Source organism: Lutjanus erythropterus, chromosome 1 (genome assembly GCF_056507025.1).
Source record: "Lutjanus erythropterus isolate fLutEry1 chromosome 1, fLutEry1.hap2, whole genome shotgun sequence".
Classification (NCBI taxonomy): domain Eukaryota; kingdom Metazoa; phylum Chordata; class Actinopteri; order Lutjaniformes; family Lutjanidae; genus Lutjanus; species Lutjanus erythropterus.
Genome location: NC_139317.1, coordinates 21,740,498 through 21,812,586, shown reverse-complemented (window position 1 = coordinate 21,812,586; position 72,089 = coordinate 21,740,498). Strand labels below are relative to the sequence as shown.

Sequence of the window (72,089 nt, the reverse complement as noted above, 5' to 3'; positions counted from 1 at the left end):
ATCCCATTGATGTGCTGGTAGTAGCTAATACTAATAAAATATTGAAGATGCAAAATCACTCCACAGTCAAAGCTGCTGTATAAGCGTTCCTGGAAATATGTGAAGTGGTCACAGATTCCTAAATATTTAAACTGTAACAGGTCTAAGCAGGGCCTTGCAGTAGACTGTTTCATGTGGGTAATTGGAATAAGTGTTCAAAGAGGAAATACAGTTTTGGTTCATGTGAAGTGAATTCATTGTTAAATACAAGGATGTGGAATTAACAGGCCACCTTTCTTCCTTTCATCCTCAACATAGTGCTGTTTGACTGAGACAGATGGGGAAGGTAAATCAAGGCAGCTGAGTGGAGAGCACTGCTGACAGCACATTAGAGCCTCTCTCAATGAACTGTCACAAGTGCACAGTGAAAGTAAAGTTTGATCATACGTGGCTGCTGTCCTGTCAGACATCCTTAAAAGCAAATGGGGCCTAAGTGCTGCGGAGCTCTGAATGAGCCTGAGATGACAGTTGTAGTCGGTGCAAAGAGAGGGCAGCGGCACTCCATCCTCCCTCCTGCAAAAGGACAATGAGGTGAGGAGGACTCTGGCAGCATTTCTCGCCCTGCACCCTCACCCTCGCGGTAAAAGCATCTGACAAAGTGTCAGTCTCCCACATCATCATTCGTATCATTAAGGGCCGGAACTAAACTTTTATGCTGCTTGTGCAAAAAGGTCATGAATCTGTGCAAAACTCCACATCTGCACTCAGAACAGTTTTATTGAAAAGCAATTTAGACATCATTACTGGGAATGCCAAACTTGAATGTTACCTGCTTTTAGAAGCTTGTTTTTAGTTTTGGCTGAGACTTTTTTCTGCTTATATTCTTTTTTTTTTTAAACTATTCCTAATCAGACTGAGACATGGCCACCATGTATGCATCCACAGCTAGCATGCACCATAGCTTTCCAGGCTATAGGCTTTCTAAAATATTACATAGAGGCATTTTCCCCTTTACAAGATACCTGACATTAGACAGTGATAAGCACAATTCGAAAACAGGGTGACATGCAATAAAGGTACAGTACACTCATGAATAACAGACTTATTATTATAATAAAAATCAATCATGTTGTTATCTTATTTTCAGGTTGCACAGGTGTAATTATTCAGGTAATTATTCAGGTAATTGTAGGTTATGACAGTTTAATGGTTATACACAATGCTGTATTTGGATTAAAGTACACAAATCTGGCTGGCTGTATGTTTAAATGCTATGATGTGAGCTGCAGATTTAATTTGTCACTTAACACATCTTCCGATTTTCCCCATAGTCAATCTAGGTATAAGCGATTAGTATAGTTCCAAAGTTTAATGGATTATCAACAAATTAATGGGGAAATCCACAAAGTTCTCAGGGTCTTACCCATTCTTTGAATCATGCAGGACTGAATTTAAGAAATATTATGATACAAGAATCTTTTAAAGAAACTTGATTTCCTGTCTACCTTGTCTTTTGTTATAAGTTATTTTATATTCTATCTATTGTTTTTATTTTTTTACATGTTGATTACATCATCATACTGAGAAGAAAGTCATGCCTGTGATGCTGTTTTTATTTTGATACTTTAAAGTTTCCATATTTTTTTTGTTGCACCATCATACATGTGTGTTCAATAAAGACATCTTTAATCACAATGTTGTGCTGCAACAATACAAACTTTCTGCTCCTTGTAATTTTTCTACGACTCCTGTTGCCCTCCAGCTGTATTTTCTTTTATTAAATGTATCCCTTACCGTTTCTTCCATTTTGTCCTCCATCATGTGTCTAAGTGTTTCAGTCTTTTGTTGTCCTCTGGTCTATATCGGGAACAGTCGCTGTTGTGAGCTTTTAAAGCTCATTGAGACATTGTATTGATATTAACATCATACTGCTATTGAGTTTTACAAATGCACATGACGTGACACGACATAGAGTAATGCACTATGTAATGATTTTCAGTAATTACCTTACAGGTACTGGCCTGATGAAAATTACAATACACATAATGAAATTATATAATAATGCATTGAATTAGACTCCAGTTATAAGAATCAGACAAATTGTAATCAAGGTAGCGATGACAGGTAAGGATTGCTGTGACTTTTAGAAAGTAATGAAAAAGTAAAAGAGTAATGAATAATGTGACTGATTTCATTACAGAGTAATGCATAAAGTTAAATATTGACACATTACATTTTTTAAGTAAATTCATCAACACTAGTATTTGTATTAGTTCCTAATGGAAAATGGTTCTGACCAGATTTAAAAGTAACAACAATACAAGAACCAGAAACTTGCCTTGTTTGAGTAAATGTGGTCTTTTAAAGTGAATTTCATTTCTTTCCTACATTGCCTGAAATGGGTCAGTGTGTTCATTCAACATCTCATACCGCACCAGTGTTTATTATAACTACATTTCAAATCCATTTTGAAGTGAGATGTTGAGGGGTATTTTTAGGCAAGTATGTTTGCCCAGCACAACATGACTCATGGGCCTGAAAGAGAGAGGATGACTGAAAAAACACTTTCAAACATCACACTGATGTTTAAGTTGTTTTTAATAAATGTGTAACCATTTTCACTCAAAATTTTCTTTCATTTTTCTTGCATTCCTTTGTAAACTTTGTGCATTTTCCTTGACTGACAGTTGAAAACAACCAATTAATCATTAATGATTCAGAAGATACAAACTGCCTTTTTGTCATTTTCATTATTTTCTTCTTTTTTTTCATTTAAAGTTTAAGGTTTAAATTTCCTTGTTCAACAAATGGCTCCACCAGACAAAAAATGTCAAATGAGGCACAATTACTGCCATTTCTAGGCTATCAATTAATTGTCAATTAATACATTTTGTAATTATTTTGTTAATCGATTTATCAGTTATATTCCTATTATAGACCCTGTAATGCAGAAAATGGGTACATTACAACATTATAGCATGAATCATGTCACCTCTGTCTAACAATGAGGAGTTGTTATGCCATCACACACAGAGTAGACCACCTAAACTAACTGAATCTGATGACAGAAAAATGAATCACTGCAGCATATTTGTTTTTTATTTTTATTTTTCCAATCAGATAGAAATACGAGACTTAATTAAGGACTGACAATACCTCTCATTATAGACAAAGCACTACTTTTGCCAAAACGCACACAAGCATTCAACTTTTTCAAAAAAATATTTTTTGTTAATGTTGTTTTCATTTTTTCTACAAAGCATTTTCAAAGTGCAGATAATTGCAGATCAAGCTGATTAGATAAGGCTTGATTGCAGCTTTTAAAAAACTTTATCTGTAATAACCAAGGCTTAATTTGCCTGATTGGAAAGCAGACTGCCTTAAATTACGGAAAACACAATGGGATGGTTTCTGTGGGAGTAGGTAAAGAGGCCTGAACTGACATATCTTTAATGAATAACTTACAGGCCCTTGGACCTGCAGTGGGTAGAGCCTTGTTTACCTCAGCCCAAACCTGCACTTCCAACACTGTATGCTACTTCACTCTTCCATTAGGACGTGTGTTGGGGCCTGTGCCCACTGTTTAGCCCGGCGCAGAGGTACTTCTAGCTGTAGGAATTTGGTCTCCCACATATTCTAAAACCCACTTTCACTCACTTCCCGGTGGGCCATCATACCTTATCTCTGATGCAAAAGAGCACTTTCATAAGTGCCCTGCTGGAGAGGGAAAACACACAAACAAAGAAATATTCAGACATAGATTGAACTTTGTTGTTCTCAACCAATTTGTTTGGTAGGTGGTAGTGGGCAAATGGGCTGTTTTTCGAAATGGATGTTTTACACACTTAAAAAATTTACAAGGTGGGTGAGCAAAACATGTACATCGAATGTGGGATCATCATTATGGCATTAAAAATGTAAACATTTCTAGAGGCCTTTTAGAGTCCCTGTGTGAGCGCATTGCTTCTACACTGATGCTTTCAATGTTGACCATTTAATGCTGAAGTCATAGCCGTCCTCTGGGGAGTTTTTCTTTAACAAAGAGGATAACCTAGTTCAAAAACATCGAACAAATGACAATGGCGGAGCAGAAATGGTCCGTAAGTCCATCTCATTCTAGCTCAATGCTTTTAACGCCACTGTTCCTTAGACAGACATCACCCCACGTCTAAAAGTGGGCCTGAACCAGGAGAAACAGCCATTAAGAGCAATTCAACTGCATGAAAGTAGAGTCTGACAGGTCCTCTCGCAGTGACAGATGCCATTATAACCTGTAAAATGTGATACTGTCACTTTAAGGTTATATCATTTTCCCCTTCAACTCTGGCAGCCCATCTGCTCAATAATAAGGCCACGCTCCTTTGTTTTAGGTCATATTGCCAATGTGTTCATTCAACATCTGATACCGCACCAGTGTTTATTGTAACTACATTTCAAATCCATTTTGAAGTGAGATGTTAAGGGGTATTTTTAAGCGAGAATGTTGGCCGGCACAAAATGACTCTGTGTTATTTTTTATATAAAATATAATGTTATTATCCTCCAACAACAAAACACAATCTATTTGTCCCTGTTTCTGAACGCAGTATATTTTCTGAAGCTTTGAATCAAGACTCCATTTCTGGAGCTCCGACTCCTCCAAACAAGAAGCAATGGAAAAAAAAAATACTCAAATTTTCTTCGTCACCACAGTTCAGATGACAATTATGACAGCCCAGGTTTAATCATAGAATCGGGTAGTTCATTTTCTCAATGTCAACATGAAACCTTGTCAAAAAATGAATTCTGTCTTTCTCTCGGGAGATAAGCAGGCTCCAGTGCACCGGGCTCATTCAGAGGAAAAAAACTTGCAGGTCACAAGGCAGCGACTTGCATGTTTTCTTATTTTTTTTTCTCCCTCTCGCTCTATCCTCCCCCTCTCCTTTTTTCTGAAAACCACCCAAGAAGAGATTAATCATGAAGGGAAAACTCAACTTCACCCTCTAGCTGCAGGTCACAGTTCTTATTTCGTGTGGAATTGGCTTTCGGAAAGCAGAAGGCCTGCCCGGGGGGCAGGGACCTGATATGAGAGGAATTTGAGAATGAAGCAGAGGGGATTGATTAGCCCACTTCATATCCCACACTCCGTAAGCACAGTCCAGCTGCAATCTAACACACCGCTGAGCTGAATAGACAAGAGAAATTGGATTCCTTCCTAATATTTAACCTTCAAGTCAGCTCTAACAGCTGTTGATGGGTTGCTCTACCAGGTAGTTACAAGAGGACTTTTTACATGTTACACAGAGAGGGAATAGCAAAGTGGGAATGTGATGACTTTTCTGTAGGTTATTCAATTACAATGGTGCAAAGAGCAGCTAGGCCATTGAAGCACATCATCTGCATGCAACTGCACTGGGGGATTTAATTTTACACCTCTACTTGTCTGAACAGGCTATGTGAGTGTGTGTGAGCACACACATATACACCGCTCGCATATACACGTTAGCAGATGTGCGCGCACACACACACACACACACACACACAAGCATGCACGTGTATACACACACATACAGAGCAATTAATGCCACAAAAGTGGAGTGTGTAGCTAATGGATGGATCATATACAGCCATAATGACTTACTTTGATGTTGGTTGTCAAAGTAGACCTATTTTAGACTCGGTGCAAAAGGCGCTTGAAAATATCCTGTAATGCTTCCATTTTTTTTTTCCTCTTTTCACGAGCAGATGTTAGAACAAAGAGCGATGGCATCACTTCCTCACCCTCACATCTCAAGAGTGACTACCATTTAGATTTCTGGTTGTCTTGGTCTCCCCTCGAATCCAGATCAATGTATAAGAATCTTAAATGTTGACTGAGAAATGGTGCATCTCAGTGACTCTGTGACCATATTAGACGCCAATGAATATTTAGTGGTTTCATTTATAGGCCAGTTTGATCATATCCACCCCCCATCTCTTGTGCCAGCCTTTGGGAAGTGTTGATAAGAGAGCAGGATGTCATCAAGCTCTTTTCTCAAGTCATTAAGCCATGCAGTTTATTCCAAGCAAAGTGTTTCCCATTTGAATGAGCACATTAGCAAATGTCTTATGATAATTAAGAGCTTGAGTTGCAGAATTGCAGAATCAGATTCATTAGTAGAGTCACACATTTTTTATTAGCACCTTATTCTGTTCCAGGGCTGCAGCAATGCCTGACGACATGAAGCGCTCCACAATGAGGAGTAAGAGATTTAAGTACTGAACTTCCATGATTAGAGAGGGCGTATTGTAAAACTTCACATGGTGGATTTGAAAGAAGTATATTTAAAGTAAATTTAGCTGATTTTTATGTTCCCCACGAGAATTTAGGTCAATTTGCTGAAGCATATTTCAGGCACGGGAAAGCAATCCAATAAAGTAGTCTGGTACAAATCTATAGATAAATGATGCTTCACATTCAATTACAGTGAGGATTTTATCTTTACTTTTCAATGATTTTGTCAATTAGTCAACACAGTGTTTCTTAATTCATCAAGGACTCTGGCCTAGTATTAGTCAGTGTGTAAGCATTTATTAGATTAGCAAAGGCGGGGGAAGAGAGGGAGAAAACACATTAGATGACATGGATGTTCTTTCGTTAAAACAAATCCACGAGTAAACTAGAAGAGTGTACCCAGTAGATTGCAAATCCCTGCCAGGCAAGAGATTGTGAAGCACCTACTGCAACTGCCAGATGTTCAGCCAACGACGTGAACTCTTACATGACTGTCATGCATCAACGTGTGCAAACAGGCTGTCAATTCTTTGATATTTACTGATATTCAGTGGTATAGTCTGAAGTAGTACACCCATCATGATCAGCCATCTTCTACAACAGGTTGTTTTTATTATTATTTTTGCATTATTGCATGGCTCTGGTGACATTTGTGGTTATTGCATGCCCATATTGTGACTTTAACATAGTAACTCATGGGAACAAGACTGCTTTAGTAGCTTATGAGATATTGATAGGAAAGTCTATGGTGGCTGAGAAAGCACAGTGCAATAAGACCCAAAAAACACAAGCAAACTACAGGAGTGCACTCAGTAGAGTGCAGTTCCCCACCAGGCAACAGATGATGAAGCACCTACTGCAATGCCAGCACAGCTGTCAGAAGGGACCAGCAGAGATTTGCCAACTTCCACCAACATTAACCAGACCTCACAAAACTGTTTGCTTTCTCCAAACTGTAAGGACCTGTTTTTGATGGCGTTACCTTAAATCTACTATGGCTTTCGGGCATATCATACACCCCCTAGTGGTTGGGGGACTTATTACACGTTAAACGGAAATCAAATACATGGCTTCTACAGTGACCTTTAGGGACTAAAATCTAATCAGTGTAATTGGACATTTGTACCATGTTTGAAGAAATTCACTCAACGTGTCTTGAAATATGATGTGAAAACATACTGCTTGTTTCCATTGCTGTCACCGGCACAGAGGAATTAAAAAAGGGTTATTTAAAGGTTTTTCAAGAATTCTGAATCACAGAGGTCCTTAAGCACACAGTCTTGAATGTGTACAAAAATAGGCTGATTGGTCCAGTAGTATTTGAGATTAGCTGTGGACAAGCAGTGATCACGCACACATGCATGCATTTGCTTGTGCCTGGTAGGGATAATGAATAATCCACATTCTACTAAGGACGGTTTCTGTTATTTGGGAATCATCCGTGCTTCTTGAAGTGGGTTCACAGCAGCAAACAAAACAAAGCTGGTAACCGGTCCCTTATTCCTTGAGTTTTGACACATTGACTATCGAGCGCAGACACAGCACACCAAACCAATCCACTGGGGAGCCCATGCAGGGACCATGAAACTATACTCACAACACAAATTAATTGGGGAAAAAAACAACTAATTCTGACGTTCCCTGAAGAGGGTCTTTCATCTTATAAATAGTGGCTGCAAACTTGAGTATTTTTGCTTAAGTAACACAACACTGCAGATGATAGGATTCGTTTGGCTCAACCCCAGGGGCCCAGCATGACAAAGAACACTTGTTTAGCAACTGCATAAGCGGGTCCCAACATGGGCCTGTGACTGTGCCCAACCTCACCTAGAAACCTGCTCCATTTGCATTCTGCCTCTCCAGACGCCAGGACACAGAGTCTAAGGGGAAACAGCGTCCCAGAGATGGCAATGGAAGCTCACACATAAATTAGTCTTTATTCTCCCCCCTTCTCTCCCTTTTCTCCCACTGCTGCTCCTCCCCTCTCCCCCTTATTTGTCCCATGGCTTCACCACATCACAGTTCATGCAAAGGAGAGAGAGAAATCCAACTTTAAAGTTTCTCCATCTAATTACAATCTGTATTTACTTTCCTGGGGCTGCTGTGCGAGCCAGCATATCGGCTTTTTAAGTCCTGAAACCAATGTTTAATTCAGCATTGAACAAGTCCTTTGGAATAATAAAACAACAGTGTAAAATAAAGTTCATGCCAAATCCAAACCCACAAAGCTCAATGCCATTCTTTATATTAGACAAAATGGATGCAATGAACTATAAACTGTGTTTTTATCAAGACTTCTTCTCAATATTTAAGATTATATAGATTTTTAGATCAAATGCTGGCAGAGTTGTTGTGCATACCTCTTTGCCCCAGACACAAGTATTGTTTTATTTTCCATGTGAACATTTATCTTTGGCCATAACACATACATACTGTACTAGGTAGAAGTAAAACAATTCCCGTCCAGCTTATCAGAAGGCCTAATGGAAGTTCAAGGTATTGGTTGGCAATCAGGAAAAATCTGAAGCAAATTGATTGTGAATGTAAAAGTAAAAATCCTTTGAGTGTTTCATTTCTAACTACTGGTCCACAATCCTTGAAGAGCACCTGATTTTTCATTTTTATATCACCAACAATACTTTTTTGACCTTGTGCAGCACTCCCTGACTCCCTGATGATTTTCCTTTACATGTAGAGCCAGAATATTTTCACATCAAATGTGATGAATTAAGGATTTATTTCGACCAAACCAAGATTGTTGATTGCTGGAATAGTGCAAAGACTAATAAAGATGGTGAATCTTGTTTTGTTTTTCTGTCAAGTTTGAATGGAATGTGTTTTGCAATAAGTTATAAGGCAATTAAAGCCTTATAACACTTTGTGAGTTTATTTTGTTTATTTGTTGGGTGCAAACTTGCCACTAACCCACCTTTCCAATTGAACCTTGGGAAGACGGGAGGTAGGAGCAGATATTCCTGCACCTGCATATTGCCAATTGATAGGCAGACAGTGGTCAGTCAGAAAACTTTAAATTATCGCTCAAACCTAATACATATTAAAGATGCGCCTGAATCCAAATATGTTATTCAGGAAAGCACAAATAATGCAATGGAAAAATTTCTTCAATTCAAAGCTGCTCATTATTATTCAGGAAAAGTCAGCTCCTTGATTACCTTGGAATACTTAAAAAAAATCTACCTTAATCAATCACTGAATTAATGCATCAAGATTATTTCTTTCAACTGAAAGATATTTCCTGATTTTTAAATATCCCCAAGTTTAAGAGGAGGTGGTGGGCCTCACATAGTTCATACAACTTAGTTTAATAAATAAAACAAGAGAAAGAAAATAGATGAAAAGTATAGTAATGAGGATGTAGAAATATATTTCATAATCAATATTATGCTTTGTTGTCCCATAACCTGACATCTGGTATAACCTACATATCAAATAATGATGCCTCTGTGCAACTCTTATACACACTTGCCATAACCATAACACACAACTTTGGACTTCGGAGACTTGTAGGATATATAAAGCGATTCAAGACTTGTAGGATATGTACAGCAACTCATGTTGACACTTTGTTGGTTTGTTTAATTTGTCACCCATTTGTATTTGTAAGTGCAACATGCCAAGCTAGCATCTTTTACAGTGGCTGTATTATTGTATTAGCAGCTAGTAAAGCGTTAACAGTAGACAGTCCACAGAGAAGAGAAACACTCCTTCCAATCTGTCCATCTAATGGGAAAAAGGGAAGACAGAAGACCACTGTGGTGTTGACTCTTTCAAATGCCACCCCCACCCCGTCCTTGCCTTTCCAGACAGTCACACTCTTCGTTGGCACATCATTTGCTATTGCCGCAAATGCAATCATTAATTTACCCTTCCCAGTGAAACTTCATATACCCATGACACATTTTTTTCTTTGTCTAATTAAATATAATTTTGAAGCTCTTTAAATCCAACTTCATCCAAATGCACAATCTAATTTTTCATTTGCTTTTGTACATGATATAAGACATCAAGTCAATAATTTATTAAATTACTTTTCCCATTCATTTTCTTCTATCTATAATTGATCTCTCCAGTTGAAATTCTGTTGTTCCTCTTACTCAGCCAGTCTGCGGAGAGGCTGCGTGACATCACTGTGAACAGGGCTTGTACCTCCCCATACCCTCACTGGAAAACACACACACACACGCACACGAACACACATGCACACGCACACACGGAGCAGCTTGGGACATCCATACAATGTGTATATAACGTAATGCTCTGTGTATGCTAACAAATAAGAGCTTGATTCTGTCTTTTATACTAAGTGCATCACTTTGGATACTTATTTTTGACTTCTGCATTTTGGTAGTGTTTTTATTCAGAAACATAATTATTACTTGATTTATTTACCTATTAAAAGCTGGTATTAATTAAATTGTTAATAGATATGACGGAGCACTGCACACAAACACATTAGCCATGATTGAGGATGCTCTCTATGCTCTGTTGAGAAACAAAAGGCTTGTTGGGCCTGTTGCACTGGAAGCCTGCATTAAAAAGCAGGATCTGGGGTTAGTGAGGTAACTTCTGGTTTAACCCTGGGTTTTCAGGGTTACGGTGGTTCATTTCTTAAATTACTATGGTAACTTATTCTGCACACCTAACCTGCTCCAGAGCAGGTTGTATTCAAGATAACAGAACGACATGTATAAAAGCATAATGACTAGGGTTGTAAATTTTGTGCATTTTCTTTAATCAATAGTTTAAAAGACCAACAATTATTTAATCATTAAGATAAAAAAAAAAAACACTCTTTTCTCATTTTCATTTTTTAAAATCATTTTTTATTAATTTCCTTATTGTAAGTTCTAGTTTGCTTTGTCAATGAATGTCTCTGACAGACCAAACAATGTCAAATGAGGCACAATTACAGCAATTTCTAGACAATCAATTAATTATCAATTAATACATTTTTATTCAGCTTCATTCTTAATGGCAACTTAATGATTAGTCATTACCAGCGCTACTACTGATCAATCAATTCTGTTTGAAAACTGCATCATCAGAAGACATTTCATTGTGCTTTTGTACACTGATATCATCCCACAAGAGAGACTGACTGAAGAACTGAAGCCTTGTACTTGTTGTACTTACATGAAAGTAAGTCTACTTTGTTAATGTATGTTGAAGCTGAACGAATAAGGCTAAAACTGTCATACCTGTCATAAGATTTAATCTAAACAACACAATAATTTAAAAGAATACACAAATGTAATTATATCTACTCATGTCTTAATGGGGCAGTGATATTATAAGCCTAATAATGTATGCATTTACACAGTCTGCAAATTTTGTTGTCAGCTGTCCTTCCTGTATTTGTCAGCTGTGTTGCTTTAACCCTGGATTATGTGTTTAACTTTGTCTTGTTTGTCTAATATTACAGTTTCCTTTTCATTTGTAAAATGTGCTTCTCTGCTGCAAGTACACTTGTCCGTGTTCATGCTTGGTGTAGTCTGCAAACATAGTCTCTTTTATGTAACACGCTCATGGATTGATTTGGGGGAGCTCGGTTGACTTACCAAGCTGATAACCACTGTCATGTGAATGCTTAGCATGATTGCAGTTGTTAGGCTTAGTGAAGCCAGATGACAAAAAGATATCCTGGGCATGTTAAACTTGCTTTGTAGTACAGGCCTCTGTTCTAGGTTTACAGTGGCAGCAGTATTAGTACATTGGTATTTTCACATATCAAAATCAAGCATACATTGTAGCAAGTAGTATCTTTCTTTGCTAGCAGGGGTATTTTTGTTGTTTTGCGCATCTCTTCTATCTTAGACACCACTGAAAACAAACAAACAAATAAAATGAGGATAATTTGATTAGCTGTAAGCAATTACTGGTAATTGTTCACCTGTAAGTAACCTTATCAATCATAAATTTGTAAAACTGCACTGGATATCATTTTAAATGATTATCTGCTTGTTCTTCTTTTCCACCACTAGAAGAATTTGTCAGGAGTGATGCCGATGCTGCATCCTAACACGACAGATGAACTTTGACGTCATGGCTTCTCCCTGCAGCCTCAGTGGGTCCTACATCATTTCGATGTTGTAAAGGAGTTAACCAGAAAGAAATGAAAGCTCCTCTCAGTGAAATTTAGGAATTGCTGCTTGAGGAGGTTATGTCCACAGCTCCAAAGGAAAACAGTGAGAGATCACTCTAAACTGGCTATTTCCTGATTCACATCAAAACAGGGCACCAGACCCATGTTGGATTAACATCTGTTGAATGCTCACAGTACATGTATGCCCTCCTGCTCACTCACACTAAAAAAAAAACTACTAAAGCTTGCTCAGCCAGGTGGTCCACCACTATAGACTTGAAAGACGTTTATTTTTAAGTTGCAGTGGTGCCCTGAGATGAAAAGTTCCTCTGTGCAGCTTTCTAGGGAGTGGCTTACAAATACAGCACGCTGCTTTTAAGCTACTTTCTGGGTGCCAAGGTTTCTGCCAAGGATACTAGGGGTCTTCTTTTATTATTAGATTATTTTGGCCTGGTCATCAGAGTCAGCTATGTTCCACACAGCGCAGTTGATGCTGCACCTCACCAGGTAAAGGAACAGAAGAAGAGCTCCCCCATCAAGCAGGTGCTGTATTGCGGAGTGGAGCTGATTTCTGCCTCACTAAATGCCAGATCCTCTACGTCCAGATGCACAACAATGACAGCGTTTGGCAGCAGCTCACTCACTGATTCTCTTGGGTCTCTGTATATGAGGTGCATGCAGATACGTTTTCAGCATCTGGGGCTGGACCCCAAATGTCACATGTATCACAGCCTGACCCTCTCCCCAGCAGTCAGCCCGGTCTGGTCCACTGAGAGAGTGTCCACCTATGTCTGTGTTTACAGACAGGCTCCTGATGGAAAGGGATTGGACTTGCATGACAGTTCTTCCATTCAGCCTGAGGTCTTTGAACTCCCTGAGACCAAAGGCTATAACTTATGGTACAGGTCCAATGGAAGCTGTAACACAGCTTTGTGTTTTGATTCGGCTTCAAACACCTTTGGCTGGCAGGAACATACTGTGATGCATTAGTGGATTAGTGAAAGTCGGAATAATCAAAACGTTGCCGTGGCAGAAATGTACACAGTGCCTCGCAAATATGTGAAAGTGTTCAAGTCATTATTAACAAGTCAAAGTCATGTCAGCCCTCTGTTTTTCCCCTTGTGTTTGTGAACAATAGGTGGGGTGGGGTGGCTCTTGTCAACTGGACATGAGATCCATATTATTTGTGTGACCCTGCATGAATGATGTTCCTCTAACTTGCTTAACGTTATACAGTCAACAAAAGCTTTCAGGGTTAGACGTTCTGTGTACTTGGCTAAATTTGGTTGCTAGGCTGTGTTTCTACCTATGTACTGCTTAGGCTTAACCAGGCTTGGAGAACAGTATTTTGCCTTCCCATCCTCCATCGCAACAGGAGCCGGAAAGGCACCTGTTCCTATGTAATGAGTTCATGTTGATTTTATGTCATGCTGGTGTCACAGCAAGAGGTGCAAGTGTCATGTTTTACCCCCTTAAGCCTATAAAGAGACTCTTCACTGTAACTGTAGTTCTATGATGTTTGCCTTTTCACATTGCCACTATACAAACTGCTAAATTTGTGAGGGGCAAGTGCGTCATGTCACCCTTAATATAGGGTGTAAAATATAGTTATTAGAGTGGTGAGAAAGTGCACATACATACTTCAGGTTCTACAAAGGAGAGGCCAGACTATTACAGTTGGTGAAATCAGAAAGATCTGCAAGTAATTTCACTATGCTACCATGTTCACAATGGCTATTATCTAGCATGTGTGTTAATATTTGTCTGTATTTGCTTGAAAAATATTTTAGCTATTCAGCTTTAAATAGCCAGGTTTCTATCCAAATGTATCACACTTTTTAACCACATTTTGAGTAAATCTGCAAAAGAAAATGCTTATAAATGCTTGTTTTCCTCCACTACTGTTGTGTACAATTATTAGGAGATAAGCAGTAGGTGACGGCAGTGTTCCAGTCGTAAAACCATTATACTATTAGGGTTGGACATTGAGATCCGAGTCCAAGTAAGAATCAGTTACAAAATTACAATTCCAGAGGAATCATTAAGAAATTTTAATTTTGATTATGCTTATTGATTCCATCACAAATTTCACTCAGGCTAGTTTCAAATTAAACCATGTACTGCAAACAGCTACTGAATATCAACCTGGCTCTCTGTCTGCACCTGTAGACATGCATGCATGTCCTCCCATCCCGTAATGCATTTGTTTTATTAAATCATGTGTCTAGCATTATTCTCCGGCAACCTCACTGACAGTCTCGCAATAATCACTTACAATTTATAAAATGCTGTCCTGCAAAATGTTTTACAAGAACGGGATACTTTCTATCCTCAGAGTAAAATAGCCTAAGTAAACCCCAAAATATTCAAGCAACCAGAAAAGAGAGAGGGCATTACAGACCAATGAACCAATCATTGACAAGGACCTGGAGAGAACTGTCACAGACCCCATATTTTAAAAAGAAATAAGCCAAGTCTACATGGAAGCCAAATTTTGAGTAATTGCAGAGGTTTGCTGGTTCACACGTGAAGACCAGCAGGATGACCAAGCAGTGGGCCTTAGCGAGATCAATTTGTTACTAGAACACCCGGCTCACAAATCATGACCATTGTCAGTGATATATGATTAACAGCCTGTGTTATGGTACACTGTCATTTGCGCAGTTAACTTGAAATGCATTCATGGGTTAGTTAAAAATAAAGGTAAAAAATGTATGTTGAAACGTTTTTCAGTGATCAGTCAAGCGCATGTCAAGCCAAAGGCAGAGTGAGATATACAAGATAAGATAATTATCCTGGTTGTGTGTTTTCTACCTGAACCCTTCAATAGCTCCGGTGACGAGCAGAGAACAAGGGTCTGACAACAAGGACAGACAAGGAGCAGTCAGAAAATTGGTCTATAATTAAATGTTTACATAATTCGATGGTTCATTTTGGTTCATTTTAAAATTCAAGTGCTTCACTGAGACAATTTCCTCTCCCTAATTACAATTTCCTTCCAGACTGACATTTACAATGCAATCTTCAGATCTTTGCAAATGTGTTTTTGATTTATTATTTCTGCCCTCATCGTGGTAGTTAGTGACAAGAAATGAGTTGATAAAATAAGAGCTCAAATTATGAGGGCCTTTGACCTGTGCAGCTGACTCATTATTGTATGTCAAAGAAAAGCTGAACATTTTTGACAAGCATGTTCAGGAGAAGAAGATCAGAGGAAGAAATGGGTTGTTTCCATTTTCTCAAAATGCCTTTCTGCTATTGAAATGAACTGCAGGGACATCAAACATTTGTGGCTGCGTCGCTTTTCACAGGGAAGACAGACAAAATTATTTGATGCCATCTGAGGCTCACCAGTGCTGAGGATCACAATACAGCTAGTTGACACACTGGTGATTATTCATGGCACTCACGCTTATTATCCTGGAGAGACTGAACAATGGCTTTCTGTTGTGGGAAGTGAACAGTTAGAAGTTGTAACCTCTGCCAAAACAATCGCCCCATGCATTTCTCTCAGCAGCGAAACAACGGCGGGCTGGAGGGATGCAGACATCTCCGTCTCCCTTGGGTGTAATCTGACTTAGATAAATATTTGCCATGCAGTCTGAACATCACACAAAACCATTGTGATGCTCTCGTGAAGCTTGCTGTGATTGCTTTACTTCACAGCGGAGATGGATTTTAGCCTTCAAGTGACTTTCAGTAAAAATGTCCCTTCTTTGCTAAAATATATATAACCTGACATGACACACACCTGAAAATGGAGTAGAAATCAATTAAAATCAATGAAAAACAAAGGCAAATCATAGAATAATTTGGTCGCACTTTATTTTACAGTACACTAACCTGACTTAACTCGCTGCAGCTTGTATCAAATGAGTCAAAAGAAAGAAATAATAGGAATAAGATGTTCTTTTTTAGACAGTAAACAAACACTAATATTCCCTAATTGTACAGCATAGATCCTACAGGACACTAATAAGACATAACAAGCTGTACTTTGTATCAAATTAGACCAAAACTAGAAGTAGAAATTTTCTTGCTTTATTAGATCTGTATTACACTTTATTAGAGCGTAATTTGGGATGCATTACAACAGGAACTGTACTGTAAACTGAAGTGAAATCACACATCTGCCACAGATCTAACAAGTAAAGGTCAACATTATAGAGGTAGTGGCATATTCCACGGGTGACTGCACAGACTTATTGTTATATTGTAGGCAGATGATGTGATTTGATCAAAAAGGTCTTGGTTACTCAGCCAACTGTATGGGACCAGCCAGAGATGGTGTGTCACAAGTAACAGCAGTCTACAGTACAGATCTGTTGTTCTGTGTCCCGAAAGTCGGGAAAGTTGCAATTTGTGGTAGTTTAGTTTTGTGTGAAAAGGCTTAGTGAACTACATCTCTCGTCTCGCACAGTGTACGCCATCAATAAGAATATGGCTTTCCCTTGTAATGTTATCCTACCGAAAGTGTTTTATCCAGTGACTCCTGGTGATTTTATCATTTGGAAGTGAAAAAATCAGTAAAATCCGCTGCTGTGTGACTAAAACCTGGTACGGAAACAAACAGGTATCATAGCTTCATCAGCCAATATTAGCTTTTGGAAGGTCCCATGGTGGTCCACCAGAAGGGGCATGACTAATAATGGTCTTATAGTGGAAAATAATACATTTAGGTTACACTACAGAAAATCTTATTTCTACTTTTTGTCTGATTTGATACAAAGTACAACCTGCAATGTCTTGTTAGTGTACTGTAAAATAAAGTGCAACCGCTAATTTCGCAAACATTTAAACCAATATAGATAATTATTCTTGACATGAAAATATCCAAAGCAGTGTTACTTTGTATGTTAGAGCTTTTTTTTTCTCTACAAACAAGGCAACAAACAGGTGGGCTGAGTATTGGCAGTGACACAAATGATATTGCTTTGTCTTTGAAGAGGTCCGGTAAAGCCGTTTTCTGAATTTCTGCTTACCCCACAGCACACGCTGGCCCATGTAGCTCGTGTTTTACCATCACACACATCCATCACTGAGTCAGGAATCATATCAATACTTGCCCATTTCCCCATTTGGGGAGAGCTGAGTAGATCAATTCATTTAAAAGGAACCACAGCCAGACATCCGTTTTAGAGATTAGAGCATGTATTGGCTAGTCATCTGATGGAGGGTTTAAGGTTCATTAAGTCAATGGAATCCTTAATCAATAGGCAAACTTTAAGTCCAGGCTTTTATGGCAGATTTTCTTCTGCATATCTAGTTACACTGGTAAGACAGAGAGCACTAAACAGCCTTGGTCTGATTTTCATGATGTTTATATTTTATTTCCCAAGTTTTGCGTGTTTTGTCCTTGGAGAAAAGCTAGTCTGACAAAAGGCCCAAGCTGTTTGTAACAGGATACTTCAAAAGGCCAATAATGTATTTAGAAAATAGTGAAATGGAATCTCACAGGGAAGGTTTTCCAAATCTGTTTCATAACCTGGGTGCTGTTATGAGGCTTTGAGACAATAAAAACAGGGAAATATTGGCGAGCAGAGTCGGGAGGGTTACTTTAAAAATGTATTCAAATATATCATTGATTACTTGTTTAAAATGTGGTCAGTAACCACTTCCAAGTATCACAATATTATAATGTAACTTGATTACTTTCCATTACTTTTAGATTACCTCAATATTGTATATGGTGAAATTGTTTGGCCTAATATGTTTTTTGTAGATTTATTAATGTTCATCCTGATATGATTGTTATGATGTATGAATACACATTTAGATTAAAAGCAGTGTATTATACCTTGGACCTTTCACACTCAAACTTTACGTAAACTGAGATGAACTTATTCCAGTCTGGAGTTTGTGTTTTTACCCACACATCATCATCACTCTCTACAGTCCCTAGATTTTTCAGTGGTAGTTGTAGTGGTAGTATTGGTAGTCGTATTGGCAGGTTAGCTAGCTAACCGGATATCTGTGTAGCTAACGTTAGCAAGTGATTTGTGTAGGCAATGTTAGCAGTTGGTCCGTGTAGGTAACATGACAGTTTAAAATGTAGCCTGTAACCTCACCCAAGTATCACAGTATTATAATATAACTTGATTACTTTTTATATTTTTTTTGTGGTATGCTTATCAATTGTTTGTCCAAGACTGTTGTGATTGCTATGTGTGAATACACATTAAGATTAATAGCAGTATATGCGCATATATAATGTCAGCGGTTGGTCTGTGTAGCTAACATTATCAGTTGGTCTTACTTTTAAATGTTTCTTTAAATTAGATGTTGAGTAACTGAACAATGACAGCAATTTCACAGCTGAAAGTCATAACTGTCACTGCACGCTGGTGCTGTTCCCCTTTTCTAATTTTAAGACACAATAATGGTGAAAGGTGAGGCCATGATAATGAACTGGCAACTGTAAGATTAGCCGTTTCCACTAAGTGTCGTTGTTAAAGTCATGCAGTGTTGCACTGGTAGTATATTGTTCTTTATTTGAAAACTGATTATAAAGTTGTAATCCTGCTAAAAAATCCTCATTATTACTAGATATGTCTATAATCTGAGTACATTTTTGCTGTAACTAAAATGGATTACAATTATTTATTTTTGTATCCTACTTATGTAATCCCATGACATGTAATCCACTTCTCTCCAAGCCTGTTGATGGACAATAGTTACTTTGGTCCATTGTCAAAGTCAAACAACTAAGAACTCTCAGAGAGTCAAAGACAAAGGATAAAGTCACAGGACACACATCAAATGCATACTGTCATATCCTTACAGTACTGTCCGAATGACACTGGGGGAAAACTCACCAGAGTCCTCAATCAGCGGGTTTATGTAAATCCCGCAACTCAAGTTTCTGTCTTCAGTCCGTCGTATCCCTCTCCAGCTAAATCATGGGGCATACTCTGGCCGTGATTCTTAAGTGTCACTTGTGTCCACCTGAATTATTGTTTGTGTGTAATGCAGGGGAAGAACCGGCATGCAATGAGAAGCGGTTGTGCCCTCTGATTGATTGTTAAGTGTTGTCCAGGAGCCCATTGCCAGACTCCACTTAACGGCCTGCACAGCAGAAAGCAATCAGTGGCTGTTACTAAGGGTCTCGTGGGGACGGGTCCGGTCATGATTGATCTTCAGCGGATCTCTGAAGATGTCTCAGAGAACTGGGCTTCACCAGAGTCTCGTTCAGGTCAGTGAGAGTAACCTCGGACTTGAATGTGTGGCATCACAGCAACTGGAAACTTTTGTTAGGTCAACTCAAAAAGACCCGAAAACCTTTTCTTTTTTTAGCTGATTTTAAGGGATATTTCTGAGTTTTTGAAGTGGGGTTGTATAAGATACTTATTGGCCCAAGCTTACTTCAGATTATTAACTGTTCCTTTACCTTTGGCTGCGTCCCTAATTACTTTTTCTTCTAAACACATTATCCGTGTTAGAACATAGGAGCTGAAAATGTGACAAGGCTGAGAACTATGTAGTACCGAATTCTGGAGCTTGAAACGTTAAAATGTTTTTCAGAATTTCTGTGTTCAGGATTTTTTAGGTGGACCTGAAACATGGTACAGTAATGTGGTCCCCCAACACTATGTAAGCCCCACAAACTGACACATGAACAACATCGCCTCCCCCTCCCCAACGGTCAGTTATGAACATACCCTCAGTGACTCTCTCAGTCCAAATCAGCCCAGCAGTTCACGTCAGCTCACTTCAGTTCCAACAACCCGACACAGAATAAAAATATACCTTCTTGTCTCCGTCCTCAGGCTCTGGTGTCTCAAAAAACATGTCAAATAAAGCTGCTAGACGGAGCGTTCTAGTTGTTTTCAGGTTATAGTGGTGACACTGAGACAATTTGGCATGGTGGTTAATAACACGTTTCTGTGATGTGAAATACTCAAAACAATAACCCTAACCTAATGAATCACATCTTCTGCATGGTAAAATCACTAATTTTGCCAAGCGAGTTTGGTTGTTTTTGGATTATTTAACAGCAGTTTCCTTTCTGAAAAGGCTGTCTGACGGCAAGGTAAAGTGGTGAAAGTATTCAAAATACGGTATAGACTTAAACTGACATTGCTTGTTTTTTGGGGGGTTTGGTTTTGCTGTTGATGCTGTTCACAAAAGGACATTGCTTAGCTCCTTATACTCCTGGTGCTTCTACAAACTGGGGGTGTGTCGACCGCCTACTGTAGCTAACACACTGACTATGAATAAGTACCTCATATAACCCCACTACAAAAAAAAAAACTGAACTACCCCTTTAACTTTCCTTGTTTGCAGACTATGAGATGTCTTGGTGTGTCTAATCATGAGTGGTGCTGCCCTATGAGACATGTTAATTGGCATGACAAATTGTGTGTATTTGCATGCATCACTCATACGGTATGTTAACGGCAAATTACTGCATGAAGCAGTGTGTTATAGCCTAACAGTAAATCCCAGAGGATATATTGCATGTCTCCCGGCTCTATTGTACCTGAGGACACACATGCGCACACACACACAGCCGCCTCTAGTATCAGGCAGTTGAGCTGTCGTCTCTCCAGTGGTGTGTCAATGTGTTCAGTGACCACAACGCCTGGTGTTAGTCTCATTACAGAGGGATCAAAGGGACATGAGCTTCATAGCAGCAGGGACTCTCTTCAGCCCCCTGAGAAGCAACTCCTCCTCTAATCTCAAAGGTCACATTTAGTCATTCAAATATAAAACAGCATCACATCCATCGCACCCATGTGACCCGCTGGAGCCTCCTCCAGAGCCGAGGTTCAGAGGAAACAGCCGGAAATAAAACAGCTCCGTGAAGAATGGAAAAGCTGGCGTATGAACACGTAGAACAAACTGCAGTTCATCCTTTAGCTATAACGAGCCTCTGAGGTGCCCAAAATTATGGTGATGACCCTGTTGATATTTAATCTAGACTAGTAAGTGATGTTATTTAAATATTCAATTAAAATTCTGAGGCCCTGTACCACACACAGACAATAATCCTCATTAAGACGCTGGATGAGGGTTTGTCCTTGCAGTGTCATAATGACTGAAAATAACGGCCATGAATTGTGCAAACACTTGATGGCAACTTTATATTCTGTGCAATCACTTTTGCAACAATGCTCCAATGTCAGGGATTACATGAGGTAAGGGAATGTAAGTTTAGGATGAATCCTAAATGCTACACGCCCATAAGAGGAGCTGCAGTGATTAGTCGATTAATCGATTATTTAATTGAAAGAAAATTAATCGCCAAATATTTTGATAGTCAATTAATAATTTCAGTCATTTTTCAAGCAATAAATGTCAAACATTTGCTGGTTACAACATCTTAAATATGAGGATTTTCAGCTTTCAACAGTAAATGAAGAGAATTTGGGGTTTTAGACTGTTGGCTGGACAAAAGAAGCTATTTGAAGACATCACTTTGGACATTGGGAGACTGTGAGCATTTTTCACGATTTTTGGAGATTATATAGACTAACTGATTAATTAATTATGAAAATAAACATTAGATTAATCTATAATGAGCTGTATCTTTGTATTTAATCTTGGGCTGCAACTAACAATTATTTTCATCATCGAGTCATCTGTAAATCATTTCCAGTCAGAAAATGTTAATAATAATGTTGTAACTGTTTCCAAAACCCAAGCTGACATCCCCAAATGTCTTGTGTTGTCCGCAACCCAAAGAATTTCAGTTTACTGTCATGGAGAAGTAAGCAAACTACAAAATAATTACATTTAGTTGTTTCACATTTGATTGGAATCAGAAATTTTTGACGTTTTTCATAAATAATTACTCAGACCAATTCATAGCTGATTAATTGTTTCAGTTCTAAATTTATCAATTTATTTTATTTTCTCAGATGTTTTCCTACTTGCACAATGTGTTGTTTTAAGCTCGCCTCCATATAACACGTTATATGTGTAAATAAATCAATGTAACGCGTGCTGTGCAGACTACTACTGCAGTCAAATCCTGCTACAAACACACAACATTCACAATTAAAATCCCACCAGTGATTTTTGTCGTGGAATTTAGTTTTCATTCTTTAAATGACACAGTGAGTGGACAATGATGGTGGCAGCTAATAACATTGCAGTGCCAACAGCAGTTCCTCGGGATCTGAGCAGCTGTTCTGCAGTCTATATTGGCCTGTTCTTCAAGTGGAGAAAAAAAAAGAGCAACCTAGATGAGAATTTTGTGCTTCAGTGGCTATTGAAAGATGAGGCAATAAACTGCTAAACTTGAGTAATCACACACTCCCCGAGGAATTTCTCAAATGGGGATGGTCAAAAACCTTGAAATTTGAGCCCCTCGCACGCGGCCCAGGCTTTAACATTTGATGAGATTCATTATTGTAGGGAGCTGAATACAAGTGTCTTCTGATTACAGGGCCGACCATTAAAAGTTCCCACCAGTGTGCATTTCCATGGTAGAACGTCAATGGGATTAAAATCTCAATTCACTCCAGTCAATTCTCCAGTAACAAGATTTCATTAAAAGCAGGCAGGGAGGAAAATGGACTCGAAAGCACTGAAACAGCTGGACTATAAATTATAAAAATGTGCTTTCTGCTAACTGAACACACCTTCAGCTTGCAGATGCATTATTATTTAATGTTCAGAGGAGCTGGTTTTATGTAAATTGGAGTCTTCTATTCTCTTCAGTCCCCTTCTCAATGCCAGGTACTTCCAAACCAAGCAAAGGGAGAGATTATGCAAACCAATTAACATATGAAAATAACGTATTAATATACTGTCTCTGAACTGTATCCAATCAGTTCCTTTTCACTGGCGTGTGTACAAAACAATTAAAATTAAATTTATACTGCTCTTCCTTAACATATTCTGCAGCAAATGGAGTCAGTGAGCAAATGCTGACAAAAGTTTTACAGGCCTGTGTTCTTCCTTAAAGGCACACTGACTTTAAGAATATTTATAAGAAGCCGCGCTAATAAATTCCAGTCTTTGTTTCTCCCTAATGATGTGTGCATCTGAGACAAAGCAGTGAAATCCATAGCGGTGGCCAGGTGCTAATGAATGGCTTACATTATGCTGTCCGCTAATTACTACTGCACCATAAATAAAACACAAGACAATCAATTAGTGGTAGACGTGTGTTTGTTAGTCATGGGAAGCGAGTTCCTGCAGGCCAAGGCTTTGCACAGACCTGCCTCTTCGGGGTGTAATTCTGAAATGGATAGAATGAGTTCAGATAAATCACATTTTGAATGTTTGGTGAATGCACTTCAGGCGATCTTTTCCTACTCACACAGATTACAAGCAAATTAATATCCACGCAGTCTCGACCGAGAGGTGAGTAAAGCGTTAAAATGCACATGAAGCAGAAAGTCCTTTCCACCGAATTAGACAAAAGAAATCCAACAGGCGGCTATCATCTCCCTGTCTTTTAATGGAGCTTTGCAAAAAGGCTTTCTCCTCCACTTTGTACAAAGCTCATCCAGTTTCCCAGACACCAAACTGGCTGACGTATCACACTTGATTTGAACCAGAGCAGGGGAAATCAGAGTGCATTAACACTGCATGTAGAAGGCACTAACTGAATGATCCTAGCATTATGCGGCCTCTGGCCTGGCCTATCTGCGTAGTTTGATGCATAATTTGAACATTAATGTAATTTACATTTTAACACAGTCCCAAAAGTAAACTGATTAGTTGATAGTTATCTACTAATGTGCCAAGAGGACTCGCATGTCACTTGCATGCAGGCAGAGGGACGGGATTACACATGACAAGGTTTTGGCCTTGCAGGAACACAGACAAAGAGACAATGCCTGCCAGAAGGATAGACACCAGAGAGAGAGAGCTTCCACACACACAGAATCTTGTGAGCTAAATGGTTGTCGTTCAGGTTTGCTAGTGTAGCATTTCTGTCTAACAGGATCTATATTTCTTCTTTATTTTCAAGGACCTTTAAACAGATCATACCAATAAGGAGGAGAACGTAACAATAAATCCAGAGGATACAACACTAAAGCTGGGTTGCACCAACAAGGATTCATTTTTAAACATGATTGAATCATTGTTTAACTTTGAATTATGTTGCACAAAACTTTTAAACTAGCATAAAATTAAGAAAGATTAAATTTAAACCTCCCTTTAAACCATAGTTTAGTTTTTACTCTAAACCTAGATTAAAATATAATTCTGTTGCACCAAAACTTTAAACTCTTGAGGAGGTTTAAGTTTTAAAACATATTTTTTTCGATGGATTGAGAAAAATAATCAAGTTCCGCAAACTTGCTCAAGTTAAAGACAGACTCAACCCAACTGTGTTTTAGTATGCGTCTCCTCTTTCTTTTACTCCGGTTGATAATTCAGCTGACAAGTTTTCCTCAAAGGAGAAATTAGAGCGTCTCTGCCAAACTATTACAAGTAGGCTAACTTGGCTGACAAACTTTTTAACTAGCTAGCAAACAATGTAACAATTAGTTAGCTTTTTAGCTAACTAGGAAACAATCAAACTTTTTCATTCATTTTTAGTTGGCTAGCAAACACAGCAACATTTAGTTAACGATTTAGTTAGCTAGCAAACAATCAAACTTTTTTGGTAATGTTTTAGCTAGCTAGCAAACGTATTGTCTCATTAACTTTTTAGCTAGTGAGTAAACCATGCAGCCTAACATTTTGTGAACCTTTTAGCTAGCTAGCAAACAATGTAATGTTTTGCTAATTTTTTAGTTAGCTAGGAAACAGTGCATCATTTTGTTAAGGACTACAGAGCAGCTGAATGTATTTATCTTCATAACCAACTCTATTTAATTTTGGTTTATATCGCTAAACTTGGAGTTACTGAACATTTGTTTTTATTTGTCTAACAGAGCTCTGCTTATTTTTAAATCTGGATTTACTCATTTTAAACCCAGTTTTGCTAAAGTCTGATTAAAGCTGATGAGAGATGATATTAATCTTTGTTGGTGCAACTCAGTCTAAGTTCTCAGTTGTGTTTGCATTCAAAGTTTGAAGAGAAGTTCGCTTGCCAGACATCACATTAGTCAATCTAAAATTCAAATTTAAGAACTTATTAAAAGTATTTCTGGGCCATCACATGTCTTTTATCTCTGTCCCGGCAGAGTTCCCTCTTTTTCATGGGACAAATTAGTGCCCCTGTAGATGACAGAAGTGCTTTAAAGAAAGTGCAACAGAGTTGCAGTCCCATGATGCAACGCTCCCAGTGGTTACATCTGCTCCATTCTTTCATCTTTCCCCATTGTTAGGTGGGAGCTGTCACATTAGGAGGAGAATCGTGGCTCCTTCCCACCCCCAAGTACCCCTTTTTTCCCATTCCAGCAGTTGGCAGGGTGGCAGGCCCATACAAAGGAGCGTGCACCAGGAGCACAGAGGGGAGCACCGTTAGAGGAAAAACAGTTTGGGAATTAAGGTCATTAATTTTCCACTTTCAAGGGCTGCCACACAGACGGAGATAAAGTCAGCATAAATATTCCGCCGAAGTTTCTCCTGTTTTTCTCCTCTCCCCATTTTCATCGGCAGCCCATTTATCTCCATGCTGTCAATTAGAGGCAAAAGCAAAGAACTAATTAGGAACTGTGCAATTTTAATTAGCTGTTTTGATAATTAAACTAATTGGTTCCCTTGTGTTTCTGCAATGTGTGCTGAGAACTTTTTTGATATCTGGGCAGCAGATTTCCCATCCGCTGGTTAATTAGTCACTTTTGCATTAAAAAGGAGCCTTCCTTAATAGCCTTAATTTGCAGTTGAAAAGAGAATCTACCATCAATAATTTGTGTAATTGGTAACCGTTTGATTGTAATTTAGAGGCACGGCCGGACAGCTCGGCATGTCTAATTCCTAATGACTAGGATTAAAGTTGGATTAACTGTTTGGGAAAGGGATTCACTCTCCCCTCTTCCCTACCCACCAAATGACACCTTGTCTACATTTGATTGGTCATGAAATTCAAATTGACTAGGTGAACAGGAGGGCTTATACCACTTCCTATTACTTTCTATATGGTGAGCCTGTCAGGTTGCATCAAAAAGATTCCAATAATTCCTATTTTCTACCCACTGTCTCAGGAGCTGTGCGAGGAAGAGAATAAAAAGTGGTTACAATTTATTATGTGATGTGTTAAACCCCTGCTATCAGACCCATTTGTGTACACAACTCTGAGGGGGAAACATAGCCAGGATCAGCCACTAGGAGGAGCAGAGCCTTAAATCTCACAGTAACAAAGTAAACTAGGTCTCACTCTTCAATGAAACTTCATTCAAGTAGTCAGCAATGCTTTTCTCTTTGCATATTACACAAAGTGCACATGGACAAACAGTAACTACATGTCTGCCCAAGCCTAGACTCAGTGCAAACATGACATTACTATAAGTTATTTTGCACAATTACTCACTAAACTGGTGTTGCTACAGAGGCAGAAACACCAGGGGAAATCACACTGATGTTTACAGGTGCCAGCTTAATGCCAGAATGCATTTGAATATTGCTAGAAGCTGGGAAACCTGGACTAAAAGCATATCATTCAGCATCTTAACTATCAGGCACCATCTCTATACTTTTACAACACAGAACCCCCGTCAGTAGTCTGATTAAAAAGCACCATTCATCCCACTTAGCCAGAATACAATTAAGGGACATGGCTTTAAAAGCCCAGCCCTGAAGCCTCTCCCCATCCCACATAAAAGGAGCACTCTCCACTGAGCCTTGCCTGTAAATATCATGTTTGATATGAGGTTTTAATCTGCTTAGCCATTCTGAACTATAGAATGGGCTCATCCTCTCTGTGAAACCCCTGTCCAATGGCTGTGTGCCTGAGGACGAATAGGAACACAACACTAGTGCGCTATCTGATTAGGTGGGGTTAATTACAGAGCACTGTTTTGTAGTGGCTGCATTTGAGAGCCGCCCATAAATAGATGGGCATGGCTAATGCATGCTCAGAAATGAATTTTAATTAACTGTGTATCAGAGAGGCCCACTCAGGGGCTTGTTTCTAGTATGTACTGACCCCGCTGTTAGATGTGGAGAGGGAAAGGGTCTGCACCCAAGACACTGTGAGAGGGGCTGAAGAGTACACCATGGCCTGCATGAGCCACGTATCAGAGACACATGAAATGTTGTGTCTTTGTGGGTCATTTATATTGATGAGAACTGCCGTGATTGAGAGCCACGGTGCAACCTGTCCATGTCTTCACATTATAATCATTGTCAAAATTAACACTTTAAAAGGACAGTCCCAATAACTGAAATTTTGAGATACCACACTACTGACAAGCCAACTGAAGGGGATGACAAGCAACAGCAAAAAACACTATGTTCATGTTTTGACTCTTCAAATCTTTCATAAGACTAGGCCCTTCTTCTTTGCACTTCATAGTAAACGAATGAACCGTTCCTTTAAAAAAATTCAACAAGCAATACGGGGACCAATAACAGTTCAAGCTCTTAAACTTAGAAGCTGTAAGTTTCACCATGTTTTATGTTGCTTTAGTGTTTGTTTTGTGTGTTTAACTCTGCGTTAATGAAAGCGCCGCTACTAATGTTGGACTTACATTGTAATATTGAGGGACAGTCAAGAGAAACTACACTACTGCAGCTTTGTTGTTATACAAAACCGGATGGTCCTGCTCTGTGAGGCTCGTTGCTGGTGTGTGTGTGTGTGTGTGTGTGTGTGTGTGTGTGTGTGTGTGTATGTGTGTGTGTGTGTGTGTGTGTGTGTTGCTGTGGCATATAATGCTAAATTTACTTGACAGTCATGAAGATACCAATATAGCTATGTGTCAAAAAGAAATGGTCATACTGCAGGAATTCACTTGCAACATTATGTAACTTTGACTAGCACCCAGCAGCTAGCAGTAGTGTGAGATCCACAAATAACGAGACACTTAGTGTATCTGTACCAAAGTACTCAATTTTTCATAGTGGCTATCTGATTACATTGGGTCGTGTTTTTGTGAAAGAGACATTGCTGTTGAGCTTTTCAAATGTTTGTTTGTTTTTTGGTGCTTTGAGCAATACAATCTCAGTGCTATCTAGGATAAATAGCAGTACAGGTAAGAGGAAAAATATGTATTTTTGATTTGTATTTTCTTGTGAACTGTCCCTTTACTATACATAAAACTTCTTCAGCTAGAGGATTAAAGAACATGTACACTCCAAAACCTGGTGTACTAGCAGGGAAATTGTGCTAACTCCATCCATTACCCCTCACACACCTCTCTGAATGGTCATCATATATATAGTGTTTTTCTTCCCATTCAAATGTCAAACGGTGATTTGAAGTCAAGCCCCGATGATACCGAACCATTCTTTCCCCTTCCCTTTCCAGTTTTCTGTGTGATTGGATTAATTATGTGTCACTCACTTTGCTAGAGGTCAGCAAACATACATTCTCGGTCATAAGTCATCAATCTATGTGACCGTGGAGATGAAAAGTCAAGCATGTCAGCCAGGAAGCTGGACAGAGAGGGATCAGCCCATTGATTTCAGGGCCAACCCAATCTCACCACAGCACGCTGCTGCCCTGAGAACTGAAATTATCCCTATGGGCTATGTACAGTGAGCTTTTATACCTTAGATTTGTGGTGCATGATCACATTAGCAAGGCCTATAAAGAAAAAGTTATTTCAAATGCAGGGCAGCAGGATGATTATGAAACAGGGCTGCATGTGTAGTCCATACACTGTACTGCAAAAACAGAATCTATAACAAGAGTACAATGTGGTTCAGCTCAAAATAAATACATTTCTATGTGAATGTGGCTATTTTTTACTCAATATAGCTCATATATTTTATTCAAAGTTTTAAAGGGATAGTTTGGATTTTTTGAAGTGGGTTTGTATGAGGTATTTATCTATAGTCAGTGTGTTACTTACAATTTCTGCAGTTTGGAGAAGCAGACAGGAGTACCAGTGTATGAAGGAAGCTAAGCAATGTACTGCTGTGGACAGGGCCAACAACAAAGTGTATTTTAGCCATTTAAAAAAGGCTCACCTAAAAAGAATAAAGATCAGTTCAAGTGTACACTATATTTAGAATATTTTTACCGGTTTGCAGCCTTCTCCAATAGGAAGAATAAGCTAAATCACTGGTTAAATAAGCTAGACTCCATTGGAAAAATCTGTAATTTTCCCCTGCAGAGCATGACAGTTGGTCTACCACTGCCTCTATTAGTTAGCTTGTTTGTGTTATTGTCTGACTTTGGGGATTTAAAAAAGGTTAGTTCATATTCACCAAAATCACACAATAACACAAACAAAATCACCGATTAAGGCAGCAGTAGACCAACAACTCCCGTGTTCTGTCGGGTAAAATTACTGATCTTGTCAGAGGAGTCTGGTTGAATGAAAGAGAGCAATATTCAGCTCAAATAACAGTGGTTTCCCGATGCAAAAGCCTGTCTGACGGCAAGGCTAAACAGAAAATATGAGAAAACAGAAAATATTCTAAGCATACACGTAGACTGATGTTGATGTTGGCAGATATGGAATATAATATTCATAAGTATATTTTCATTTGTGTATAATTACCTGAGATCTAGAATTGTTGTATTCTCGTTACCTTCAAATGGGACGTTTTTATCTGGTTGCCACCTACTGAAGGTAACTGACTGAAGGACCTGATGTAAACCCACTTCAGATTATCCAAACTATCCATTTAACCACCCGCCTAGTTTGTACAGATTTAATTCTTTGCAGAAAAGATTCCACTGCATTATAAATTGTATTAAAATGTGGTCTAATGCTGCTATCAAATAGGCTCTAGATCTGAAATAGTTTGCGGACAATTACATATACTATTACAATTATTTATTATTGCAATTATTTGATTAAAGAGCAGCTAATGATAATGTGCTCAGAGTGAGGTTATAATATGTGGTGCAAAATGTAACAGAAGGCAAGGACAGACTGAGCAAGCTCACACCACAGACAGCTTGCTGGCTGCTGACGAACCAGCATTATTGTAGCTATACTCCACTCCACTCTCCTAAATGGCTAATCTTTGTTGGATCTCACCCTTAATTGGTTAACAGTCTCCGCAGGGCAAGTGAAAGTGGTGCTATTTAAGGCTCCACCATGAAACAGCAACACTTTCATCTTGGCAATAACAGGCAACAATTATATTACCAGATTCGAAACTGAACCTTCTATCTACCCACTAATCAAAAACGCAGCCCATCTGTTGTGCTGTCTCCTTTGAAACGGACTGTTTATCTGCAGCCTGTATGATAACTGTGTCTGGACACTAATTAACTGCTAAATAGACCACAATTAGATGTTATTTCTATTAAATTCTGCAGTTAAAGGAGCAATATGTAACAACTGCACATCCAAATATGAGTACTGTAAACGGTAAATCCTATTTAAAATATAATCTATGGTTGAAGTGAGTTGTTTCCTTCTGCCCCCTCCTCCCCAGGCTCGAGGAAGCTCAGGCAGGCTGCAGGAAGCAGACTTGCTTGTGATTTTACAATAAAAAGCATCAGCAAATCCTACGCTATAAGCTGATCAGCTGTTAATTGTCTGTCGATGTAAAGTTAAGCCTGTTATCCTGAAAACAAAAGCACTCTGCAATGAAAATACACACACTGGAGTTGGAGTTCAGTGACTGCCTGCCAGAGCCCATTGACATATGGCTCAATTTAACTGTTATAAACATCTATTCTATAGATTATGAATGATTTGTTTCAACTCATAAACAGACACTTACTCATTAAGCAAACATTCTGCATTAATTTTAACTCTAATTAACAATATACTGGCAAACTAAAATAGTAATTCTGGCCCAGAATAGAAATTTCAAAGGACATGGCAGCTGTAGTGTTGTTGTCAGAGCAGAGAGTATTTCAACTTGTACATCTCCTGTAACTTCTGATGACATATTGTGGTCATTTTATGATTTAGTACAGTAAATATTAGGGCTGCAACTAATGATTATTTTCGGTGTTGATTATTTTTTTGATTAATCGATTAGTTGTTTGGTCTATAAAATGTTAGAAAATGGTGAAGAATGTCGACCAGTGTTTCCCACAGCTCAGTATGAAATCCTCTAACGTCTTGTTTTTGTCCCAAACCCCAAAATATTCAGTTTATTGTCCGAAACAAGTTGAGAAACCAGAAAATCTTCACATATAAGAAGTTGAAGTCAGAGAATTTTGACTTTTTCCTCTTAAAAAATTACTCAAACGATTAATTCATGATCACAATAGCTGGCGATTAATTTCATAATTGATTAATTGATCATTCATTGCAACTCTGGTAAATATTTTACAGATTTCTCCTTTTAAAAAAAGTCAGAAGAAGAGGACAATAAGAGCATTTTATATTTACTCCAACTGTACCAGGCACCGATGGATGGAGCAGCATCACTCTCACTCAATGTCTCTCTCCTCCTGCTCTCTCTCTCTCTCTATCACACACATTCAGACTGGCAGGCAGACCAGTCACACACACACACACACACACACGCACACACACACACTTTCCCTTAGCTGTGCTTTTGTGTTTTGTCAGAATTAATGAGAAAAGTTCCCTTGCCCTAGGGGTAATTAGTGTCCTTGGAGTTAAATAAGCTAATACTTAGACACCTCTGGCACAAGCAATTATGTTTGTGTATTGAATAATTGATTCAAAGAGGGGGGAAGGGCTGCTAATCAGATCTGAGCATAATGAATTGATTTAATTAACAGGGGAATCCGAGGGTCTCTGGAAACTGCGCGCATTTATTCAGTAGCAGCAGAGGCAGCAGAGGCAGAGGAACTGGCAGAGAGGCGGCGTGAGTTTGCTTTTAGCTGTTGTCACATTTGCAATTGGATTTGTTTGAATATAGTTGCTGTTTGGGAGCAAATGAGAACGAGAAAGCGAGAATATTAAGAGGAGAGGAGGAAGAGCTCAGCCGTGCAGTCTGAGCGCCTGATCCGTCCGTGTGCGCACACTTACAGATAGGGGCGACAATAGATTTATATCGCTTTTCATTGTTTTGCCTCTTTTTATTCGCATGGAATTTATCAAGAGCACCCAACGCTGTTTGATCGCTGTTTATTTGCGCTGCACTTCAGTCCGGATAGGGGCATCTCACCGCGTATATTACCACCGTATTCCGTGTATGAATTATTATTGATAGGGGGAAAAAAAAACGTGCAGACGGCAATTCATCTTTCCAGGGTTTTTGATTTATCGAGGCGTAGTCTAGTCAACCGCGCGTTTCAAAGCCATTTCCAGGAGCGGAGCGAGCGGTGCAGCCTGCTGGAGCCGAGGACGGATCGCCCGGGGAAGGACTCCTCGTTCCTCAGGACGATGGTGTTGGACAAGGAAGAGGGTGAGTAACATCTCCCGGCCGTGGGATGCTATATAACCCGGGGAGTAACACGGCAAACTAGTGGCATTTTACACGTTAAGTGTTCCCCGCAGCCTCCGCTCGATATTGGCTCTTTCAACCTCCATTTACCCGCGACAAGCTCCGGGTTTTTTCGAAAAAGAAACCTGCCTGCTTTTTTTTTTTTGCACTAAGTTGCACAAATATCCTGCCAAAACTGCAGTTCAGCGTGTTAAGACTTGCAACGTTTATTTGTCTGCTGTGTGCCCCGGAGTTTGAGGCTACTCTGCAGTGCATGTGGCTCCTCTTTTCTTTCCCTTCCTTTTCCCTTCCCTCTAAGTGCTTTTTGCGTCTGTGAAGTTAGCGAGGCAGCCTTTGACATCACCACGGGATGGGAGATGACAGCAGAGTGCTTTTAACTTGATTGCAAATTATGGATAGCGCCGTGGACCATTCACTCACTTTCCATCCAAATAGGCCTACTCGCATTACTTATCTATTTCAATGTATTTAGGTTAATGGGTGAGGCAATCTAATTAATTTTAATTTAAATCAAACTCGCCTCTAATGACGTCCCATTTTGGATTAAACTGATGCAGAGATGTGCAGTGCATCTATCACTTTCAGGTCCAAATGGTGCACAGAGTGTGTGTGCATTTTAATACATTTATATAACACGATAGAAATATTAAAATGTGACTTTACATGCTCTGAAATGAAGTTTTCGTTCTTCTGACACTTCTTTAACAGTATTTTTCAGGCTTGTTTTCCTGACCACCTGCTGACTCCACTAACCTAAAACACATTTTTTTTTTTTTTTTTGGTCTTATTTATCCAAGTACAGTACAGCTTTTGTACGTTTGAGTTTTATCCAGGGTTTCCTCCTCCTCCTCCAAAAGTAATGGATGCATTTGTAACCCATTATTTATGTTTGAAAATGGATATTTCATATCTCTTAGCGGAGCATCCTTTCACTTACACGTCTAAAAAAAACCAATAAAAGGGTTGCGGCGGAGACATAAATTGGTCTGTCTGGGCTGAATCCATGTTGTGTTGCAAATGTACCTAAATTAAGTCAACTGTAAATTGTCTCCTTTGGATGTCTGTCTAGCTAAAAGTTCCCCTCATATGATTCATGATTCAGATTGCTTTTAACAGTTATTGGCTAAGCAATATGGTAAATGTACAAGGTGATGCAAATGGCATTAGTGGGAAAGGATGCACAGGAGCATGTAATGCAGTCAATACTACATTAACTACTGATGCCCAATTACAGAACCAGGGAGAGTGGCTTTTAGGAGCATTAGGACTTGCAGAAAAGCTGAGATCACCTGCTGCTCATTGCCTAAAAGCTTCACCCTTTATTTGCTGGTCCCGACCAGCAAGCTCCAGCATTTTGGCCAGGTTGTCAACAGAGAGCTGCTGCTTGGATCTGGTCTCTTTCATTGTGGTGCCTCTTAGCGTTTATTGGCTCTCAAGTTATAGGCTTGTCAATTCAAACCTTCTTGTCTAATGTATCCACTTAGTGCCTGCACAAATAGATGTGTGTTTATGCGGAGAGAGGTGGGAGGTGTGGGGTCGGTGTTTTGGGTGGCCACATGGGTGTATGTGTATGATTACTGTCTGTTTCTCTTGATTGATTCACTATTACGCCTGTGTTTGCTGCTGAAGTGTTCATATTTCAGTCCTTATGTGGCCTATAAAACAGATCATCAGTGTGTCTGGTCTCCTGTTCAAAGCCTGCGTTCCCAGTTGGCAACACAGTAATGCTGCTGCTTGTTTGGCAGACTGTTTTTGAACTCTGACTTCTCTTTGAAAAGTCGGCAACAATTTGTGCTACAAAAGCAATAACCCCCTTATCTTAGCTCCATTGAGAAAATCTGTCAATTCCCACTATATCAGTCTATTAAGAGTCAAAAATATAACACAGAATTCCTGCTGTCAGTTGCAACTTTAATCATAACTTACAAGGATCAAATGTGAAATATTTCTTATCTCAGTTTCATGCTGTATGTAGCCACCTGCTCAGATTTTCTGTCACCATGTGAAGGAATTACAGGAGACATCTGTAATATATTTACTGTTATTTATCTTAAAATTACCAGGTTTTGCCATCATAAATTAAAGAAACATGCTACGTTGAAATACTCACTTCTCTGACAACAACATCTATACAGTCACAGTGTCCTCTGACATTTCTATTCCGAGCCAGAGTTACTGTTTTTCATGTTTATTAGACTTAAATTGAATGCTAAATGCTCATCGAATGAGTAAGTGTCTGTTTATGAGTCGTAAGATATCATTAATAATCTTGTAGAAGGAGTTGATCTTTATAAGTGATAAATTTAGCAATATGTTAATGGAGTTTGGCAGGCAGTAAACTCCAACTTGTGTGTATTTTGCAGCAGTGTGCTTTTGTTTTCGGGATAACAGGCTTAACTTTACATCAACAGGCAACAGAAAGTCATAAACAGCTGATCAACTTACAGTGTAGAACTCGTTGTCGCTTTTTATTGTCAATTTACGATGTTGCACTTGTCTTGCGTTCCTGCAGTGTTTCTACATCCTGCCCGAGCTTCTTCACGTCTGGAGAGGAGGGGGCGTGGGGAAACAATTTGTTTCAACCAGAGATCATATATTAAATAGGGATTCAAGCTACGTAATATACAGTCTGTGGCTCCAACTCGCTATTCAGACTGCAGGAGTCATTTTTGGGCACACAATTGTTACATATTGCTCCTTTAACTTCTAATACACACTATGTGGTACAGCACTGAGTCCAGAGTACGGAGAAGGACTGGAAAAGGAATACAGGCACTGCTCTGTGAAATGACCTAATATGCAGGTCATAGTTAGTAATGAAAAGCAACACATGTACTGATTTCTGCATCAACATTTTATTCCACCCTGTGATACGAAGGCTCTAATTTGCGTCTAATTTGAGAGTTTAAAAAAGCAACTCAGCCATTTTCTCTCCTTCTTCGTACCAACTGCAGGAGAAGAAAGTGTCTCCACACTGAAGGCATATTTTTGCTGAACATTAACACAACTACAGTATACACTTCACACATCTGAGCAGAATAAAAATCCTCCAGCTACTGATAAACGTCTGGTTACCTTTGCTTGTTAATTTATGACCCTGTTATCATCCTGTCCAGTGAAATTTGTACATTCATAAAGCATGTGATTGAAAAGCAACGCTCCAGATGAATACAGACTGGTGATCTGTCGGCTGCTGTAATAAAACTTGGGCTTCAGGCTCCGATTTTTATTTTGAAATAATAAGAATTGCTTCATTCTTTACCGGTGTTACCATGGTAATACTGTCTTGTAGCGATGTTATATTGATTTAGAAAGTGGACAGTAATATTTCTTTTCTGTTATTTGGTTTCTGAGGGTTGATTTCTAATTTCCAGTTGGAGATTACTTTTATATGTTCTTTAAGTCTTTTCACTTTTCCAAAGGAATGCAATTTGCTCCCCCTGTATTTGCTATTTTCTCAGCTTATTGGTTTGCTCTTACTTCAAAATTAAACTTGCCCATTTCAAATATTGAAATTACGTCTGGTTTTTGTGCTCTGGGCCCTGAACAATATTACAAACACATTGCTTCGTTTGATAAGTCACTGCCGCTTTTTTTTTTTTTTTTTTAAGAAAAGCGTTATTACAGGCACCTGCAATCGTCTTTGCTGTACTTTTCCAATTTTGTCTTAAACATAGATTGTCAAAGGAGTCTTGTGTGTGTTAAACAGTCACAAATGTAACCTGTACACAAATGAATGCAGGAAAAAAAAATCATTTTTCATTTGCATAGACACCACAGAACAGTACCAAAACATTACAGTATGAATCTTTCTTGACTGGCCTGTGAATATGTGTACGGTTAAACATATGGATGATTACATATTGGCTTTACTAAGGTTAATTGGGTGCTAATGTCTGTTATACAAAACCCAAATAAGATGGATTGATTGTTGTGTAACCTATATTATGTTTATATGTTCATTTCTTTATGATTGCATGTTGAAATAAAGGTCAAGTGCAAAAGAAAATCTTCCTTGATGCAGACATGGTCATAACTTGATCTACTTGTCATGTTGTATTTTTTGCACCGGCAGTGCTTTAATCATCCATATTATACTAAAGCTGTTCTTATTATTCAGTTTAGTTAAAATGCATAATATGCAATATTTTCCTAAAACACAATGTACAGACTAATATAAACATAATCCCTTTTACTCATCACTTATGACCGACTAGAAGTGTGTGGTGGTGTCAGTATCTGCAGAGACCATGCCTTCTGCCTGTATTACCTTATTTTCTTCTTATTTTGCAGTGTTCAGGATATTTATCCAACTCAAAACATCTGTATCTGACATCCCGGAGCAGAGACTCAACAATCTACTATCTTTCTGGCACATTTATGAACAGCTCGGACAAATCCTACTTATTTTACCTTTAAGACAAGCTAAAAATTTTTTTACATAAAATCACATATGTACCTTTTTTTTTTTGTACCATTTTCGTGTTTAATTCCGTCTAATCTGTTCTTGATCTTACAAATGCAGAATTCCCACTGGAGACAATTTTGTCCGTCACCACTAAATCTCTAGATCCCTATCAGTGCTGATTGTTTCACATCTACGAGTGCTCAAGATCTGTATCATTTTCTGTAATTTTAGCGGAATTCAAAGGGACTGAATTGAGCCTTAAGAGACACGTGTTAGCGAGCGCGCCCACCTGCCTTCCATGTAAATGGCTGCACTCATCAGAGTGGCACACAAACTCGATTATGCACTCTTGAGCTGTAAGAGCATCTCTTTTATTATTGCCAGAGGCCATGTGCTAGCCATGTTATCATACAAATCCTCACAACAAGATCTGGCTACCACATGCATTGCAGGAAAAGGACGGTCCCTGTCGTGCTGTCTAAAGTCTCCTCTGTTTTTATTCACTCCAAATGGTTTCTTCAATGTCAAGAAGAATTTCTGGTATGCGTCTGTGAGAATAGTGAAGGTTGCGGAGATGAAGGTGCCACGTTGAAAATTATATTAGAAAAAAAGAAAGTCACAAGGGCAGATATACATCAGTCCTAATGTTACAATGAAACCTTTTACAAAATCCACAACTGTGCTGACAAGTTGAGATGAATCGTTACTTTAAACCACATTTGAAACCACCTTGGAGAAACCTAATGTCTTATCGCAAGCTGTGACACAAATGCAGACTTGCACAGAAGTAATGTTTACACGTGCAAAACTATTCTTGCCTGCAGAAAAAAAAACCCAATAACCTCACCCATACTTAAACTGGTGTAAAATGTCACTGTGTTCATCAACAACATGTAATCCAACTTTAACGACAATGACAAACCATCTAAGTATATACATTGTCAGTTATTTATCGGTTGGAAGAACCTGTTGGAAGCAGGTCTCACTGCCACTTGTCCCTGCAAAGCTGGCTTCACTCGCGTCCACTTGTGGAAAAAAGTATTCATATATATCGAGGCCTCTACAAACACACATGTGCACACTTCCCGCATCATCTCACATGAAGTTATTTATTCACCTGTTTACTTATTGTGCGCCCTCTGTTCTGACTTGTTTGGCATGCTGATGCACTCTGTAAAGCTTACTCTCTGCTCTCTGGAAAATCATCTCTCCTTTATTCTGTCATCATAGGCTTAGTAAAGACGACAGGGTGGAAGGGAAAGTGGCATGACGTGCAGCAAAGTTCTTGAGACGAGCAGATGTCAAAACTACATTGTCACCGGCTGTGGTTCTTTGGCAGCTGTGAAGATGCTCAGAAGAGAAAAAAAATATTATTCAACCTGGAGTAATATAAAAACATGTCACCTGTTAGACTCTATAAGGCGACATAAGCACTTTGTATAGCTAAGTCTCAGTGGAAATCAGACCTCTAATGCTGTCAGGGTTAATGTAATTCCACATATTTAAATTACACAATTTTATGTGTAATATGTGACAACAATATGAAAAAGCTGTCTCATAAATTCAGCCATATACCATGCTTAGTTACTGTAATGTAAAAATGGCATAAATGACATATTTCAAAGGATTTTAGACGCAGAAGAAAAATGAATGTTCCAATGTTTATTTGATGACTACAGAGCATTATTCATGTGTCAACTGAATCTCAAATCATAATTGCACTGATGTCTCTCAATGCTGTCTTATGACTTAAATAAAAAGGTCTATTATTATTCATTCAATATTAAACAGGTCTTATTTCATCCCTCCTGAAACTGTCCTTTCATACATATTTGTTTAAATGAAAGGCAGAACTGTATATATGCATTTATCTATGTATCCATCTATTTTAAAGCTAAGATGTAAAGGAATTAACATTACATTTTACAGTTTGTAATGGAGATACGGTTTCTAAATTACGTCAGACCAAGGCAAATTTCTTGTCACTCATTGGTCGACATATACAGTATACCGATAGCAATGTATCTGCAGTAAGCTTATCAGCGATTTATTAGTCTGGATGTGTGTCTTTGTTGTGGTAGAGAGGAGTAAGCCTGAAAGACTTTGAAAAAATATCGTATGGTTTGGGATATCAGAGGGACAGATAATTTTTACATCATTATTCTCATTTTCATTGAAAAACATATTAAAGGTCTTATTTTTGCAGCGATTTGTACAAAACGACGTAGAACTGCAATGATCTGTTGATTAATCGATTACTTGTCAACTATTAAATTACTTGGCAACTATTGTGAAAATCAATTAATCAGTTTGGATCTTTTTTTTTCTTTGAAAATTGTCCAAACTCTCTGATTTCAGCTCCTCAAATGTGAATATTTTCTGGTTTCTTTACTCCTCTACTTCTTTACTCCTCCTCAAGAATAGCAACATATGTACACAGCAGCAACATATGGACAGCATAGAATTTCACTGTTAGAGGAAAATGTGGAGTAATGTCACTTTTCAGCAGTTGATTATTTTCACATACATCCATGAGCTTGTAAATTGTGTAAAACAGGTGTTGACTGGTTTGATTGGAGCTGGTCTGCAGTATAGATGTACTGTATTATTGTAATTTATAGTTTTGGTCAGCTGAACTGAATTTATCTATAATGCACACATCAACAGCGACAGCAGGAAATCTTGTCGATGCCATATTTCCCATTTGCTAAAGCCCTGTTCATTGTTGCTGAGTATTTTTCATTTGTTTTTAATCTGTCTGTGTGAATACGTGGCTCTGAGGTCGGCAGTGTTGATTGGTCAGTGAAAGACACTTTGTTCTCGTGGGTGTACGGAGCAGCACCGCCTCTAGGGGCTGCTAGTGGGGCATTGGCTGTAAATGTCTTTCATACACCACTCTACTGTATTCCCATCACAGTATTCAGTTTTCTTTTTGGCCTTAAGTGAGAGCTAACTGATCTTTGCTGCATCTCAGACAGATATACAGCCTGTTTCTCATTTCTGATCCATTTTCCACTTTCTTACCTGCTTTCCCAGCCAGAGGATGAAAATGCCATTCAGAATAACAACATGTGTGCACTTTACAGCAGGTAAATCACAAGTTGTTTTTATGTCAGTGGACAACTGGTAATTTGCAGGCCTATAAATTGCTTTTTTTTTGTGGGGTGGGGGGGTTCACACACTTTCACATACAATATGCAGTTATAATGCAACTTAAAATGACCTTTACTTGGCTATTTTCTGGCAAAAAAACAAAATGTCACATGCATTTTATTTAGGTCAAACACAACAAAATTAAAAGCCTGCTAAGAGCTGCTTTTTAGTACAAGAATCCAGAGAAATGGAGGACGGAGGCTGCACACTTTCTTAAGATGTTAGAGCCATCTTGTTGGTAAATAGAAAAGCCCGGGGTGCCTTCTCTTAAATAAGAGCCAACTTGCTGAGAACTAATCTCTTATTGGATGACCTTCAGTAAATCAAATCTTAAATAGCTAATTAAAGTCTGTGATTAAGGGGGTAGTTCTTTCCCTCTTAAAGCTAGTAGATTAGGTTTTGGATATTGAAGTTCATGATTTAATCAGCATTTAACTATGATGTTTGCAACCACAAATTTAAAGAATAGCCGCCATCCACGCACATTCCCACTGAACTCAACATTAAAGGGAAAATTCTGCACTTTTCATGTGGATGTACAGTCAGTGTTCACGGTAAATGTAGTCAAATAAAGTAGTAACTTCTTCACTGTGTGCTCTATTGACCCCCTGGTGGCTGGCTGCAGTAAGGGTCATAAATCCCACCCCTCCAATTTAGCAGATAGTATATAAGTCAAATTAAGTGCCAGATTAATATTTTTGTCACCTATGTTTTGGCCAACAAAGAAATAGCTATAGTATTTCAAGAAGTTTTGTTCTGCCTCAGTTCAATACCGATACATCAGCTATTCCTATATAATTATTCTTAATGCGTCTTCCCAATCAGATTCTCATCAAATCAGACGAAACAAGCTTGTGTTTACATTTATCCAGCCAAAGTTACAGTGAGTACCACATTAGCCAGTTAAAAAGAAACATGAGGAGATTTTTATGTAGATAATTCTATTTTTGACATGAAATTCTGTGGGCATTACAGTGGGAACACTACTGTTTTTGTCCATAGGTGGCTCCAAAACCAAGAAGATATAAGTTCCTTGTAGTAGCTTTTAAGTGAAACCTACTTGTAAGACCATAGACGTTTCCCTGTTCCAATAACACCTCTTTCATTTCATTTTATTTCATTTCATTTGACCAGGCGTCTGTAGTTGAATTGCCATTTGATTTTAGCCAGTAACCAGAATCACTCCCTGAAGAAACAGGACCCGTCTTTATATTATGAGGTAATATAAAAGTGTTAAAAGGAATTCATTAAAAGCAAGCCATCTTCTTAATGAAACATCAAACGTCATCTACAATATTCCTCTCTTGTGAGGTTTAGGTTGCACTATATGAGACACTTTACTTCACCATCCTACATGACATCACACCCAATCTTCATGAAGCCCTCCTCTTCCCTAACTGCACCCACCCAACCACCCTCATTATTTGCCCCATCAGGTGTGGGAGTTGAATGACATTAGAGGCTCGTGCTGCCAAATAACTGCCCCCTGTGGGGAATTTGCATTATTCAAGATTAAAGAGCCTCACACAGTGCGCCACAGTATGGTGTTCCTTCTTCCCCTCCATTTTCGACACACTGAGGACCCTGAATGGCACACCTGTCTCCTGGCATATCCTTTGAAATAATAAGTGTGCAGTAATTGCTGGGGAGTGGGGAGGATTTTGTACATCACTTCCTGACCTCATGAGTGACACAAACTTTAGAGGGCTACATTTATTCCTCTCCAAATGCATTTTTAATGCGGACTAAAAGTGTTTGTGCATTATTCTGTTCCGGATGGCGGAAGGTGGCTGTGACAGGTCTAATAGTTTGATTTTTTTATTTTATTTTTTTTATTTTTTTTGCCAGGAATCGTGAAGTGGCAGATAAGATTGCATCGTCCATCAAAGTTTGAAAGTGTTATAGTTTGAAAGGATTTTTGTCAGCTGATCTTGCGGCTGGTGTACGAGGACTAAAGATGAAGATGCATGCACAGCTTGCACTTACAGGAGCAATGTAACAATTGCATTCTGCAGTCCAAATAGTGAGCCGGTGCCTTAAACGGTATATTAAATCCTATTTATTATACGATCTATGGTTGAAGCAAGTCGTTTCCTCCCACCCCCTCATCCTCAGACTTCAGGAAGCTCAGGCAGGCTGCAGGAACGCTGAAGGAGCACAACATGAGCGCAACATTATAATTCGACAATAACAAGTGATGATGAGTCCTACACTATAATTTGATGAGTTGTTTATAACTGTCAATTGTCTGTCAGTGTAAAGATAGGCCTGTTACCTTGGAAACAAAAGCCCATTGCTCTGAAAATACACTCTCTGAGGTTGGAGTTCAGTCACCGCCTGCCTTACTGCTTGCCAGCCTTCTTTGAGACCGAGACGGTAAACTTATCTCCTGATTGGATATTATCATGAAACCTGGGTGCTGATTCAAGATGTATTGTGATTCTTAAATATTATAATTCTACAAGTATTGCAGGGTTTTGTTTTTTGTTTTTTTAACCTTAGACCATGTGAAAAAGTTGAATCATACCCTTCTAGAGATTGTATACCATGATTCCTGTTGCCAAAAACAATCCACATCACATTAGTCAGCCTCTCTGAGAATTATTTCAGCAGCATCATTGCTACACTGCATGTAAAAGTAGTAAAGAAAATACTTTTTGAAGTTAACATTACTACATTTAGCTGTTCAGTAAGCTGGTGGCATAAAAATAATAATTAATATGTTAAGCTAAAATGAATAGAGCCCCTGGAAACTGCACACAGCACAATGTTAGCCTTTAAATGATCATCCTTCACACTTTGAAACTGTCCTTTCAAAACCGTGGACTTGACCGTCTACATCTAGCTATAGCTGTGCTAAATCTTGCTGCTTCTACTCATAAAGTACTGGACAATAAATAAAATAAATATATGCGTTGCCCTCTCCTGGCAGGCAATACCTCTACAAAGGTAGCTGTATTATTAAGTCCTTTGGGAGTTTGAGTTTTGACCCTTTGAGGTTGCTGTAGCAGATCATTGTGGAGTGTTGAAGCCAGAGTAACAGACTGAGTTAACAATGTCAAGTCAGCAGCTGTTAATTTTTTTCCAAAGATCCGGGGAAACATACGTATGTTAGTATGAGCACACGTCGTTTTATGTGAAGCATGTGAAGTAAAATGGATACGTTTGTTAAGATAATATTACTGTAATCACGATGCTAATTTCCGTTAGCACATCAATGGGAGCTCACATTATGTGTTAGCATCAACGAACTAAGCGCTAGTTATTTATATAAATAAGAAAATTGATACAGGAATCATAAAAATAAGAATCACAGTGCTTAGGAGAATCGATTTTTTTCTTTTTTTTCACTCTTAATTCACGTTGCTCAATTTTATCCCTTATAAAAATCTACTCCTTCTAAAAGATTATTTGATGATTTCTTATGACTCATAAACAGACACTAACTCATTCAGTGAACATTTGGCATTAATTTGAAGTGTAATTAACATGAAACGAGCAAATAAAAACAGTCATTCCAGCCCGGAATGGAAATTTCAAAGGACACCACAGCTGTAGCTTTATTGTGAGAGTAGAGAGTATTTCAACTTATTTTCCTTAATTTTTGATGACATATCATGGTAATTTTATGATTTATTATGTTTAATATGTTACATCTCTCTCCTTTAAATGAAAAAATTGCAAAATGGACAGCTTTAAGAACTAAACAGCTCAGACCAGCACCAGACAAAGCCAAACATCACTCCCACATGTGATTGGCTAGATGCAGCCCCAAATCTTCCCCTTCCCCTGTCAACACTCTGACAGTCCTCGCTCTTTAAGAGCTTTCGTGGGTTTATTTGGGGTAACGCTGCACGATAAACCTGTGAATGTTTGTGTCTTTTCTCCTCCTCCTCATTCATCTTATTCCTTCACTCTCATTTTCCTGCCCCATCTCTCGCACTCTCACTCCCTTTCTGCTGTTGACAGCTTACCTTGCAGAGCTCTAATCTCACCCCACTACTGAGCAACCAAGTGTTGGAACAAGTCGCCTTCTGTAATAATTTGGAAACTCTGCCAGTTTCATGTCTTTAAAAAAAAGCAGCAATGAATTTAATTAGAAAGCTGTTGCATATCTCTGTGATACATTTCTTTTAATTAACCCCATGTGAATAAATTAAAAATAATAGGGGGCTGAAAAGTGTGGAAAAACACCCTAATGAAGTTTTCCGTTAATTGGGATGGAGACTGCTGCCAAACCACACTGAGTAGTGAGCACCAGGAGCTAACAATGCCTTCTGTAAGCCTCAGAAAAGGGCCCAGGGCCTTCGTGCTGACTTCAAGTGTAAGAAATGCACCTCTGACGTGATGGAAATGACCGTGGGCTGGGAGAAAAGGCAGTCCTGTTCCAGGCTGCTCTGCTGAGACTCCCCATGCCGCGCTTGAAGCTGGGCCAGTGTTATTGCAGCCCTAATGCGGCTGACTCATTTGGAGCGGATCAGGAGTAATTATGGTAGGGAAAGTGGCTGCCGACCGTGGGGGTCAGGACACTTGTAACATGTGAAAAGAGCAATTATTCCAGGAGACAAAACCCTCCCTTATCCTGGGCAGTGCCAGGGTCAATGCAAGGGACGGCTGGGCTCCGTTTCACCGGGGCTTATTAGCCACAGCAAGCTGCAAAGTTTGAGAGAGTGCATCTTGTTAATGAACAGTCCCCTCCTCATCCGCACCAGCCCTGTCTGCTCGTTCTCCCACTTACTGTGGGTGTTAATTATGTCATAATCATAGCATGCATACAGTCCCAGAAATCACCTCACAGACCCCAGCATTCATACACAACCATCTGGAAATGTAGCACGCCGTACAGTAACATAGAAGGCTCTTACAGAAGAAAAAAACACCAGCAGTATGAAATGTAATATTGACTTGGGCCTTGTAAGAAAACTACCTTATTTGAGCAAGAGACAGAGCGTGTGTCTGTGTGTTTCTCTCTGTGGGTGTGTGTGTTCATGCATATCTTTTCTTTTACTCCTTGCATATGCTGCAGCTAAGGACAGGCACATGAATCACACAGTGAATCAGTGGTCTTTATTTTGCTTATCATTCAGAATACACTCATCAGTCTGCTTTCATTTGGCATGTGTATTCCAGCTGATATTATTACCAGATGTCTTGTATTTTGTCTTGGCAATAGAGGAACATATCTATGGGCTCAATTACAGCAATGACGGAAGCTGAATGAAAGGGGCTGATTCATGCACACAATGGCAAGACATCTGCATGAGATCCCTATTAACCTTAGTGGCAGACACCTTGGCCTGAGGACAAATTTTATTTGGGATTGCCATGGCCACGGCATTTACAGTGGTGGCTGAAAAATAAAAGAGTGGGGTTTAAATCAGCCCCCACAGCTTCGAAGCTGCAGACTAGCTGAGGTGTTTGGCAGTACAGTACCAACGTTGTATTTTTTTCCACTCTATATTGTTTTATCTCTTAACATCCATAGAACGGATAATATAATATAATATAATATAATATAATATAATATAATATAATATAATATAATATAATATAATATGTAAGGGATAATGTACAGTGAGTGGATCATTATTGCAAATTAAACCCTGATGCGAAGAGACACAGGTACTTATTCAAAAAAAAAAAAAAAAACTGACACAAAATATCAGTTTAAAAAAAATATTTCATTGCTCCTCCTGAGTCTATGATCAGAATTGTGTCCACAGCAACAGTAATTGTAACTGACAAATCAGAATTGAGCATTTAACACAGCTGTGTAAGAATATAACAATATAATATAATATAATATGTAAGGGATAATGAAGTAAGCGTGTCGTTATTGCAAAATAAACCCAGACAGGGTGATGCGTGGAGTTGTCTTGAATCACATTGAAGAGTTTTATTTTGCAATAAAGACCCTCTCACTTATCCTGCTTATTGCACAGCATCTTACTGCAATAGTCACTATACCAGAATTTTACATTTTGATACAAAACTCTTTTAAAAGAAAACTATAATAGACACCTCTTTTGAAACCACAGTAAAAAGGAAAAAGAGTCCTGGGCACACAAAATAGGATCATTTTATTCTTGCACAGTGTTGGTGCAGAAAAAGCCACTGAACATGGTTTTGCTGTAAGCCTAATTTCAGGCATGACAATAAAGACTGAACTGAACTGAAATGTCTTGAACGAGCCCTTAGATATTTTCTTTTTAAATAGTTATGGTACTTTTGATACTACAATTAATGGATATTGTATTGTTTTAAACAAGTATTTAAGAACCAAATCAAAAAGAATCAATTATTTGGCACAAATATAAAATTAAAAATTATTGTGCTGATTGGGGCTATGCTACACTAAAACAGTATGTGCATTTTTTAATATGTCTGAAACCTCAGTATTCCCAATAGTACACGAGGTGCATACTATTTCTGGTGAAATATTACTGTATGCAAGCACTTTACACTATGTTAGCTTAAATATCCCACAATGCGACCATGACAATAATAAAAACACACAAAGGCAGACAGCGACCAAAACAGCTTTGGCTTAACATCAATAAGTCTTCAACTTAAAAGTAGGCAAGGTTTCATTTTGCTAGGTGTAATATATATTTACATATATTTCATATAAATAACTTAATTGCATGGGTTACCATGGTTACGTGACTCCAACCGAGAAGGCTCTCAAGAAGTGACATGATATGCACTGAGCAGTGTGTCCGAAAAGATACATACTACTGCTTTGGCATATGTACTCATAGTATGTGATTTCTGACACAGCATACGATCAGAACTGACTCCATAGCAACGGTTTGTTACTCATAGCAACGGCCTACTGTTTCTAAATAACAGACCTTAGTCTGCTGTAATTGCCCAATCAGAGTTGAGTATTAAAGCTGTATAATATAATGTAATATAATTTAATCAAGAAGATTAATTCAGTCATGCAGAAGTTTATAGATTCATTGTAGGCCATTAGTGGTCTGCTTGATGTCTTTTGCACGAATGCTTTGAATTAAGCGATGGTGATGATGACAAATGCAATAATTTTGTAGTGTAGTATTTTTGTAGTGTAGTATCTAATTTCCCTGAGCATCCCAGTGTGTGTATTCACCATGCTGACGGTGGCTTATTTGCTGCAGCTGGGAGTTGGAATTATAGGGGCCCCTGAGAGGAGGCCCACCCAGGGCCAGCTTCCACCTCCTTGAAAGCCCACCTCCCTCTCCATGTGTCAGGAAGGCTGAGTGATTCTCATCAAGATCCTTTACCTCCCCATGAACCAGCAATGTCTGCATCACACCATGGCGTCAGTGCTTTTAATTGATCAAAAGACATTTTTTAAAAAAAGAAAAACACAGAATCAGATGTAACTGTCCCCTCTGTCATTAAGGCTGAGTGCCTGTGAGAGCAGCTGCTCCACTGGGATCATGTGTATAGTAGGGTAGTGAAGTACACTATGAATTTGTGAGCCAGCCTCTATACAATTTCAGTGCATGCACATGAAACGAGAATCGAAATTATTAGTTGATTAGTTGCTCAACATTAAAATTATGTGGCAGCTATTTTGATTCAACATTCAATGGTTCCAGTTTCTCAAGTCTTTAAATTTTTTTGTTTTCCCATTTTAATATAGTTAAAAATGAAATATCTTTGTGTTTTGAAAAGCCTGGGAACCAGACAAAGGTCATGCGAGCTCATGTTTCATGCACTCTGGCAGATACACATGTCCTCCCTCCCCTTCAGACAGATTTCCATCTCATCTGGCCAATCACAACCATTTATCTAATATGGGGCAGGGTTTCTGCTGTGCAGTACAGAGAAGCACAACCTTACTGGCTGTTGAGGCATTTTGGTAGCCTGATATCAGACTGACTTGTCAGCTTGTTACAAATAGCCAACTCAGTGGAGTGAACGGATTCGATGGTCTGGACCCTCCCAAACAACGATGAACAAAGATGGCTGCCGCAGCGCCGCTTATGTGGAACTGTTTCTGTTCTCTAAAAGAAGAAGAAACAACTGCATTTACAGCTTTTGTTAAGAAGAATAATGTGTTCCTTGCTCTGATTTGGTTGTAGGTCTATGCAACAACGTCCAGACTAATTTTGGTCCTTAACAGACGATTGGCAGATTAATTGATAAAGAAAATAACTGCTAGACGCAGCCCTCCGTAAAACTATAAAATAAATACAGAGACAGTAGCACTGGCAGTGTAGAATTTAGCAAGTGACATAATTTGTTTTTTGGGATCATTATTATTATTATTCCCTGGTTTTACACCCACAGTAATATATGTCAAGGCAATAATTAATCTTTTAAGAGTCCACGTGACCTAGAGATTCCGATACCTCGTGGCCGTTCCAATACCTGATGTTTGCAAACTGGCTGTTACCGAATGTGTTAAAGATTCACAGGAGATATGGTAGAAATGTTTTCATTAATGTATAATCACCTGAAAATAAAAAATCATTGGGTTTTTTATCACCTTAGAATGAGCCGTATATATCTACAGATGGTGCAGGTCCACTTCCGTGGAAGCTGCCATCTTGCACCACCTTGTTTTTACAGTAGCCCACAATAGACAAAACAAACACATGTCTTACAAGTTCTGCGGGCACTTTGCTTTTTGAGTTTTTGAGTTGAGTGTTTGCAATCTGCATGCTCATAACTTGATACCACTGAATCCTACATACTGGTCCTTCTTCCATTCCCAGTACTGGTTTCAGCATCAGAACAACCATACAAGACACAGCATGGCTGATGGCTGAGGCTGACACAGTGGGAAGCTGTATACAATGACATATATGCAGCATAATATCCAAGCACCTGCTCACTTGTTTAAAATATAGCAATCAAACATTTAAGTGACAATGATAAGAAAAAAGGTTATGGGGAAAGTCATCTGTCTTTCCACACACTCTTGTCCAGTCTGAGGAAATGTGTGTTTTCCATGTCTATGTGATAATTGTATTTCTCCAATATCAAACATTTCCTCGAGTGCTCCAAACAGCGTATTTTCTTTTTTAAAACCTTAAATATATCAAAAAAAGGTTAGCAGACTGATGTGATTTTTTGATAGCTGTAAAGACGGAAGTCTAAATGGGGTAACAGAGAAATCGGATGCTATCTCTATAATGGAAAATACATGCTCTGACAGACTGCTAGGGCTGAGAAAAACTAACTGTACATATTCTTGAAAGATACAATCTTAAAGAAAGTAGATGGATGGAAGAAGGCAGAGATGACAGGCCTTTACACACAGTACTAATGGCAAATTAAATTCCTTCTCAGGAAGGATATTTGGCAGGGCAAGTGCTGTCTCTCCACTTTGAGGGGTAAAATGCATCCCTTGTTGGAGAATGAATCGTGATGTGGAGAGGCATGCTTTTGGTGACATCAAATGACACTGGAAGGTCAGTGGCACTTGTATCTGTTAAATGGATTGGATTAAGTGGAGGCTGCCTCCTAGTCTGCTGCTTCCTTTCATAATGCAGCTTTTCTTTCTGGGAGGTGGCAAGCATGGGAGGTTCTGTTCTACTCCACAGTTTCACATAGCGCCGGGAGTGGTGACAGGTGCAAGAAAATGTCTCATGGCATTAAGGGAATTGAAAAGACATTTACTTTACACACTCATTTTTTTTTCTGTCACTGCTCTTTGTTTAGTAGGTTTGAGCTAGTGCTTGCTACACTACTATTAAAGCTGTTTTCCAGAGGCTGCTTTGGTAGAAGACATCAAAACCATGTTTGTTCCCTGAAATGGCTTCAAGTTGAATGTGCATGCTGGTTTTCTGGAAGACATTTCTCCATTGAGATATCTCTCTTACAGTCAGGCTTGAAGGACCGGGACATAAGCATGAAGACATGAATGTCAGACAAACTGCAAACACAGAACCTTGTTCACACTGAGACGATGATGGGACTATTTCTATTTGAAAGTATCAACTGAAATAATCCAGTACCAAGGAGTATAGAAACCTCTCTGGGTCAAACAATACCTGCATGTGATCCTTTTTTGTATCCAGATGTAGGAAATATTACTATGGCTTTGCACAGTGTATGTGACAGAGTTGTCAGTTCAATGTGCAGAGATGCCACCAAAACATTCAAGAGTAAGGCTATACTACACATCTGTGCCATCTGATAAAAATAAGTTGGGAAAATACTGAATGATTATTTCAGGAACAACTGGGAATAATTCAGGAAAAACTGGGAGTGACATGATAAAGCACCACATCAAGCATGGAAAAAAACTTCAGCGTGGACAGCAACAGTATTAAATAGTAATACGTACACTATTGGTACTGGTATCACTTTAAGGGTACTGGTATTGGCACGAGTGTTGTAATTTTTTAAACTAAAATACGCAGCTCCAGATGTGACTGATCCAATCCAATATTGATATCTGGGCCCCATACAGACATAAGTCATTTATTGGGTATCAGATTAGCACCACCAATCCATATTCCATATATTCCATATTCCAATGCCAGGTATTTGTCATGCTCTCTTGTAAACATGATCGTAAACAATGCACAATTACACAAGCTTTCCAGACTGAAGTTCAGTTTCAATCTCATGTAATCTTACTATTGCTACTACCAAAACCACTACCACTAATAATCATCACAATAATAAATAATCGTAAGCATCAAGAAAAATAGAGTGCTGGTATCGGTACTGTAGCAGTATCACAGATATCTAAATTCAGATATCGGAATCATAACTGATTGAATCATTGTTTAACAGTTTTTGTCATAAAATGGTGAAAAATGACAATTATTGTTTCCCAAAGCCTAAGATGACATCCTCAAATATCTTGTTTTACCCACAAACCAAAGATATTTATTTTATTGTCATAGTTTAGAGGAGAAACACATTTAAGAAACTGAAATCAGAGAATTTAGAATCTCTTGATTATGATTGATTGTCAAAATAGTTGGCCATTAATTTAATAATCGATTAATTGATTAAACATTCCAGCTCTAGTTTTAGACAAAGTGTGCATACAACAGAGATGGTGAGTAGCATGCAGTAATTCCAGAATAGGTTAAGCTTTGGCCTTTTCAAATGTGATGTAAAACACACACGTGATATGTTTAAGGAGTGTGTGGCGGGTGGTGGTCTCAACCAATTAGGAGTAGTTCTCTGGAGGTGGAGGAACGACCTTTTTGTATAATTAGTTCTCTTATTTAAAGCAAAGATTTTGAGTAGAATAACTAATTAGGTGTCATAAAAGGCAAATTAAAGATTTTTGTGATCCCCGAGGGAATTGCAGCAACTCCTTTCTTTTTTTTTTTTTTCTTTGCACAAGCTTTAAAGCATACACACATACACATGTACACAGGCTCTCTCTCGCACACACACAGGCATTTTCTCTCTCCTCATTAAGACTGTTTTTAGTTCTGTAGAAGTCTGTCAGGCGAGCACTGTTGGCATACCTGCAGAGAGCTCCCCTAACAAGCCATGAAATGCAGGTAGAAGAGTCCACCCTTACCCAGTGTGGCTTGAATTTGAAGCTTTTTAGCTTCATTTACACTGAACATTGGTATTTATAGCAGGTTTTGTGATCCTAATGCGCCAGCTTCAAGGGGCCTGTTTTGGAGAGGGGAGGGGGTTGAGGGAGCTGGAGGGCAGGCAGAACACTAATTGATGGCTCCCATCGCCAGCACTGAACCAATAAGCCTCTCCTTTCCACTTCTGATAAAGAAATAAGATGGCTCAACACCACTGGAGCACTTACTGACATATAAACCAAAGCCATAAATTTGACTAACAAGCTCTCCTATTTCTTTCACCTCTTTTTTAAAAGGGGAAATGCTAATTATATTACATTCATAGCATTATTGATGTGTGGATGGCCAAAAATTGCAGAGCAAATCTGGATCCAATAAGGTACTTTGCGAGTCCACTTAGGTGTACAGATCTGTGTGTGTGTGTGTGCATGTGAGAGAGACACAGAGAAAGAGAGGAAATATGCTTTTCTATTCCAACAAAGTCCTTTGAAAAGTGGTAGAAGGTTTTCGTGAAAGAGAACGAACTTGACAGCCTTAGCAGAGAAAAAGAGCGCACAGAGTGAAGCAGTCCCTTGTTACTAGCCGAGGTTGTGTTTATCACTGAGCCAACCACAGAAGTTACTGTAAAATGGCAGCCCCAACTACAGAATGACCCATTCACACTTAACATTACACTGCTGCGATTGTGCATACTCCCCTGCTAAGGAAATGAAAATAAAAACTTTATCTGCTGCAGACAAAATGTACCTGTGCATGTCTTTAAAGTGCAGCACTAACACAGTGACATTTCATATCAAACTCAGTATAATGTGTTGTTAAAATGGGTCTTTATAGATGCCAATACATACAAAATGCTGGCCTAACTACAGAATTCACACATAATATTACACTGCTGCATTTGTGCGTACTTTCCTGCTATAGAAAAACGACAATAAAAACTTAATCTGGTCCGGACAAAATGTACCTCTTCGCGTCTCTAAAGTGCATGGCTAATCCCCATGAATTCTGCATGACCTTGCAATTTGTCCAGGTGCCGCAAATCTGACCAATCAATGTAGCTTCCTGCAAGATTCACCAATCATAGCAAAGCCCTGCACAAACATCATACATCTAGATTTCAATGAACCAACTCAGTCTTATGTTTTTGTATTTTCATCTTATAAATTCTGTCAGTGGTAGCGAAAAAAACAACATGCGGTTTGCCACTGTTATTGACATTTATCAATGCTCTGTGCACTTTAGTATTTTAAAATTATGTACCTGCAGAATTTTAAAAACAGAACGTGGTTTTATTCTCACTGGAACAAGTTGCCTTTCATTTTTAGTGAATAGTACCAACAACAAAAAAACACAACCTTTCCTTTTTTGCAATTTTTACTTGCTTTTGCAATTTCATTGTAAAAAAACAAAAACAAAAAAAAACATCTAAAATATTGGGACATGCTTCACAATTTTTTTAGAAATACTGCCATAAAATCAAGCATTTTAATCCCCCCCAAAAAGCCAGCGAAATCTTGGAGGGACTGGAATAATACAAGTGCTTCCATCTCCCCTACCATCACTGTGATCCCGTCTTCCAAAGTGTTTCTTTTTCTTTTTTGGTTCATGGCTATTCCTGACGAAACCCTCATTTGTGCTTGCCTTATTTAAGGAGAAATCACTGATTGTTATGCAAGGTGCCATCAAAACTAAGATCAAGGAAATATTCCCTTCTCTGACAAAAACGCTATGGCCCCTTTGAAATTTCTATTGCAAACCGAAATAACTGTGTTTGTCTGCATCCCATTTAGATTTAAAATTAACAACAAGTCATTAATAATCTTGTAGAAGGTGTAGATGAGAAGGTGTAGATGTTTATAACGGTTAAGTTGAGCAACAGTCTGGAAGGCAGTAAGGCAGGCAGCCACTGAACTCAACGTCCAGTGTGTATTTTCAGAGCAGTGGGCTTTTGTTTTCAGGATTAGGGGCTTAGATTTAGATTGACAGACAACTGACAAGAATTCTAAACAGCTGATCAATTTACAGCGTAAGACTCATCGTCAGTTTACAGTGTTGCACTTGTCTTGCACTCCTGCAGTGTCTCTGCAGCCTGCCTGAGCTTCTCCATGTCTGGGGAGGAGGGGGTGGGGGGAGAAACAACTCACCTCAAACAGGGATCATAAATTAAATATGATTTCAACTACGGGGTTCCATGATATGGTATAAAAGTAATATTGCAATTATGTTGAATGAAAATGCGATTGCAATATTAGATTGAGGTGTCACTAATGGAAATGATCATTTTTGCATTACAATCATTTTTACTGAAAAAAAAGTGTGATGATGTGACATTTGTTGGGGTTTGTACCAAATAAAGATGTTTTATTTCATCTGAACAACAAGATTTTTAGGCCAGGATATCTTTGCAGCATGACAGTATTACATTATAATGCCGTTTTCAAACACATTTTTCCAATTGCAGTTTGGTTCTGCAATTTGAATATTGCACTAGCCATATTATGATTTTGATAATATTGTGATTTCAACCTATTTAATATACCATCTATGGCTACAACTTGCTATTTAACTGCAGTCCTCATTTTAGGAAGCACACTGGCAAAGTTTTGCTCCTTTAATTTGAGATTTATAGATCACAGGTTGCTGAAGTTACAAATGTTCTTCTCAGAACCTGCATAAGTAAGGTTTTTTTTATGCTCAGTCTCTTATGAATCCAACTTAAGCACTCCATTGGAAATTATCTTAAGACTGAGTTCAAGTACAAATCTTGGAACGTTTTTATAAATGAGGCCCCAGCAGTGTAACAGTGACATTTCACATAAAACTCAGTATAACGTGCCATTAAAATGAGCCTTTATTGATACCCAGACATACAAAATGCTGGCCTAACCCCCTGTGATGCAGAGTGTCCACTCTTTTTTTTTGCGCGTGAGAGAGAAATGTGTTTTGAAAGTAGAGTGGCAAGTGGCGTCCACTGTGTGTTCTTTTAGACGGATCAATAGCTCAGTGTGTGAGAGAGTGTCTTAAGAGCTGTTGTCTTGTGCTTTCAGCTGTGGCAGACCTGTTAGTGCTACAGAGGGGAGCTGCGCGCCCCTGCCTCTGTACCACCAGTGGCCTGAGGGGGGCTTTTAGTCCAAACACAAATGTCAACCACACATAGACTATTAGTGTTTAGTGCAGTTATTAAATGGACTTTATTTGTCCTTTAGGAGGCTAAAAGGCGTGCTTAAAGGGGACCTGCGTGACAGCAGGGCAATTTGCGAGTTTGGTAACTTAGGCTCGCTCGTTGCAGACACATGAGTACAGATAAGTGTAAAAGGAGGAAAGGCTGTAATGCTCTGAGTAGGGAACACTGTGTGTGTGTGTTTGTGGTTTGTGCGCACAAGTGCGTGTCTGTGTGTGTGTATCTGTGTGTGTGTGTATGAAACACGGAGAGTGAGTGTATGCTAAAAGGCACTTAGGCCATAACATATCTCACTGGGGTCTGGTAGCAACGTTTTTGTGGTCAGAGGCTTTTTAAAAGGTTAATGTTAATCTATACCAAACAAAGCCCATGAGGAGCTTTTACAGCTGTGGACAGTTGAGTGAAATGGGCTTTGATGAAATGGTAGGTAACTAACGCACTACACACAGCTCGCTGTAAATACCACAGTAAGCAAAATAAACACACAACACATGCCCCTTCCTCTGAAAGCTGCTGCAAGTGATCATGTAACTTTTGTATTACAGCATGTTCTTGGTGGAACAAGTAAGTCAGGGCTTTGTAGTCCAATGTGACCTGTGTGCCTATCTACATGGAAGAATGTTTTCTTTAATGCATATGAAGCAGGTAGGCAGTGTGCTGTGGCCGCGAGTGAGGCCAGGCTTAGACGCCTCGAGAAGCAGCCGGCTTATCAAAAAGAGAACATGAAAAGTCACTCGTGTTCCTGGGCCGTAAATCACGCATGGCTGTTTGTCTCCTTATCACTACAGGTGTGCCGATGCTCTCCGTCCAGCCCAAAGGGAAACAGAAGGGGTGTGCTGGCTGCAATCGCAAGATTAAAGACCGCTACCTGCTCAAGGCCCTGGACAAATACTGGCATGAGGACTGTCTCAAATGTGCCTGCTGCGACTGCCGCCTGGGGGAGGTGGGCTCCACCCTCTATACGAAAGCCAACCTCATCCTCTGTCGCAGGGACTACCTGAGGCAAGAAAGACACACAATCACCTCTCTCCACTCATAACAAACACAAAAGCCATGCCATTCCAAGAGCTGTGTGACATGAAAGGATCACAGAGGGGTTTCTTTTTTTGTTTACCTCCTGGTACCATTTGCTTTGGTTTCTCAGTGCGTTTCCTGTGGCCCCCATTCACAGAAACGCAGCTAAAAAACAATCTAAATCATGCACAAGGTTCATCATTGTTAGACCTTCATCACTGCAAAACCTAAGATGTCAAGAGATTGTTGTCATATTTTCTTATGGCATGCATGTAGCAAGAAGTGTTGTTGTTTTGGGAAGCTCCAACAAAACTCATACTACACAGGCAGAAAAAAGGAACAATTGGAGCGCATCTCCATATGTGTGTGTGTATGTATATATATATATATATATATATATATATATATATATATATATATATGTATATGTATATATAGAGAGAGAGGAGAGAAGGGGTGACATGCAGCAAAGGGCTGCGGGCAGGAGTCGAACCAGTGGCTGCTGCAGAGGACTGACAGCCTCCATACATGGGGTAGACGCTCTACCAACTGAGCTAACAGCTGCCCAACTTCTGTTATGATTTTAATCTCAAAGAGAACCTCGGTGGCAGAATTTACATATTGGGTCTTTTCAAACCCAAACAGTCTCACCACCATAATTGCTTGGTCTTAATGGTCTCTGTATGTTACATGCCACACTGTTAAAGTGTTACATGTCATTTGTTATTAGTGTTGTTTTGATAGATTTGCTCGCCTTTATATTTATACTGACAACATGCATTAAGAACATGCATTAAGAAAATACACCCAGGCACGAAAGCTAGTGTCTTTCCTTTTCTGTGGACTCTGTCTTGACAGGCTGGAGTTCATGCATCCTGCAAAAACACAATAATTCAGCATGATTCCAAATGCAATGTAAAACTACAGGAAAAAAATCCTGACTCACTCACCACCTTAAACTGCACATTATACAGAGGCAGTGTCAAGGACACAGACTCCCTTACATGACATGACATTCAAAAGGCACTTTTCCCCCTGAATTTTTGCCCTTATGTCTTGAAAAACCTTGAAAATGTTGAATTAACTTTTCCAATAGTCTTTTTGAGACAAGATTAAGTGTAGATTTTGCATAAAATGTAACCTGCAGGTTGCTCTTGAAGCCTAAACGACTACATGTTTGTGTTTGTAGTGTTCATACTTCATATTTTCATCTTTGTTTTGGTGTTTACATGAACACAGAGGACTTCTGTCGTGGAGTAGACTGGCTCTCGGTTGCAGCAGAGATGTAGGCTGTGAGAAACCTCCAGGCAGCCTTGTTGCTTCATCAGTGTCTTTGGCTCTGTGTACCCCCCTTCAGATGCCCCTGCCATCTGCTTGTTAAATTAAACATGACCATTTCCTGGGCGTTAAGTCACATTCCCAATGAGATCCCACCATTTATCTGAGAGGGAATCCCCCAGGGGCTGACTTAGGGATGCCAGCGCCCTGGGCCCTCCCCCCCTCCTCCTTAAACTCCCTGTCCTGCGCTGTCCTCCCCCTTTCCCTTTCTCCATTTCCCTTCTGCCTACTCGTCCCCTCACTCACTCACTCACTGATACTCCCAGTTTATTGCCACCCGCTAGCTTTCTATCAGTTCATTATTCTAAAACAGCAGCCATCATCTTGTATCACTCCTAAAATCCACATTAATCAACTTGGTTTTCTCCCCAACTCACTCCTGGATCTCCATGACATCTCACTTATATCTCAGCTCCTCCTCTGACCTGGAAGAAGCCCGCAGCCCACTTGAGTGGCGCTTAGGGACGTTACGTTGAGATAGGCCATTACCATCCATCAGTTCCCACCCACAGTTAATGCTTTTAAGATGCAGTGAGAGGTCCACTAAGACCTGATGTTGCCCCCAGAAGGGGCAGATGGTGCAGATGAGGTAATAATAAATGGGCAAATGACCGAGAGAAGGCAAAAATGATGAAGCTCAGAGTTTCACTTGGTAAAATACATCTGCTGAAAGGACAGTAACCCCAACCCCCCCCCCAAGCCATAAGTGCCTAACTGGCACTGTGAAGGGAGAAGGAAAAGCTTTCTCGCACATTAGACCAGTAAGATGTAGAGGTCAGGGAAGGGATGAAAAACTGAGAATGACATGAAATCAAGAGTTAGGAATACTAAAATAAGAATAAAAAGGAAAGAGGAGGAGGAGAGAGCTTTCTGTGCTCCTCTGTTGCCCCGGATTGCCTAATGAAATCCATCCCACTCGCCTGCTCTTCAGCCTGCGACAAATGCAGAACACTTAATGGCTAGAGATGCTTGAGATGAATTCTATTATGGAACAAATTAAAAACCTTGCCTTGCGTATAGAGAAGAGGCAGTTTGAGGGTATTTGAAAGTAGGTGATGCAGTTTCCATCTGGTTTCCATCCTTTTCATTCCTTCTTTTCTGTGTAGTAAGACGACGAAGGCTACCCTCACCTGCAGTAATGAAGTTAAATCTGTGCACTGAATTAGCCTCCTGCACTTCATTAAAGACAAGCGGGTGGATCAAACACACTTTGGTTATTTCCCAGGGTTTGGAACCCTGCCATGCTCACATTAATTATTATAGGAGCTCCATCTGTGATTGTCCTTCAGTGGCATTAGCAACTTATTGAATGCACTCACGCTTTCCTGAGCCTTACACATCAGCACACACAAACACTACAGCACACACATACATTAAACCGCGTCCTCGCCTGCCCTCTAAACCACTGTGCCAACAAAAAGTTCAGTTTTGAATGTCCCTGACGTTCACTTCCCTGTATCAAGTGGGGTTTTTTTTTAGCAACTTGGCCACACTCTTTCATTATAAATGAGAATAATAGATTAATTAGGCGTTTCCTTTATTTCTAGGGCCCAGGATCGTACGACTTCACCAGAGGGTTGACAATCTAGTCATGGTGTGATCATCAGGACTTGAAGCCTGAAATCATTTAATCTTCTATTTCATATATTAGAGAGGACATAATAGTCATCCACTTATCAAAATGGGGTATAATTAACTGTAAGAGGAAAACGTTTTCAAGATAATGAACATTATAAGTTATCCACAAACCGGTGAAATAGCAGGGGGAAGATGATAGCTCCATCTGGATGTGACTGTTTTTCAAATCTGTCCTCTCTTTACTACTTTAGCAAGTAAAACAATTGCTCTCCTCCGGTACAACAGTTGCTCTTCCTCTGTGGGCAAGACAGATCTGAACAGAACGGTTTAAACTTTCAAAAAGACACAACTGTTGGGGAGGGTCAGAACATGCGATGCATGCATTAACAGCTTTCCCTTTTATGAAATCTGACAAACCCCCGTGCAGGCTGGGAAGTCTCAAAGAGCTCAGAGAACAGGTAGAAAACTTCAAGAGCCACAGCCCAATCTGAGGGAAGCAATACAGAGAGGCAGATGATGCACTGTAGGAGCTTTAAGGGGTTTGAAGTTAGCAAAGCAGCAAGTTGAAAGAACTAAAGAAGGCCCTCTTTTCTCTAAAGACCCATTGTAATAACTCAATAACAGAGGAAGGAGAGCTGAGCTTCTTTAGATTCATGCCATCCAACTCTGCTCCCAACAACCCACATCAGCACACAAATTTTAAATTTTAGCTACTAAATAATAACTCTTTTAAGGAGTCCAGAGTATGGCAGGGTTTTTAAGACTGTAGGAAGGAGAGATACTTATGTTGTTTAAATAAAAATACTTTTCTTACTAATAAACACTTACAACATAGACTGAAGGTAAATGCTACTAAAACTAAAACAGTTCATCAATTAATGAAAAGGACACTTAATAAAGCAATTATTATTACAGCTTTTTATTAGCAATATTCATGCTCTTTGAAGATACCTAAACCAAAGATTTGCAGACTGTGTAAGCCTTTATCATCACATCTAAATTGTTACTGTGCAATTGCAAAATCCCTTCATACCCACAGCAATCAATGTATATTGTTGCTTTGTTTATTTTACCAGCTATTCATATTAACTTTGATTGTATGGTAAATGGACTTGCATTTATATAGCATTCAGCTAGACCATAGACTATTAAATGTGCTTTTACAACTACTTGTCACATTTATTCATTCACTCTCACAGTCATACACACGTTCACACACTGATGAAACAGCCATACGGGGCAACTTGATGTTCAGTATCTTGCCCAGGGAAAGTTTGACATGCAGACTGGAGGAACCGGCGATCGACCCACAATTAGTGGATGACACACACTACCTCCTGGGCCACAGCCACCCCATGTTGATGATATGTTTTGATCAGAATTATTCAGAGCCTGCTCATTTCCACAGTAAGGATGAATGACAAATATGATGACAGTTAAATTAAAAGTTTAATTAAAAGTCATCTCTGGTTCTGTGAAATTCTGACATTATATATAACACCAGTATTGTTACTACTGTAGTTCCAGTCCTTCTAACTTATGTACTAGGGATCATATAATATCTGAACACAGATGATGAAGTTTTAAAGTTCCTAAAAACACACACTCTGATCCAATAAATAGTCAGCCTGCTTTCACTTTATACAGCATTATCCCGTTCAGAGATCCATGCCAGAATGTCTCACAGGTTGTGGGGAGCAATCCAAATCCGCACTTCTAACCCGCTAATCCATTTATATAAACCATAGAAGCGTCTATTTTAAAAGAGGACTCTTCGTGCTTCAAATGCTTTTACAATGCTTATGATTGATCGACAAAACCTGATGGGCTCTGTGTATTATGAGCAGCTCTGAACAATACTCTCATATTTTTTCCAGAAACTCACCATTCACACTCAATTTGAATAGAGACGCTGAAAAAGCTGTGTTGATGTTGAATTTTTTTTCATCTTCCGTTTGAGAATATTGATTTATTTAATCCAAATGACCAGGGAAATTGAAGTGCATGAGCCACTGCACTCCTACAATACAGGACATGTGTCAGAACAATACGTGGGAATTCTGCAGAAAATAGCCTATTCAAACAAAAAGTCTATTGTAAATGAAATGAATTAATATTTTTCAAAGGTAATCCACAACGTATTTTCTTTGATTGCATTGTTTCAGTACAGTGAAGCATATCAAGTTTAAAGGAGAAAAAGAGGACTGAAGCAACTTTATTAACATAGTTTTTTTTGTGTGCACATACACGATGTGTAAAATACAGTCTTCATTGGCTACTTTGCTTTCAAGGGTTTATATGGACCTTATTGTGCAGAATCTATTTTACACTGTGTCACTTGTGTCTTAATTTTTGTGGTATTATGTTTCCTTCCCTCAGCTGACATCACATCCCTTCACCTTTATGTTTGCCTCTTGATCATATTTTGGTGTGAAACATTCATTGCTTGCTATGCGCAGCTCCACTTCAGCTGTTACTCATGAGACTGCTGCCGCGGTGGTTCAACTCCAGTTGCTTTTAGCTTCAGAGGAGCAGGAGGAGAAGAGTGTAATGTGTTTGAACAGTTCTCTCATGCTGTAATCTACGGTGGCCGACAAGTGCAAACGCGCTGCATATACAGACAGGCGCTACAAATACAGAAACGCGCTGCATATAAGAAAACAGATGCAAAAGGAAATCGCTGCAAATACAGAAACGCGCTGCATAAACAGAAACGTGCTGCAAATACAGAAACGCGCTGCATAAACAGAAACGTGCTGCAAATACAGAAACGCGCTGCATATAGGAAAACAGATGCAAAACGAAAACGCCGCAAATACAGAAACGCGCTGCAAATGAGAAAACAAATGCAAAACGAAAACGCCGCATATACAGTCACACAACGGAAGTGCTCCAGGCCTCTAGGGGCAGTGCTGAGCTTTCCCCCGAGAGACAGACAACGGACGAATCAACCTGCGGAGGAGAGGAATAGGCCTACGTGAAAATATTATGGCACATATTACTAGATAAAATCCTTACTGTCTGTTATGTATTATGCACTCCCTGTACTTTACTGTTGTTTTATGTATGAGTGTTGTCATGTTGCTTATATAATGTCATGTTTCCTTGTATGTCTTCAACATGACAATAAAGTTTGTTTAAAAAAAAAAAAATAAAATAAAAAAAAATCCCGAAAGGGGAAACGTAATTATGAAGAATAAACATCCCGTAACTGTTTTTTAAACTAAAAAAAAATGTGAGAAGTAGAAGGTTATTGGTGAGAGGAAAATTGGAGGTGGGAGAGGCTACATGAAAAAGTACGTATTCTTTTTTCTTTTTCTTTCTTTCTTTCTTTTTTCCACATGTGGCCCTCATCTTTTACTGTATTAAGAAAGTGCAGCTGATTTACATTTTTACATTTTTACATTTTTGTTTGTTTGTCGGATTTACGTTTTCTGATTTTTTGCCTCTCCCGCCTCCAATTTTCCTCTCACCAATAACTTTCTACTTCTCACGTAGGCCTATTCCTCTCCTCCGCAGGTTGATTCGTCCGTTGTCTGTCTCTCGGGGAAAGCTCAGCACTGCCCCTAGAGGCCTGGAGCACTTCCGTTGTGTGACTGTATATGCGGCGTTTTCGTTTTGCATCTGTTTTCCTATATGCAGCGCGTTTCTGTATTTGCAGCACGTTTCTGTTTATGCAGCGCGTTTCTGTATTTGCAGCGATTTCCTTTTGCATCTGTTTTCCTATATGCAGCGCGTTTCTGTATTTGCAGCACGTTTCTGTTTATGCAGCGCGTTTCTGTATTTGCAGCGATTTCCTTTTGCATCTGTTTTCTTATATGCAGCGCGTTTCTGTATTTGTAGCGCCTGTCTGTATATGCAGCGCGTTTGCACTTGTCGGCCACCGTAGTAATCTCCTCTTAGCACGAGGAGCCCAATTAAGCCGTATGTTGATGCCACGTTATAACCCAGACACATCAATTGTTGGCTGGAGAACTGTGCGGATGGGATGCAGCCGCATCCAGTGCACTTTCTAACACTCCAACTTTTCATGTGACGATGAAGATGGAGGACAGTCTTTTTTCTGTGCCAAATATTTGTCTGTGATGGCTAATCACGAAGTAGATAAGGAAATCAGGTAAGCATGCAGGAAGAGAAACCAGTGTCAGTGAAGAGAACATGCCACGGTGCTGTAGCTTCATTTTGACAACCAAAAAGGTGCCATTTAAAGTCTTTCTGTGCTATTAGTAAAATGTTTTTGTCTCCTTTTTGGGTGGCTAATCAAATTTACAACCAATTATTTTCTAAAGAGAGGAGCCTCAACATAAACCAAGGATCAAATTTACTAAGAAAAGGGTGTTGCGCATATGTGCATATAAGTTTGCAACCACAATCTGTGTGTATTAAACTTTTACTAAGATTTACTAAGACAGCAGCCCATTACGCAGTCAGCTCCTGAACTGATCCTCGTACTGAGCCTCCACTCTGCCAGTGAAGGAGAGCTCAGTTCAGAGGTGGATTTCTATGAGACCACTAGGCTCAGAAAAGAAGTTATAATGTATTGATCTTGATATTTACTTACTGGCCACAGTTCAGCTTCACCTGAGAAAAACTATTGCTCAAAATATAACTCTTAAACTTAATTATAATCTTTAGCTGATATCAATTTAGTTGTTAGGAGGCAATAAACAGCTCATGCCGAACAAAAAGGAAATGAAGTGATATAATTAGTCAAATCAAAGATACACAAAATTGACACTAAACAGAAGAGAGAGCAGGTCCAGTGGGGAGAAGCAAGTGGAGGTGGAGATAGCATTGATACAGATGTTAATACTGAGATAAATGTAGCCAAACACACAGCTAAACATTAAACAAAACAACAAAAAGTTCAGTTGCAGTGCCTTGACAGTTCATTGATGGTTAACTTCAAATTTAAGTTTTTATTTTTCTATTTGTTTGTGTAAACTTAAGAAAGATAACCCCATTGAGACCATCTTGTTTTGTGTATGGAAATATACAAAAAATACAGGACATAAAGCAAAACACACATAAACTCACACATATACAAATATCCCAGGCCACTCCCACACCCACTGATTCCAATAAAAATGCCAAAATACATAGAGAAAATGTTCACATAGTTCCCATAGTAAGCTATATACATGAGTTTACATGCACTTACATAACAGAGAAAAATTAGTTCCATAGCTCAAGTAGAATTAGAAACAAGAGCAGGTTATTTGGCTGTTTGTGTTACAGTAATCAGATACTGGGTTCATTAATAATGGTTTGAATAATCAGGTTTTACTCATATATAATTCTGCCTCTAGTCTTTTTTTGAGACTCTTGTAAATCGCATCTGTGGCATGTTGCGCATTATTTTCGGAGGCTGAGAATTTTCACGGCAAAATTGACGCAAACTGTGTGACCAAACTGTAAATCCAGCAGAATACATAATCATCCCCTGTTTATGGCAGAATGAGTAGGATGCTGCTTATAATATGGCAACTGGTCTCTACATTTTCCCGCCCTCACACCCCGCGAGCTATAATTGACTCTGGGCTACACACCCACTGCACACATCAAAATATGAAAATACAGACCAAGGGCAGGGTCTCTGCAGATACAGACACCACCATACATGTTTAGTGGGTCATTAGGGATGATTGAGATGGATTATTTTCGCATGAGTCTATATATTATTTTTTAGGAAACTTCTACTGATTCTGCATGTGCAGATTATTTGCAAACACTTGTGTTTGAGGTAGAATGTGTCACATCTATACCTGAAAAACAGACAAAAGCTCCAGTAACTATGTTTATTTTTACGTAGCAGCATTGTCTGCTGCAGTAGTTCCTAAAGATAATTAATAAGTTTTAAAGGGTAGCTTCACCAACTATACACATAAAGCTCAGTTTAGTGGTTATGGGGAGTAATAGTCAGTCTGACGACATCATCACTGTTATCAAACACAGGGTGTTTACAGGTGAGGGAGGGCCTCCAGGCTTTTTAAGAGGTATTTACTCAGACTTGACAAAGCTTCTCAAAAACATTTTCACAGGCTGTGTAGTGCTTGTAGTTTCAGTGTAAAATCTGCAGACCGCTGCTTTAAAAATGACAAGGATAATCAACTATTTTTTTCTACTTAAGCAAATATGGTAAAGCCTTTAGTACATTTGCAGTCATTTTTGCAAAGGAAAAATATTTAAATAGTAATGTTTTTATTCTTTTAATGTCTTTTAAGCAAAACTGCAGCACGCCTGGAGTAGTTCTCGTTGCCTCTGTAAACAGCTCTGCAGAGGTGAGATGCTGAAAAATATTACTTCTGTTTCATAATAAATGGGAAAAGAGGTTCTATCCACAGTATTTTGATTATTTGTTTGTAGGGAATACAGCTGGAAGGTGAAAACTAGCCACAGGTGTCACATGCTGCTTTGACTGAAGGTAGAACTTAGTGTCGGCAGCCAGCTGGGCTCTCCCGTCAAGCGTTTTCACAACCTGTATGTATCAAGTGAGCACCATGTCCACAGCCCAGCGGGGTGTAATGGAGATGGGTTAGAATAATCCTACGAGCTGTTACAGGTGTGTGCATGTCAGACTCTGTAAGTGACCAAGGCTCTCTAGGCTCTTTTATAGCCTCGGCTTCCCCGAGGGAGAGAAAAAGACATCAGTGTGCGACCCTTCAGCCCAGCATCGAGCTCAGGTGTGGTGAGACCTGGAGCAGACCCTGCCACTTGACTGTCATGATGACACAGGAGGAGGTGTGAGGCGGTGGGTTATATCCAAAGGGGGCAACTTTTTTGATGAATAGTAAACAAAAGGGAAAAAGAATTAAAGGGATAGTTTGAGGTATTTGATGTGGGGTAATATGAGGTACTTATCCATAGTCATTGTATTACCTACAGTAGATGGAGGTCAACATGCCCCCAGTTAGGAGAGAGGTACCAGCAATGGACTGCTGTGGACGGGATCAGCAACAAAAGGTATTTTAGCCACTTCAGACAGCAATTTCGGACGGGAAACCACTGTTACATAAGCCACAAGTGGCTAAAATGCCTTTTTTTGCCGACCCTATTCACAGGAGTACACTGTTTAGCTTCTGTGCTGGTACTCCTCTCTGCTTCTCCAAACTGACTGGCATCTATCGTAGGTAATACACTGACTATAGATAAGTACCTCACACAACTCCACATTAAATATTCAGATTCCTTTAACCTTCATTTCATCATGTCAGATAACCAAGAAATCAGGCTTGCCAGTATGTGCTGGAAAACCCATACACTTTAATACAAAAAAAAAAAAAAGAGCAATTTGTGAAGCACTGATGTTTGGTCAATTTTTGGATCAATACTGAATGTGTGAGAATTTTCTGGATGTTTTGGAAGAGGAAAAACTGTTATTTAAAAAGGCCTCTGCGGAAAAAAAATAACTTATTGGTGTTGTGGAGTGCCCGATGGGTGGCAGAACATGCAGTATTTACCTTAACAGTAACCAGTTGTAACAATGTCTCTGTTTAACACCGTGTGAATCCCTCTCATGGAACATAACAACCTTTCTCCCTCTGTTTCTGTCTCTCCTGCTCCTGTGGGGCAGTGGCCCCTTATTAGAAGCAGGCCTGCTGGATAGACGTTTTCTTTAACAAGGTGAAAGCAACTGAATGGGACTAGCATAAACGAGGCAGAATATCAACACTGTGACTCCTCTGTCTGAGCCCTGCAAGTTTGGGGGGGGGGGGGGGGGAGTGTTTAACATACTGTTGGATTGGCAATCTGCTGTTGCCTTATCCCCTCTTGCAAAGCTGTGAAACGGCCCTTCTCCTCCTGCAGAATATATAAATCTATCTGTGCTCCAGAATCTCCAAATTAAACATAGGGGCAGGCGCTTGGAAAATGAAAATGTAAATCTGACTGGGAAAAAAGCATTTGAGGTTCCTTTGCTTTGAGCAGAAAAAGAGATCTCTACACCAGTGCCTCCTTGCTCTGTTTGTGACCTTTATCATTTGGCTCCTATCTAATACGCCTAAACAAGCAGCGGCGGCGAGGGTTGAGCAGCGAGTCTGTTCACTGTGAAACATTTAGTTAACTCTTCAAGGTTACATCTCCCATCATTGTCTCGGGCTCCTCTCTCTGAATGAAAAGCAGAAGACGGAGTGAGAGAGAGAGAGAAGGGATTGAGCCTGAATCCTCGTAACAGAAATCTTTTGAACTCACGACTACATTATAGAACGTATCCTCTCGTGTAAAAATCCAGCTGGCTTTGGTTGGAGATAGGCTCATTAGGTATTTTGGTTATGAAAAGAAAAGAAAAGTTTCAACAATTCAAATGCTTTGCTTCAGATCTGTTTTCATTGCTTTTATAATGTGCAAGGGGGGAAATTCTTTGAAGAAGGAGATTAAAACCATGTGATCATTTTAATTAGATCATTAGCCAAGAATTAAGATCTATGTTTGTGACTCTCATTAACAAAAATACCAAGTGGGTGCCAAGAAAGATTTGTGCATTACATTCAACGTATTTCCATTTTGCCCTCTTTTCCCTTCTGTTGCAGCATTTTTTTTCTGCTATTGTTCTTGCTGTCAGTACATTTTTGTTTGCTCTTTTATTGCATCAAGGTAAAAGGAAGGTGGGTTAATCTCTGTCTCTGCTCCTCTGTCTTTCAGGCTCTTTGGTACAACGGGGAACTGTGCAGCCTGCAGTAAACTGATCCCAGCCTTTGAAATGGTGATGAGAGCCAGAGATAATGTTTACCATTTGGACTGTTTTGCCTGTCAGCTTTGTAACCAGAGGTAAGAATGGGGATCATAACTGCACAACAACATCGCCTTTTAAAAAAACATGAATGGGGTGCTAAAATGGCCAATAGCTTAAATATTAGAAGCTGTTGAGGTGCAGCAGTTTTTCTGTCTTATTATATTATTACAGACCACTGAACAAGTCTGAAAAAAAAACTCATGATTGTGGATTGTCTTCTGGTGTTGTGAGAATAAAGGTTGCTGTATTGCATTTGTAACTCTCTGCTAATTATTTTCCTTTGTGACACACTGCCAGCAGTTTGTCCTTTTTTGTAAAATTAGCTGTTATCCTTATGTGAGAAAGTCAGGGTTGCAAATTCTGTGCTTCTTGATTAATGGCATAGTTCATCATGCTAATAATTGATTAATGATTAATAATGAATTACATACAAAACGCACCCCTTTTTCTGGGTGTAAGTTTTATTTAAACAATTCTAACCATGCCTTAGTTATGTGAAACATTAGTTTATAAAGCACAAATCATTTAAACGGACAGAATAATAAAACACTCAGGCTCTCACTCAAACTGGCTGCTCTTGTCAGTATTCAACAATCCGCTTTGCCAAACAAAACTAATTATTTTAATTGTTGATTAATGTGTCGATAGTTTTCTGGATTCATCTATTAGTTGTGTGATCTATAAAATGGCAAAATATTCAGTTTAAAGTCATAAAGGACTTAAGATTCCAGAAGTTATCCACATTTGAGAAGCTGGAATCAGAGAGTTTATTCTTTTAAAAAATGAAAAAAAGCAAAACAGCTGGGAATTGATTTAATAGCTGACAACTAATTGATAAGTTGACTGATCATTGCAGCTGTAGTCAAATGGCACAAAAAACATACTGTGGGTTAATAAATTGTTAAAAGCAGTTAATTGATTATTCACTGTAAACAATTAACTGGTTCAAGGAGCAGGCTTGGGGAGTAACGGATTACATGTATAGTTATGGGGAAAAAAGCGTAGTCAAATTACAGATACATTTAGTGAGTAGTAGTTTGGAATAACTTCAAATACATTTTAAAATATACTACTATGCGTATACACTTCACAAGTCTCACAACAGCAATCTGTTTTCAGGTGAAACCAGCTAATCTTACAGTTGCTAATTCAGTATCGTGACATCTGAGTTACAGAAACATTTATAGGCAGGACCAAATGTTAATATTAGCTATACAGGAATACTAATAATGTCACTCACTTATTTTGGTGGGGACACTGGTTCCCAGCATGGTGTGTGGGTAAAAACACAAACCACTGACCAGAATAAGTTTATGGCAGCTAACTTGAAGGTTGAGTGTTTAGTATGAATAGCATACTTAAAGTTAGAATGTTACATTTCCGCATTAAAATCTCAAAAATGCTAAACATATGTTATGTATTTTGTTCAGTTGTGTGCTTACATTATTCCAAATATTTCCAACCATATTCAAGGTGAGGTGTGTGTTTTCTAGCCGTTGCTAGCTAGTTGCCATAACTAACCAGAAAACACAAAATTTGTTGGATACTTCAGAGAATGAGGAAGGAGGTCAGTGAATGCGACTAAACATAATGTGAACAAAACTTAAACATTACCTTGTCCATGAACATGACTTCTGCCTGAGTTGTGTAAGATAGATTTTCATCAGCAACGGTGGCTGATTAATACTTCACAACATTGTTAAACTGTCTTTTTTTAGACCCCTAGAGCCATAATTTCATTTAATAATGTATATTTAAATGTACATAATTACCACTATTAATATAAACATGCATTTGTGCATAACAAAGGAAGGAAAATCTACACAAACAATTAATACATCACACAACGAACATAACACATTATATTAGGCAAAACAATTTCACCATATTTGGTATTGAGGTAACCTAAAAATAACAGGGTGTAATCAGGTTACATTACTTTAATATTGTGATACTTGGATTAGGTTACTGATGACATTTTAATTAGTAACCATATCAGACTACATTTTTAAAGTAACCCTCCCTAACATGGCGAGGAGGTGCTGGAGCTACATAAATAAAGCCCTCCAGAGGTGTGTCGCAGCATAAGGGATAACAGACCTACACAGGTGTGAAATGGTGTTTCCTTAATGATAGCACCTATTATGAAATTGGAGCGAGCACAAAGCCTATGGTATGATCCACATCGAATATGACATACCCAAATATTGCTTTTTCCCATTAATATACTGTCAGTAATGGCACCACTCTGGGAGCAGAACGTCCTTTGCATGCTTGTCAGGGGTTCTGTGACCCTGTTCCTCCACACAGCACAAGCCCATTAACCTTCTGCAGGCCAGATTCAGTTACCATAGTGAACACCTGCTGTAAGGGAATTATGACTGCAGTCTCTCTTCTCAGCTGGCAGACATGAAGCCAGGTCTCATCTGGCACACTATTGCCATGGCTGTTTAACCAGCCTGGCTCATTACTAAAGCCAAGCTATGCTCAGTTATATTCTTATCTTCACTCCCCTTCAGTCACATTATGGGGCTGTCTCCACTGTGTCACACAAACAAACAGCAGCACAGAGAAGAACATCAGTAGGGCAGGCTGCTATGTGTTATTTTCCCTCTTCAATTGACTCAGAGACTTTAGAGGAAAAAACATTCTCGAGCACTGGAACCAAACTGGTGTGTTAAAAGCTAACCCCGTGGCAGAGTTTCCTTGGAAACTCTCGCGGTGCCAGCGCCTTTTTTGCCAGGCCGAGGAGAGTTGACCTGCCTTTCACTGGGTGCCAGCGCTCGTGTCTGCCCGCTTTGAAATGATAGGGTTTTAATCTACTTTTATTTGAAGCCACACATTTATGATGACCATCAAAAAGCGGGCTTTGAATGTGACGAGGCACAGCGTCAGGTAAAACATCTCCAACCAAAATGTGTGCAATCAAACGGAATCATCATTACCTGCTGATCTTGAATGCAACATTTTCACTGCCAGAGCAGAGCAGAGCAGTCAGCCACTGTGTCATAATGCCAACAGTAATCATCTTTGTGTTTTTAACTACAGTTTTGCCTTTGTTTGTTTTTCTCTGCCAACAGGTTTTGCGTGGGGGACAAGTTTTTCCTAAAAAACAACATGATTTTGTGTCAAATGGACTATGAGGAGGGCCAGCTGAATGGGAGCTTTGAGACACAGGTTCAATAATTGGAACCTCGTGGCAGCAACAATCAGCTCCACACTTTACACACGAGATGGATGTTCTGCTGCACTTGGAAAAAGACAAGCGTCTGTCTGCTTGCCTGCAATACTTTTTAAGACCCCTTTATCAGTCCCTAAGGACTCTATTGTAAATGTTCAACTTTTTGCCCCTCCCACACCCCAACACTGAGCAGTTACAAATTTTGATGTACAGTTGTGCCTGCTTAGCTGAGCACTGTATTGCTTGTATGTTTTGTGAAATTTGTTTCCGGTTTGTTTTATTTTCCTTTTAGAAAATGGTTCATTGGAGGGTATGTACAGTCTGTTTTCTCTGTATATATAAACTGGAACATTTATTTTATGAAATGTAATGCAATTTTATTACTAGTGTGAATTAAAGATTCTTAAATGTTCATAGTGAGTTTTTTCTCTTGTACCAAAAAGACCAAAGTTGTTGGAGGAGGGTTGGCCCACGTGTTGATATGTAATCATGTCTCCAGAAACTGCAACGCTATAAAAGCCTTGCAAGAGAAAATATATTTGAAGTATTTCTTCAAAACGTGATGCAACAAAACAAGTTTTATTACATTTTACAGAGTTCTGATGGAATTAGAAATGCTGTTTAAAATGAACTAAATACGATGTTATTTGGAATAAAAGAATGCTTCTCCAAACTGTGTTGTTGTGAACGTGCAGGTGTCATGAAAGGGAGTGAGTTAAGCTGAGCTGCTCTCTGCGATTCATGCTTCACTAATTGCCATCTGATTACGAGGGTGAATTGGCCTGGAAATGAAATGCAACAGCAAATAAATTAGAGAGAAAATAAATGCTCATTGAGTTTGAGCTCATTCAAACTCATCAGCAACAGAGGTGCAGAGCTGTATTAAAAAGTACTTTTCCCAGAAGACTGTGGTAATGGAGCTGTGTGACACTGTTTATCTGATACACACACCAGGAGCCAACAATACACCAAGTCTGGTGGAGCTGTCAAACACTCAGATGATTCTTCAAGCGATAATTCATGTTAATGACTTCGCTTATTACATATAATTGTATGAATAAATCAGGTAAGCACCTTTTTTTTTGACAGTGGCTACTTGATCTCTAAATTGGAAAAAAATAATACCGGGTAGAAATACTTTAAAGATTATTTTCTGCAAATAACATGATGTTGGTGATAAACCTCTATATATTCATGTTAATTAGGCAGCACGTGGTGTACCTGTGATGTGTTTTCCTCCTGAGATATCAAGATATCCACAGATCTGATGAACTTTTAGTGGCTAAAAAAAGGAAGAAAAGTTTGTAAATGCAGGGT

The 72,089-nt window shown here is 39.1% G+C and overlaps 1 protein-coding gene across 1 annotated transcript; it reads left to right on the top strand.

Moving 5' to 3' along the window:
* Positions 1-31,859: 31,859 nt before the first annotated feature.
* Positions 31,860-71,184, top strand: lmo1 (LIM domain only 1). Its single transcript, XM_084716758.1, has 4 exons — positions 31,860-32,639; positions 55,719-55,932; positions 67,501-67,626; positions 70,672-71,184. The coding sequence occupies exons 1-4, from the start codon at positions 32,618-32,620 to the stop codon at positions 70,775-70,777; spliced, it is 468 nt and encodes a 155-aa protein (XP_084572884.1). The 5' UTR covers positions 31,860-32,617; the 3' UTR covers positions 70,778-71,184.
* The last annotated feature ends 905 nt before the right edge of the window (positions 71,185-72,089 follow it).

Excerpts from the sequence above, each read along its gene's own strand:
- lmo1 (XM_084716758.1), top strand. The coding sequence starts at position 32,618 with ATGGTGTTGGACAAGGAAGAGG. Across the intron at positions 32,640-55,718 it reads GGTGTTGGACAAGGAAGAGG|GTGTGCCGATGCTCTCCGTC; the intron begins GTGAGTAACATC and ends TTATCACTACAG. Across the intron at positions 55,933-67,500 it reads TGTCGCAGGGACTACCTGAG|GCTCTTTGGTACAACGGGGA; the intron begins GCAAGAAAGACA and ends TCTGTCTTTCAG.